This window comes from Diceros bicornis, chromosome 16 (assembly GCF_020826845.1).
Source record: "Diceros bicornis minor isolate mBicDic1 chromosome 16, mDicBic1.mat.cur, whole genome shotgun sequence".
In the NCBI taxonomy this organism is placed as follows: Eukaryota; Metazoa; Chordata; class Mammalia; order Perissodactyla; family Rhinocerotidae; genus Diceros; species Diceros bicornis.
Window position 1 is genome coordinate 38,656,993 of NC_080755.1, and position 72,089 is coordinate 38,729,081.

General features: G+C 43.2%; 1 protein-coding gene across 1 annotated transcript; it reads left to right on the forward strand.

Moving 5' to 3' along the window:
• Window positions 1–2,172: 2,172 nt before the first annotated feature.
• SLC14A2 (solute carrier family 14 member 2) lies at window positions 2,173–58,872 on the forward strand. Its single transcript, XM_058556566.1, has 19 exons — window positions 2,173–2,354; window positions 9,315–9,495; window positions 10,461–10,650; window positions 15,695–15,823; window positions 19,882–20,074; window positions 23,828–23,975; window positions 25,019–25,153; window positions 26,922–26,971; window positions 27,502–27,676; window positions 45,134–45,256; window positions 47,473–47,555; window positions 48,296–48,455; window positions 49,189–49,378; window positions 49,743–49,871; window positions 50,762–50,954; window positions 53,642–53,789; window positions 54,390–54,524; window positions 55,625–55,674; window positions 58,672–58,872. The coding sequence occupies exons 1-19, from the start codon at window positions 2,181–2,183 to the stop codon at window positions 58,870–58,872; spliced, it is 2,787 nt and encodes a 928-aa protein (XP_058412549.1). The 5' UTR covers window positions 2,173–2,180.
• Window positions 58,873–72,089: the final 13,217 nt, after the last annotated feature.

Here is a 72,089-nt window from a genome sequence, read left to right on the forward strand (position 1 = left end):
AACTGGGCTAGAAACATTAGATTGGGGAGTCATAGGCGTATAGATGGAAGATAAAGCCATAGTGAGAGCTGAGATCACCTGGCTAGGAGTGTTGGTGAAGAGAAGATGGCCTAGAACAGAGCCCTGCAGAACACCCATATTTGCAGGAGGAGCCAGCCAAGGAGAGCGTGATGGAGCAGCCGGAGAGAGGATCAAGTATAAAAGCTAAAGAGAGGAGAGTGTGTCAAGGAGGGATGGTATTTCTGTGGAATACCAGTGAGTGGTCTAGTTTGGATTTGCCAACATGGAGGTCTTACTGCAAGGGCGGTAGTAGCAGAAACCACTCCTGGGGCGCTAAAGAGAGAAAAGGAAGTGCCAAGTGTTCATTTGAGGGTGGTAAGCATAAATTTAAAGTAAAAGGAGCTTATTCAGTTATGCAATTTTTCTCTAGCAATGTTCAGTTGCTTGATGAAAGCATGGAAAAGATGGAGGGTTGGGTTTAGCCTGGCTTGGATTTCACCACACAAGCATGAGAGAGGGAAAGAAGAAAGAACAAGAGAGCTGAAAGAAGTAAAATGATGGGCCATGAAATCTAAGTTGGTCAAGGAAGGAAAGGAAGATAGGGGGCTGGTGGAGCTAAGGGATTGAAGGTCTTCAGGAGGTGAAACGGCTGTGTCAGAGAGCGCACTTGAGCAGGTGAGCTGGAAGTCCAAGAGATGGTAACCAGAGGAGAAAATCAGACTTTCGAGATTTCATAATTTGTGTGATATCAAGTCCATGTAGTGACCATGGAAATCAGTGGCTGAAAAGAAGAGGTAGAGAGGGGCACTGGAGTTGAGGAAGACAAGGATCTGCAAAGTCAGAGAATAGAATGATGAGTTAATGTCAATGAGGTCAATGTCAATGCCTGGACATTAAAGTTGCTGAAAATTATTGGAGCAGAGATGAAGACAACTGTTAGGAACCCCTAATATCTTCACTGAATGAGAATGACCAGAAAGTCAGTAACACGGCAGAGAGCAGTTAGAGGGGATGGTATATGCCTCAAAGAAGAGGGATTTCTATTTAAGCGAGGTGAGTGGCAGTCTGGAAGCAACAGTGAAGAACAAGAATGCCTTTCATTGAGAGTAGGAGAGGAAATAGCCCAGGGAAAAGGTACTAATGCGGGGGACTTTATCCCTTTTGGAAAAGAACTCTGCAATCCTTTAGCAACATCTGCAACGGTAAGTGTCAGAAATGATAGTACCCATGCTAGGGATCTGCAATCACTGTCCTAAGATACTGTGTCCTGAAATTCAGGGGAGGCAGCATGGAGCAATGGGGAAAACTCTAGATCATATTGAGAGCAGACTGTGTTCAGGTCCAAAACCACCTCTCAAAGAAACAATAAAGTAAATGAAGACATAATTGAGCTGGAGGAGGCCAAAGAAGAATGGCTAAGATAACTGAGTAGGAAGGAGAGAAGTAGAGCACTACCAGGGGGCACCCAGACTAAATCAGGAAACTGAGGACCTTGGGCAGAGGTCGTTCCAAAAGTAAGTCCTGGCATAAATACTGGCCCTAGTAGTGATGGGAAAAACAGTCCCACATGGCGGGGGAAAGACCTTCAGCCTGTGCACACAGCTGCCAGTAGAATATACCAGAGCTTCTTACTGCTCCTGGGGAAGAAAAAGGGAATGAGCTGGAAAGGGTACTGAAGGCAGAAGGGAGAGAAGGGGGGCTGTAGGTCATCTGTAAGCAATATAGCCTCCACAGCTATTAAGAATCTCTTAAACTCCCACTCAATTGAAAGACCCAGATCCATGTATACATACGAAAACAAAAATATATGTGCAACTACCTAGCACAGTAAGATAGTACAATGGACAATATGAAAGGCAGAGAAAAAATATTTCAGTGACCAGAAAAAAAGAGAGACATTCATTCTAACTGGGTAGTCAGGGAAATCTATACAGCAAAAATGGACTTTCTTCTGCACTTGGAAGAATGCGGAGATTTTGAAAGCACAATTTTGAAAGGTCACATGGGTGGAGAAATGGCCCCAGGCCCCTCTGGTAGCACAAGCTACTGGAACAGGAGGTCCTGTGTGTCAGGACAGACCTCCTGCCTCCTAGGACCTCCATCCAGCCTCAGCCAAGTCCCTCTGGGCCCCATTCTGACTCACCTGTTCTTTCCCTTTCCTCTCACCAGTTGCATAACCAATGAACGACTACCCACTGAAGCAGATGTCTGACTCTCACAGCAGCCCTCTCCTGGAAGAGCCTCTTTCCAGCAGATACAAATTCTATGAGTCAGAGTTTACCAGCCCTGGCAGTGCCTCAAGCCCCCAAGACACACACCCAGCCCTGCCCCTCCTGGAAATGCCTGAAGAAAAGGTGAGGAATGTCCCCAGGATGCTTCCTCCCGGGGGGGTGGGGGCAGGGTGGGAGGAAGGGTGGCAAAAGATGCTGTTTTCCCAGCTTCCCAATGCACATGTTACATAGTGCCATGGAAGGGCCACTGCCCGGGGAGATTCTGCCCTCAGTGAATACATGGTTACACCCATGATCAGTCCTACTTGGCCTTAGATAGAAAATGTGGCTCTGTACGCAATATAATTTGGAGGACAGGCAGGGAATGCACATACTCATGCACCAGTCTTCCAACCAGTCCCCTAGATTTTTCCCCTTAGACTTGCCCCAATGAAATATGCTATTGTCTCCAAAAGAAAGGCTTTTGTTCAAATGAAGGCCCTTTAGCACTCCTTGAACACAGTTACACAGAGGTAGCCTGGCTATAGCTCCTGATACAGTGGAGAGGGATATAAGACTGCTAAGGTTTTTTTAAATGAGATATAATTCACATACCATAAAATTCGCCCTTAAAAGTACATATTTCACCAGTTTTCAGCACTGTTCTTTCTTTAGTGTAAACTAAAAAACTCCGTTTTATCCACTTTGAGTTAATTTTTTTAATATGGTATTAGGTAGGAGTCTAACTTCAATCTTTTACAAGAGGATATCCAATTGTCCCAGAATCATTTGTTACAAAAACTATTCTTTCTCTATTGAATTGTCTTGACATTCTTATCAAAAATCAATTGACCGTAGATGTATGGGTGTATTTCTGAGCTCTCAATTCTATTTAATGGGTTGATATGTTTATCCTTATGCTGGTACCACACCATCTTGATTACTGTAGCTTTGTAGTAAGTTGTGAAATCAAAAAGTGTGAGCCTTCCAACTTTCTTCTTTTTTATCAAGACTGTTTTATCTATTCTGAAACTCTTTTATTTGCACATGAATTTTAAGATCCAATTTTCAATTTCTGCAAAAAATGGCAACTAGGATTTTGATAGGGATTGTATTCACTCTGTAGATCAATTTGGAGAGTATTGCCATCTTAACAAGATTGTCTTCCAATCCTTTCCATTTATTTAGGTCTTTAATTTCTTTCAATGATGTTTGATAGTTTTTAGTGTACAAGTCTTATACCTCTTTTGTTAAATGTATTCTGAAATATTTTATTCTTTTTCATGCTATCAAATAGAATAATTTTCTTAATTTTATTTTTGTATTGTTCATTGCCAACATATAGAAATAAAATTGATTTTTGTATATTGATCTTCTATCCTACAACCTTGCTGAACACATCCATTAGCTCTAATAGTTTCTTTGTGGATTCATTAAGGATTTCCTATATAAAATGATGTGCCATCTTCAAGTAGACATAGTTTAAATTCTTTCTTTCCAGTCTGGGTCCCTTGTATTTCTTTTCCTTACCTAATTTCTCTGGCTAGAACTTCCAGGACAACGTTGAATAGAAGTGACAAGAGTAGACATCATTGCTTGTGCCTGATATTAAAGGGAAAGCATCCAGTCTTTCACCAGTAAGTATGAAATTAGCTGTGGGTTTTTAGTGGATACTCTTTATTAGGTTGAGGAATTTCCCTTCTATTCCTAGTTTGTTGAGTGTTTTTATCAGGAAAGGTTGTTGAATTTTTCAAATGCTTTTTCTGTGTCTATTGAAATAATTATGTGGTTTTTTCCTTTATTCTATTAATATTAATATACATAGATTGATTTTTATATGTTGAAACAGTCTTGAATTTCTGGAATACATCTCACTTGGTCATAATCCTTTTTATATCTTGCTGGCTTTGTTTTGCTAGTATTTTGTTAAGGATTTTTGCATCTATATTCATAAATCATATTGATCTGTAGTTTTCTTTCTTGTGATGTCTTTGTATGTATCAGGGTAATACTAGCCTCATAGAATGCATTAAGTGGTGTTCCCTTCTCTTCTATTTTTTGGAAGAGATTGGTATTAACTCTTTAAATGTTTGGTATAATTCACCAGGGAAGCCATCTGGACTTGAGTTTTACTTTGTGGGAAGGTTTTTATTATTATTACTAATTCACTCTCTTAACTTGTTATAAATCAATCCAGACTTTCTATTTCTTCTTGAGTCAATTTTGGTAATTTCTGTCTTTCTAGGACTTGATCCAGTTCATGTAGGTTATCTAATTTGTTAGCATACAATTCGTTTCCTTATAATCTTTTTTATTTCTTTAAAGTTGATAGTAATGTCTCTTCTTTCATTTCTGATTCTAGTAATTTCAATCTTCTCTTTTTGTTTCTTGGCCAATCTAGCTAAAAGTTTCTCAATTTTGATCTTTTCAAAGAACCAACTTTTAGGTTTGTTGATTTTATCTATTGTTTTTCTGTTCTCTATTTCATTTATTTCCACTCTAATCTTTATATTTCCTTCCTTCTATTAGTTTTGGGTTTAGTTTGCTATTATTTTTCTATTTTCCTAAAGCAAAAGGTTAGGCTGTTGATTTGAGATGTTTCCCTCTTTTTTTTAACCTAGGCAATTACACCTATATAATTCCCTCTCAGCACTCTTTTAGCTGTATGCAATAAGTTTTGGTATGTTATGTTGTTGTTTTCATTCATTTCAAAGTATTTTCTAATTTCTCTTCCTTTTTCCTACTTGATCCATTGATTACCTAGGAGTGTTTTGTTTAATTTCCACATATTTCCCAAATTTCCTTCTGTTTTTGATTTCTAACTTCACTCCATTGTGGTCAAAGAACATACTTTGTATGATTTCAATCCTTTTAGTTTTACTGATACTTTTTATCAATAAATTTTTTTAAATTATTTTATGGCCTAATATATAGTCTATACTAGAGAAGGTTCTATGTGCACTAAAAAAGAATATGTATTCTGCTATTGTTGGGTGGAGCATTCTATAAATATCTACTAGGTCTAGTTTATAGTGTTGTTCAAATCTTCTATTTCCTTGTGATCTTCTGTGTCATTATTTTATCCATTTTTGAAAGTGGAGTGTGGAATTATCCAATTATTATTATTGAATTGTCTTTTTCTCCCTTCAATTCTGCCAGTTTCTGCTTTATATATTTTGGGGCATATATTTGCTGTTAGGTATGTATATGTTTCTACTTGTTATATCTTCTTAATGGATTAATCCTTTTATCATTATAAATTGTCTTTCTTATTCTCTAGTAATTTTTGTCTTAAAGTCTATTTTGCTGATCTTAGTATGCCACTCCAGCTGTTTTTTTTTTTTTTTTTTTGGTTACTGTTTGCATAATATATCTTTTTCCATCTTTATAATTTATTTGTATATTTGAATATAAAGTGTGTTTCTTGAAGATAAGATATAGTTCAATAAGTTTTTTTATCCATTCTACCAATCTCTGTCTTTTAATTGGAGTGTGTAATCCATTTATATTTAATTTAGTTACTGATAAGGTAAGATTTATGCCTGTCATTTTGCTATGTTTTCTATCTGTCTTATGTCGTCTCTGTTTCTCTATTATTCCATTATTGCCATCTTTTGTCTTAAATAGGTGTTTTATAGTGTATCATTTTAATTATCCTGTCATGGTTTTCTATATGTTTTTAATTATTTTCTGAGTAATTGCCCTAGAGATTATAATTAACCTCTAAATCTATAACAATCTAGTTTGGATTTAAACCAACTTAATTACAATAGTATTCAAAATCTTTGCTCCTATATAGTTCTCTCCTTTATGCTGTTATTGTCATACAGATTACATCTTTATACATCGTATGCCCATCAACACAGACTTATAATTGCTTTATGCAGTCATCTTTTAAATCAGATAGGAGAAAAAAAGAGTTACAAAAAATACATTTATACTATTTTTTATATTTACCTATGTAGTTATCCGTACCAATGTCCTTTATTTCTTCACATGGATTTAAGATATTATCTAGTGTCCTTTCATATCAGCACAAAGGACTCCTTTTAGTGTTTCTTGTAAGTCTTCTAGCAACAAATTCTATCAGTTTTTGTTTACCTGAGAATGTCTTAATTTCTCCTTCATTTTTAAAGAATAATTTTGGTGGATATAGAATAGATTGACAGTCTTTCTTTCAGAGCTTTGAATATTTCATTCCACTGCCTTCTCACCTCTGTGGTTTCTGAAACCAGTTGTTAATCCTATTAAGGATTTCTAATACATGATGACTCGCTCCTCTCTTGCTGTTTTCAAGATTCTATATATAATTGATCTTTGTCTTTGACTTTTAACAGTTTGATTATGATGTGTCTAGGTGAGGATCTCTTTGAATTTATCCTACTGGATGTTTTTTGAGCTTCTTGGATGTGTGTATTACTGATTTTCATCAAATTTTGGAAGTTTTCAGTCACTATTTTTCAAATATTTTCTGCCTTTTTCTCTTTCCTCTCCTTCTGGAACTTCCATTATGCATATGTTGGTACACTTGATTGTGTTCCACAGGTCTCTGAGGGTGAGGCTATGTTCATTTTCAATATTCTGTGTTCTTTCTGTTCCTCAGGCTTGATAATCTCAACTGACTTGCCTTTAAGTTTCCTGATTTTTTTCTTCTGACTGCTCCAATCTGCTGTTGATCCCCTCTAGCAAATTTCTTATTTCCATTATTGTACTTTTCAACTTCAGAATTTCTATTAGTTTCTTTTTTATAATTTCCTCTTTATTGGTATTCCCTATTTGGTGAGATATTGTTCTAATACTTTCCTTTAGTTTTTAGACATGGTTTTCTTTTGTTCCTTCATCATATTTAAGGTGATTAAAGTCTTTGTCTAATAAGTTCAATGTCTGGGCTTCCCCAAGGGCAGTTTCTATTGACTGCTTTATTTCCCTTGTTCCATACTTTCTTGTTTCTTTGCATGTCTAGTAATTGTTTGTTAAAAACTGGATGTTTCAAACAATATAATGTGACAACTCTGGAAATCAGGTTCTCCTCTGTCCCCAGGGTTCATTGTCACTGGCTTGTTTGTTTGTTTAATGGCTTTTCTGAACTAATTCTGGAAAGTCTGTAGTCATTGTCATTTGACTCTCTGCTCCGTTAGCTTAGTGGTCAGCTAATGATTGGACAGAGATTTCCTTAGATGCCTGGGATTGATAACCTCTCACTCTTTGCCAAGGAGATCTGTGTGCATGCTGGAGAATAGCTTCAACACTCACCCAGGCAGATTTCAACTCCACCTTAGGCTTTACTTCATGCTTGTATGGAGATTCACACTCAACCAGAGGTGAGAGATTAGGGACTTCTCAAGTCTTTCTTGAGCATGCACATTGTCCTGGGCATGTGCCAGCCCTACACAGGCATAAGGCCTTCTAGATTCACAGGAATATGTCCAAGCTTTTTTTTTCCTTTTTTTTTTTTTTGTGAGGAAGATTAGCCCAGAGCTAACTTCTGTTGCCAATCCTCCTCTTTTTTTTTGCTGAGAAAGATTGGGTCTGGGCTAACATCCGTGCCCATCTTCCTCTACTTTATATGTGGGACGCCTGCAACAGCATGGCCTGACAAGCAGTGTGTAGGATTGCCCCGGGATCCGAACTCGCGAACCCCATAGCCGCTGAAGCAGAGTGCGCAAACTTAACCACTACGCCACTGGGCTGGCCCCTGTCCAAGCTTTTTAAAGCCCCCTTTGGACATACCATTCCCCAGTTTTTCCTTTTAAGCTTTTTGGTTAGCCTATTGTTTTTCCCAACTGTTATCTACCACCTCAGAGACAATTTTTTCCAGTGTTCTCATTGCTTTTACGGAGGAGAGAATTTTTAAAGATCCTTATTCCACCGTTTTCACTGACATCCTCAAAACATTTAAGTTTTGATGCAGGGAGGAGGTTGGAGGAATCTGTAGACCAGCAGTGTACAGTAGAAATGTACTGTGAGCCACATATGTAAGTTTAAATTTTTTATTAACCACATTTTAAAAAGGTAAAAAGAAGCAAGTGAAATTAATTTTAGCCATACATTTTATTTAGCCTAATACATATAGGAATATATAACATTATTATTTCAATACGTAATCACTATAAAATATCATTGAGATATTTTACATTGTTTTTTCATACTAAGTTCTCAATATCCACTTAGAGCATGTCTCAATTCAGATTAGCCACATTTCAAGGGTTCAATAGCCACATGTCCTGTTGGCTACTGTACTGGACAGCATAGCTTTAAAGCAAGGAGTCCTGACCAAAGGGTCCACAGATAGAAATAAAGGGGATATGAACTTGGATGGGGAAAATAATTTATCTTTATTTCACTAACCTTCAATGAACTTTAGTCTTTACTTCAATTATAAATATAAACAATGAAGAACAGCCATATTAGTAGTACTTGAGATTTTTGTCATTGTCACAGATTGGGTTCTCCTAGAAAGCTGACTCGGAGATGGAGATTTCATGTAAGAAGCTTACTAGTGTGTGCCCTTGAGGTCAATATGTGTAGAGGAGTAAAAACAGCAGGATTAAAAGGAGTAAAAGGCAGAGGGAGAAGTTAGGCTGTGATGCAGTCACAGTAAAGGCCTTAGGTGATCCTGTGGCGAGTTCTGGAGCTGGGATGGCTCTATAGAGTTGTCCTGAGTTGGCGTGAGGAGGGCCCACATATTCGCTTATCACTATTTTGAAATTTATAATTGGTATTGGATCTGCTGCACCTATATGTATATTACACTTTTTTTAAACATTGTGGTAACTACTTTTCAATATAATTGGTTTTCTTTGTAATCCTATTTATTTTATTTTATTCACTTACAAACATTACTTGGAAAAAAGTCTGTAGGCTTGCCCATCTGCCAAAAGGGATCCAAGACACAGAAAGTTAGGAAACATTGCTGTGAAGAGAGTGTAGTTGTCCTGGGAGGAGCAAGCCTGCGTGGGACACTCTGAACAGCATTAGACAATGGACATGCGTCTTATGATACTTTATCTTCATCAAAAAACCTGATAACTTTCCCTTTCCCCAAATGCCTCTGCTCTCAAAAAGCTATATTAATTGATATTTTGTCATGACTTCTCCTGAAAGAATCTCCGGTCATCCAACGAAGATAGCCACATTGTGAAAATTGAAAAATCCAATGAAAGGAATAAAAGGAGAGAAAGCGACGCAGCCCATCGGGGCTTTGCAGGCCGGGAGGGCATCAGCCTCTTCCAAGCAGTGGGCTACCTCACTGGTGAGATGAAGGAGTATAGGAGCTGGCTGAAAGGTAGGCAAATGCCTGGGGAAGAAGGAGCTAGGCCAGGCCAAGGATCCCTCTGGCTTGGACTGAGGAAACTGCTCCCTTACTCACCCATGACGAGGGCTTCCACAGTTGGGGTGTTCCAGCTCTGAGTTGACTCCAGTGGTCATAATGTACTCTGCTAATCTGGAATTCCCAGTTTCAAAATTAAATGCATTTCACTGATTTTGGTTGCTTGCAAATTCTTCACTCCTACATGGAAAGACATAGGGTAATCACATTAGCAACATATAAGCCATTTCCCAAACAAGCTGAATGGCCATTCCTTCACTTGTTCCACAGCCATTTGCTATGTGCCAAGAAAATACTGGCTGCACCCTCCCCAGTGTTCCAGGGTTCTTTCCTTTTAACTTCTTTCTTCTCCTGGGTTCCCTAAACTGAATGCTGCAACAATCACCCCTAATCTCCCCACCTCCACTGGCCAGCTGTATAGGTTATCCTGGAAACTAAACTAGAGAATGAGGCAGGATGTATGGCTTCCCCTGGGTCCTGACTCATAACTTATTTCACAGCAGGGCTAAAATCATTTCTTTCTCAGCTTCCTATCTCCACACTACTTTCTTTGCAATTCAGATACCAGCCCTCAACTGTGTCGTACAGCACTATACAAAAAGTTTCCTTCCCTCCTCACCTCTTCCCTTGGTCTAATAAATTTCCCCTGGAATGCCCCTGGGGCTTCCTTGCCAACCAAGCCAATGGCTGGAACAGCATTAAATTGGTCTCAGCACGGTGTCTCAGTCTATAGGGCAAAAACTAACACCCACTGAGGACTAATTGCTGGGCCACTCAGAAGCGTGGGCTGGGCACGAGGCTGAATGAGGAGAAATGTCCTGGCTCATGCATCCTTGTTTGCCTTGGTTACCACGCCAACCAGTGGCCCAGCAGGGAAGCTCAGGCTGGCTCCTGCTGATGGCTCTGCCTGTCTCTTTCAGATAAATCCCTGGCCCTCCAGTTCGTGGACTGGGTCCTGAGGGGGACTGCTCAGGTGATGTTGGTGAACAACCCTCTCAGCGGGCTCATCATCTTCATAGGACTCCTGATCCAGAATCCCTGGTGGACGATTGCTGGGGGTCTGGGAACAGTGGTTTCGACCTTAACTGCCCTCATCTTGAGCCAAGACAGGTGGGTCCCTTTCTATGGGGGGTCTTGGGGTCTTGGGGCAGATAGGTGAAGAGGTGTTTACTTGAGTGATCAGCCAGCCTTATCCTACTAACCAGCCCAAAGTTTCCTGAGTAGCAATTTTGAATAGGTCCCTGGAAGTCCTTACAGAATTAAACTACTTCTGTGCTTACAGCAAGTGACAGCACTAGGCTCCTTTTGACCATAGAGCCTTCTGGAAACACTCTCTCTGAGGCAGGTGCAGAGGAACACTTAAGCTGTTCTTCCCTCATGGAGCCTACCTTCTAGTTGAGGGAGACAAGACTAAGACAAGACAAGAAACGTCTCGGAATAATACAAGATAGTATTGGGCCGGCCCCGTGGCTTAGCGGTTAAGTGCGCACGCTCCACTACTGGCAGCCCGGGTTCAGATCCCAGGCGCACACCGATGCAACGCTTGTCCGGCCATGCTGAGGCCTTGTCGCACATACAGCAACCAGAAGGATGTGCAACTATGACATACAACTATCTACTGGGGCTTTGGGGAAAAAAAGGAGGAGGATTGGCAATAGATGTTAGCTCGGAGCCGGTCTTCCTTAGCAAAAAGAGGAGGATTAGCATGGATGTTAGCTCAAGGCTGATCTTCCTCACAAAAAAAAAAAAAAGACAATATACAATGGAGAGTTCAGAGAAGGCAGATAACACTAACTGTTGGAAAGATTACAGAGGGCAGTCTTTGAGCTGGAAACATTGGATAGGGGAGAGAGGAGGGTGGCGAGAGGAGGGGGAGGGCAGTGTGGGAGGCTGTATGGAGGAAAGGGAACAAACTTGAGCTCTGGGAGGCATAGAGCCTGGCCCAGGGGAGGGGCCAGCTCTGCTGCAAAGTCCAGTAACGATAACAACTAGCATTTTATGGAACTGGACCATTTCCTCAGACTGTGCTGTGTGTTATTCCAATGGTTCCCAAACTTTCCAGATGGCCAGAATCAATCACCTAGGGTGATTGTTAATAAGTGTGGTTTCCCACACTCCTCCTCCCTCCCAGAGATAGTCCCATTCAGTGGATCTGGGGTGGGGGGGTTTAACAAGATACTCCCAAGCACTTTTGATGATCAGAGAAGTTTGGGAATGCCCACGTTCTAAGTGTTTTTCAATTCTAGGGTCACCAACCCATTTGTGGATCATGAATTAATTGCCAAAAGCATTTTTAAAAATTAAAACAGTAGAATAAAATAAAACATATTAGAGTAATCCATATGTAATACAGGTAAATTTTATTTTGTGAAATTTTTGTTTCATTCATGTTGAAGCGTGTGTGTGTGAGAAAGAGAGAGAACTGGGGCATACTATAAAATATATTCCTTCCTTGCCATGGGTTACTATCAAAAGATTGAAAAGCACCATAGTGCCTTGTTTCATGTGCTTCTTACTGCCACTTCACAAGGCAGACAGCGAAGGTAATAGGGTCTACATTTTACAAGTGAGAGAAAGGAGACTGGGAGGGGGAAGGTGCTCACCCACTGTGCCACAGCCGGTGGGTGGCAGGGTTCGGGCTGGGTCTCATGACCTATACCTTCTAAGCTGAAGGTCACTGCTCTCCTCGTATGTGGACAGAGAAGACAGCGTGGCCAGAGGCCCCTTGGTGAGCCCAGAGCAGTGGGAGAAATTAGAGTTGGTTGTGTTGTAACCAACGTTGTACTTCCTCCAGGCCCACGTCACATTCCCACATTCCACCAAGGTAAATGCATGGGTTGGCTCGTCTCCATGAGAAGCTGCTCATGCACTTCTAAGATAGCCTTGGTGGACCACTCTGATTCGAGCAAGCCGGGAGGCCATTCAAGGTCAGATGGATGACAAAGTGAATTCTTTTGGGTGCAGGTCTGGTGGGTAAGATGAAAAATGGGCTCCAGCCAGGATTTTGTGTCTCTGTTTCAACCAGTGGGTTCCCTTTTCCTTGCTCCCATGTACCTATAGTCTCATGCGCAGCTGGCACAGAACTGGCCCCCTCACAGGATCAACTCTTGTCTTACTGCTTCATCACTGTTTGCTAAAACTCACCTGGGGTGAACTCTGTCCAGCCCTCCTTACCTTTGACTCCTCAGGCAAGCACTTCCCGGTCGGCCCCCTTGTCCTCATCTGTAAGATCTACGCTTCACCTCAGGTGAGCCAAGTCCCTTCCTGCTCTGACAGTCTGATTCTCTGATTTTCCTCCCGACCATAATCTACTGGTAAACTTGCCAACGCATTCAAACAGTCGCTTCGTGGACTTCAGTTTTACTAGAGAGACATACGGCATGCCTGCCTAATCCTTCCAAACATTCTGATTAAGAATTCAAGACAAATATGCATCCGATAAAAACACAACCCCTCGGCTCGTCTTCCAAAGCCTTCTCTGATGGGCCCCACCCTGACTCAGCATCACACTTAGCACTCTTGCTTCAGCCTATCTAATCCAACCATTCCTTCAAATCCCTCCTCCTCCAGGGAGCCACCCTTGATTGCCCCAGTGCACTCTGACCCCTCCTTTCTCTCTGAACAACCACAGAACATACTCAGTACTATATTGAATGGTTCTCTAATTGCTTTCTTTTTTTTTTTTTTAATTATTTTTATTTTTTTTTGTGAGGAAGATCAGCCCTGAGCTAACATCCGTGCTAATCCTCCTCTCTTTGCTGAGGAAGACCGGCTCTGTGAGCTAACATCTATTGCCAACCCTCCTCCTTTTTATTCCCCAAAGCCCCAGTAGATAGTTGTATGTCATAGTTGCACATCCTTCTAGTTGCTGTGTGTGGGACACGGTCTCAGCGTGGCCGAACAAGCGGTGCGTCGGTGTGCGCCCGGGATCCTAATCTGGGCCACCAGTAGCGGAGCGCACGCACTTAACCGCTAAGCCACGGGGCCTGCCCTCTAATTGCTTTCTGAGTCTTCTCTCCTTGGCTATGTTCTAAGCGTGTTCAGGACAGGGAGTCCATTTCAAATGTTCCATATTCTACCACAGTGCCTAGAAAAGATGCGAGCTTCAGTGCTAATAGGTCAGTACCATGTTCTACACCATAGGCTCAAAGCTCTAGGCACCCTATATGACATCCATCACATATGTTCTTCCATGGAGCCCCAACTTCACCACTGTCCCCAAGAAACCACTGACTTGGCTGCATGTCCTAGTCATAACCTCCACTAGTCCTACTCCCCTACCTCACGGCCCCTCCAGCACTTCTCTTCCCCCCACTCCTATCCCTACTAGCCCACCCCCACCCCCACTAGCCCAAAGACCGTACTTTACAGATAGTAACTCAAGGTCGGCAACATTGAGGCTTCCAGTGTCCTGATGGAAGGTGGACCTAATGAAGATTTTTTGGGCATTGGGTTGAACCTAATTTTATATTTTTGATGGTCAGGGCAGAGATGTAAGGTAATAGGTTTCCTTTTGATAGCCAAGCCCAGAAACCACCAAAGTTTTGGTAGAGAAGGGTTCTGGGAGGGGACTCTCCATGGGGGAACAGCAGTGGAGCAGCCCTTAAATGTCCCCCTAATTTTATCTCCCCTGGGTTCCCTTATTTTGAATCCTGCTACCCCTACTACACCCAGCCAGTGAGGCTGCAGGACCTCCCCCAGTATGGACCAACTGTCTTTGCTCAGTTCACCTGAAGCAACTGGTATTAAAACCAAAAAAAGTGCTAAATTCTAACACAAAACACAATGAGAAAATGTAGAGAAAATGCAAAACACTTAAAAATAATGCTTTTCCCAAAACACAGGTTTCTGCTCCTCAGGCAGTTATTGTGAGGAGTCCTGAAGAGATTCAGAACCTCAGTGGTCTTCCCTGCAACCCCTGTTCCCTCCCAGCCCTCTGCCTGTCTCGAGCTGCCCCATACCTTCCTGGCCTCTGGAACAGCTAAAGACCCTGCTTGACCTGAGTCCAGTCCCTTCACAAGGGCCCCGTGTTCAGCTTTTCTTGTTGGAAACTGTGTAGAGACTCTGTCTCTCCCACCCTCTTCCGTGCTCCCACTCTCCCTCATCCAGGTGAGCTGATCTCCTGGTCACTCCAGAGGTGAAATGTCCCTCCATTCCAGACCTAAGTCATGGCCTCTGCCAGGCAAGAGCCCTCCTTTAGCCATCCTTCATCCATCACAGGGCGCCCACGCTTCTGAATGCTTCTATAATGCAAGAACAGTCAAGATAGATAACAGTGATAAGATTTAGCATGCACACGCATTCATTCAACAACCACTCGCTGAGCGCCCTCCATGCACCAGACAGGCTTCTGCGTCATGCAACTTACAGTCTAGGGCAAGAGGACAGATCACGGCGCACAAAGCTCATTCTCTAGCAGGGGCTTTGCAGTGGGATTTGCCCAGTCCCTCCTTCACACCACTCCTCTCTCCTCTCACTCAGCAGATCTATTGGAAAGGTCAAGGGTAAGGTTTCTTAGAATCAGGGAGAGAAGTTTAGGTGCACAGAGGCTTCCCTGAGCCCTAAGTCTGAGGCGATAGACTCAAGCTTGGATCCTAGCACACCTCTGGGTGGCTCCCTACTGTGCTATGGGGAGGAGCACCTGCGCATCCACAGCTGAGTCAGCTCTTCTGTGCTGGGCAGACATCAGAGTGAGAAAAGGCCAATGTGCAGACAATTATAGACACTTGCATGTAATGCAGTCAGAACACACTCTCTGTCCTCCTCCTCATTCCCTCTCCCCTCTCCCTCCCTCCCTTCCTCCCCTCCTCCCAGTCTCTTTCACACACACACAAAACTTCAGATTTCTATTAGATTTCTGTCTATACCTAGCAGTCTCAGACTCCCCTGAAAAGCAGAGGAGAGGTTAAACATGGAAAAGGCAAAAGTGCATAATTAATTCTAGACCAGCAAGGGTAATCAAGGGGTGTGTGTGTGTGTGTGTGTGTGTGTGTGTGCGCGCGCGTGATCTAGAAAGGTGCTGGCAGCCATGTGACTGCCCAACATTCCTCACATAAACTGACTTGTTTCTGTGAGTACCAGGAGGGAGCGGCCCCATGAGCACCACACAAACACCACCAAATTCAAATGCAAAGTAACTGTGTGTCACCCCCAGGTCCGCCATCACCTCAGGACTCCATGGGTACAACGGGATGCTGGTGGGACTGCTGATAGCCGTGTCCTCTGAGAAGTTAGATTATTACTGGTGGCTTCTGCTTCCTGTGACCTTCACAGCCATGGCCTGGTGAGGTGCCTCGTTCTTTCTGCCCACCGACTCACAGGGCCTGAGGTGCTTGTGTCTTACGCTGGGTGGGGACATGCACTGTCGTGGGGCTGTCTTTCTAGTCAGGCTGGTTTGTCTCACAAGACCCATGAAAATCTACGAGTTCAGTTGCAACACAAGGGGTCATTTCTGAATTTGGGATAACAGGGACGCTTTAAAGCAGCAAAGGACTACATTTTTTTTAATTGTGCTGATAATCTTCCTTGAATGATAGCCTTCATAATAAAGACAAACATTTATTGAGTATTTCCTTCATGCCAGGCACAGTGCTAAGCAAGGCAGGGTTATTATTGTCCTCAATTTCCAGAAGGGAAGACCAAGGCCTGCAGAGGTTCAGTGACTTGCCCTTGGTCATATCTGTAAAAGTTTGTGGTGCTGGCATTCTGAACCCAGAGTCTGCACTATTAAACTCCAGGCTCCTGGGAATCATCCATCCTGTGGCCTAACCAGACCCAAAAGGAGAAGACTCGCTTGTGATAGAATCAGAGAGCTTTCTGGGAACAGAATGTCTACATTTAAAACACAGAATCTTTGAAAGAGAAGCATCCATTGAGATCTTGCTGTGCAATCACCTCTTTTTGCAAAGGAATAAAAAAGTCAAGATATTAGGAACAAATATTCATTGAGTGCAGGGGTGTGCTAGGCCTTTTACATATGTGATCTTTAGTGCACTTGAATCTGCAGCAGGTCTGTAGAGTGTCCCAGGGGCAAGCAGCCTGAAGTGAACCCGTGTCCCCCAACCCCTGTACCCCATGACTCTCAGACACACTGAATGATTTTTAACATCTCTAAGAAGAAATGTCTTTCTTTGGTTTCAAAGTTGGAGTCACTAAAACCAGTTAGTTTAATTTAGTTTAAGTACTGTTCCATTACTTTTTAGTAGCGCTTGCAAATAAATTACTACATTAAGCATTCTGGGCAATTTATGTTTCTTCTTAGGGTTTCTGTCTTTCTTAATCCCTTGGGACAAAAAGCTACAGCAGTCCGTTCTGTGGGGATATCCTTAATGTCCCTTCATGCCACGCAGGAGGAGTGGGAGAACTTGTCTTCATTTGCATACATTTGGTTGATAATTAAATAGATTAAGGCCCTCTGCACAGCTCCTTAGCCTCATCGCTCTGGGTGGCAGTTTATCTACAGTGCACCCACCCCCACCCTCACTTCCCAATTTAAAAGACAAAAAAACATCGATAACCTCACTGGGCTAAGCTCTGCGCTACCACTCCAGTAGTTCACTGTGCCATTCAGGTAATCTTTGGAATCCAGTCCATTAGGTAGGTATCAGTGGTGCCATTTTCCTGATTTATTGAACAAATAAGTATTTGCTGAGTGCCTGCTATGTGCAGGGACTATTCTAGATGCTAGATGCCGGGTATAGTTATGAACAAGAGAGGGTCTCCATGCTTGTGGAGCTTACATTCTTCTTGGCAAAGATAGAAATAAACTCACAAACTAATTAAAAATGTCATTTTAAGATGTGATAAGTGCTTTTAGGAAAACAAATGGGGACAGAGATTGGTTCCAGATGTGGGTGGTCAGGGAAGGCCGCTTTGCAGAGGGGACATTTGAGCTGTCACCTAAATGATAAGAAGGCACCTGCCATCTGAAGATCTGGGTGAAGGATGCTGCAGGTTGAAGCAGCAGCATGTGCAAAGATCCCAAGTGGAGAAGTGGAATGTGTTCAAGAAACAAGACTAGTGGGCTGAAGCCCTGATTGAAGGAGGAGTGGCAGGAGGTGAGGGCAGAAGTAGATGAGGGCCAGACCCTGTATGCTTTGTAGACCCAGGAAGCCTTTTTGCTTTTTATTGCAATTGTGATGGGAAGCAGTTAAAGGGTGTTAAGCAGAAGAGTGATAGGCTATGGTTTAAATTTAAACAAATAACTCTACTTGCAATGTGGAGAATGGATTTTAACTGGAGCAAGAGTGGATGCTGGAAGCATAGTTAGGAGTCTGCTGTAATAACCCACGGAGGGATGAGAGTGGTTTAGACTAGAGTGATGTCCATGAGGGTGGTGAGAAGTGGTTGGGCTTGGGGTATATTTTAAAGAAAGTAGAGGCAACAGAACCTTCTAGGAGACTGTAGAGTAGTGGGGGGAAGGAAAGAAGATTTGGTACACTCCTATAATTTGCCCGAATAACTGGGTTGATGGAAAAGACTAAGAGAAAAAACAGGTTGGTGGTGGGATACAGGATGCAAATCAAGAGTTCTGTTGGACATATTAAACTTTAGAGTTCCAAGTAGAGATGTTGAGAAGGTGATTTGATAAACAAATCTGGAAATTAGTGATATAGTCAAGATTTGCAAGGTGGAAGCTTATGGAAGATATTTTGTCCATGGGACTAAAGGATATCGCTCAGATAGAGAAGATAAAAAAAGAGAAGACCCACGACAGAGCCACAAGATCTTCTAGTATTTAGATGTCTGGCAGAGATGGGAAGAGTCACCAAAGGAGACTTGAGAAGGAGTAGCTGAGGAAGAAGGAAGGAAACTAAGAAGGTGCAGTGTCATGGAAGCCCAGACAGAAAGTGTTTCAGTCCAGTTGGAGGGTCCAACTGTCAAATGAAGGGGGCAAGGAATGACCATGGATTTGGCAAGACAGATGTCATTGGTGAACTGGACAAGAGCCATTTTCATGGCGTGGGGAGGACACACACTGGACCCACGCTGATAGAGTAGGTTTAGGAAAGAATGGGAGCAGAAAGATTGGGGACAGCAAGGATAGACAGTACTTTTGAGAAGAATTGCTATGAAGGAGAGCAGAGAAATGGGGCAGTAGCTGGAGGGGACATCAGGTTAAAGGGGGAGGATTTTTAAAGGTAGAAGATACTAAAACATGTTGTATACTTATGAGAATGATCTGGAGAAAGAGGAGAGATTGAAGGTGCAGGAGAGAAAAGAGAAAATTGCAGGAGTGAAATCTTTGAGACAGATGGGATCCCGAAGTACAAGGAAAAGAACTGGCCCGATAAAGGAGCAGGGACATTTCCATTATATGAAAAATGCAGGGACAGAATATTTGGGTACCAAGCAGTCAGAGTGTGGATCTTCTGGTTGGGAAAATGAAGCATTTCTCATGTTGTCATTTCTTTTCTTAGTAAAGTAAAGCAGCGTGGTTAGCTGAAACTAAAGGGAAGCAAACAGTAAAGATATGAGGAGAAAGGAGAAAACGTAAAATAGTTGTCTCAGCAAGTTGGAGACTTAATTTGCTAGGGATGTGTAGTAGGGTTTTCAGGCAGTCTTAAAAGCCCATTTGAGATTCGTGGTCATTAATTAAAGGTAGACCAATCAACCAGATCATGTGATTTCGTGTTTTGTCCTACAGCTCACTGAGTGTGGGAGATGAAGGGTGTTAGGTTTCTAGGGTGGTGGGTCCCTTCCAGAAGAAACTGAAGCCAAGGGAGATTAATTACCTAATGTTGCTCACTCAGTCTGTAAGCGTAGCAGTTAGGATTTGCACCTAGCTGCACCTGTCTCCAAAATCCACACTCTTTCCAAAGAAGAGGGCAAGAAAAGAGAGGACACAACAACTGAAGGTTCCATTTTCACGTGGCGGTTCCCATAGTAGCTCAAAGAACTTTACTGAATCCAAGCCTGCACAATACATATGTGCCATAACAGCCTCCTCCTAGAAAGTCAGACTTCTAAAATGTTATCAGAACCCAAGACAGTAGCTATTGTACCTCTTGATTATCCAAAGGCAATATGTGATATTTTATAAGGATTACATTTTGTTTGGTTTTCCTGATTTAAGAAACAAGGAAATATTTTAATTGTTTTATAAATATTTCTGTTCAAAACAAGCTATAATCCTTTTAAAATCTGTTTCTCAAAGCTGTAGCCTTAAATTAAACAGCTTATTCTCAATCCCAGATCAATGGACCACTAGATTCTCAAGGGAGCCAGGAATGGTTGTGCCAAGGAAAGGAGACAGTGGATGGCACAGTGGCCAGAGGTGATGAGATGATGTAGACCTAAGGATGATCACAGTGATTAGCTCTTTGTCTCTTCCATCTTCAGCCCAGTTCTTTCTAGTGCCTTGAATTCCATCTTCAGCAAGTGGGACCTCCCGGTCTTCACGCTGCCCTTCAACATTGCTCTGACTCTGTACCTGGCGGCCACAGGCCACTACAACCTCTTCTTCCCCACGACACTGGTGGAGCCCGTGTCTTCAGTGCCCAACATCACCTGGACAGAGATTGAGATGCCCTTGGTAAGTTACCCAATGGCAGATGAGTCGGAAACCCCTGATTCCACTGCAGACCTTCTCACTAACCAGTTTGTGGATTACCCAGGGTCTCAGCTTCTCTAGATGCATCTCCACCAGATGATGGGTCTTAATGGAGAAGAGGACAGGAAAGGGTCACTGCCACCTCCTTATGTTCCTTCAAATAACCCTTATTGAAGACCTAATATGTGCCAGGCACTTTATTAGACACTGGGAGTACATGGGGAATAAGACAACATCCCTGCCTTCATGAAGCCTACACTCCAAACAGGGAAACAGATAATAAAAAAGTGTACAGATAAGTGTTAAGTTGACAATACACAATGATGGGATTGAGGGAAAGATATTAAAGAAGATGGATAGTTAGATGAAGGGGCAAGACACTAAAATAAATGTTTAAACTTAGGATTTTAAAGATATTATCAATCAAAGATGGTGAATTTTCATGTACTTTCCATATCAGTGGTTCTCACGCAGAAGTGATTTTCCCTCCTGGGAAGGGCAAATGTCTGCAGACATTTTTTAATTGTCAGACTGTGGGGGAGGGGGTGCTACTGGCATCTAGTGGGTAGAGGCCATGGATGCTGCTAAACATCCTACAATGCACAGGACACCCCTTCCCCATAGCAAAGAATTATCCAGTCCAAAATGTCAATAACACAAAGTTGAGAAACCCTGCTTTATAACCTGCTATCACAAATGTACATATTCGTTGATTATACTGATCTCTAGACATCAGAGATAAAGGGATATGAGAAAAATCTAACATAGGATTAAATATATAGAATTGTAAAAATTTGGCCTTGTTAACAAACATTGAGAGAGCTAACAGCTAACACTAAAGCAAGTTTGTTATGTCTTAGAGACTGTTCCCAGCTACCCTCCTAATAACCCAATACTGTAAGTACAATCATTATCCCCATTTTACAGATGAGAAAACTAAGATGCAAAGAGAGTTAGTTGACCAAAGTCAAATTGCAGCTAGTGCCTCAAATGTTGTTTGTGAGATATGATTCCCAAGCCTTCACCACCCAGCTGTGCCTGTTGTCTAGATGTGCTTAAACCTCTGCATGGCCCTGCTCCTGGGTGCTCAGCTCCAGGGCCATGGCCCGGGGTGGGGTGGACAACACAGGTCCTCGAGGGACAGCCACACTCTGAACCTGAACCTACCAGAAAAGAAAAGGCTCTCCTGCTCCTAGTGGCAAATGCTGCTGACAACAATGCAAAACCTTTATAAAGTTTTTGTCTTTTTAAAAGCTTTGTCTGGAGCTAGGGCTGGAGTAGGGTTGGAGACAGGGTTAGGGCCAAAAATCCAAGAAAATGAAAAGACAGAGCCCAGCATTTAAGGGAAAGCCCACCCTCTCAAATGGAGAACAGCTGGGAACAGGCACAAAACTAACTTTGATAGAATCATCAGTGATCAGCCATCTGGCAATTAGGCCCACTGCCTTAGGGGCACAGTCTGACTGGGCCTGAGCCCTACCCATGAGGCATGCTCCGAGAGAGAGCTGCAGGGGAATGTGGCACTGCCAGAGAGAAAGGCCCATGGAGCCCCCCACCAACCCTACACTGTGAGGCTGTACAGTCCAGCACTCAGGGGACCAGAGTGGAGAGGGCCACAAAAAAGGGGCGCCTTTTGTTCATCTTCAAAATAAGCAATAGGAAAGTGGTAGGACCCAAATCCGTGTACCCTGAGGCCCAAGCTCACCCTCTGAGCTGTCCACCACACCACCATTCTGACAATAGGCTCATTTTCTTCCACACCATCCAGATCTGAGTTTTGAAGAATCAATGCAATTTCGCTCTTCTTTAAAACAATGGGCAGAGTGACTTTCTTTTTGTTTAACTGGCTTGTTATTGTTACACGAGGATTATCCAGAGTATGGAAGAGGCTGGTGCTCAGTAAATTTCCACTGCACACCTGACTGCCCTTCACACCAGGGTGCTGGCTGTGGCCTGAAGAGCAGCTTGGAGGGGACGGCGGGCCAGCCTGGGGCTGCAGTTCACCAGACTGAAATGTGGATCCCAGTAGAAGAGGCTGCATTCTAAACCCAGGCTCCATTCCAAGGCAGCTTGTTCCCTCATTCCTCTCATTCTTGACTGCTTGGGCTTAAAACCTTTTTCCCAGGTGGGAAGGTGGGAGCTGGATTCCCCTCAGCGTCCTACATTCCTCAGACTTTGGGAAGTCATGGAAGATTTACCGAGTAGATTTCCATCCTGTTCTCCACACTTAAGCTGAGTCCCCTGGACGGGAGCAAAGTGTTTTCAGGGTTCCTTTAAATAAGATAGGGCCTCAAACCCTGTCATTCCTTGCACAAGTCTATAAACTCTGGCCCAAGCAGTGCTTGGGTATTAAAAGACCACCCCTTCGGAGACAAGGATGGGCAAAGCTGAGAAGCTCTCTGGGAATCCTCAAACACTATCCTCTAAAGAAATCAGAAAGACTCCAGAATTAAATCAAGCTGTTCAAAAGTACAAAATTTCATCCAATGGAGAAATGCAATTAACTTCCAACATCTACAGTAGATTATCTCTAACTAATCTAGTGGTCCCCAAACTCTGGTGCACATTCGAATCCCCTGAGGCCCAGTCATGCCCCACACCAATTAAATCAGAATGTCTGGGGAAGAGCTAGGCATCAATTTCTTTTTAAAGACCTCCGGGTGATTCCAATGTGCAGCGAAGTTTGGAAATCACTGAGCTCATCAATACACTTTATTAAGCACCTATTATGTACCCAGTCACAAAGGAGCCCTGTCCTCAAAGAAGTCACATGACCAGGTAATAGAGAAAAGAGTTTGAAGAATTTTAAGGCTGGAAGATCATCTGCTAGGGCAGCCTCCTCATGTTACAGAGGAGGGCATCAGAGCCCAGCATGAGGAAGTAACATGCCCATGGTCACACAATGAACTTGTGCTGGAGCCCTCAACTCCCAGGCCAGTGCTCCCCCTATCCTGCCAATCTCCCTCTTTTCCTTTTTGACCTCAAAGGACTACCAAAATGTAAACAACTCAGCTTGGACAGAAAAAGGTCATCTGACATCACTGCCAAATTACTCATCTCAAATTCCAACCCCACAAAATGACACCCAGGCTCAAGGATGTTTGGGCTTCATGCTGTTCTCCAGATGTTCCACACACTACCTTTCTGCAATGCAAAGTGCTCCTTGAGAGCAGGGGAAGTGCCTCCTCCTCCTTCCCGGGGCCCCACAATCCCCAGGGTGGCACTGAATATGCAGCAGCCACCAATAGCCTAGGGGTGAAGCTCAGAGGCTGTAGCCTGGGGTTGGCCACCAATGAGCTGAGTGACCTTTGGTCAAATCATCCATCAAAATGGCCTAGATTATTTCCAATATTCCTGCAATATTTCCAGGATTTCAGGAGGTCTAGAGGAAATCTGGTGCCCTGAAGCCCCCAACGGCAGTCTAGGGAGAATGTGCCCTCTGGTGCCCTCAAAGCAGAAGCCATATGTCCCTCAGAAGCACCTGTGTTCAGCCCCTGTGTTGGAGAAGCCTGCCCGGCTTTGCATGAGGGATGCTCAGATGCCTGCTGGGTGTTGAGGTGAGGAGCTATTTGTTCCAGCTCACGCCCTCCCATGTTCTCTCACACCCTGGAGGGCACAGCCATCCTCCTGTTCCACCCCATTACCCACCCGGGAATGGCTCAATCCTGGCCCTGAGGCCTGGGCTTTGTATTGTCATCCCACAATCCAGTGACCTGGATTCTATTGACTCTGCAGCTGCTACAAGCCATCCCCATTGGAGTTGGCCAGGTGTATGGCTGCAACAATCCCTGGACAGGCGGCTTGATCCTCGTGGCTCTGTTCATCTCCTCACCGCTCATCTGCTTGCATGGAGCCTTTGGCTCAATCGTGGGAATACTAGCAGGTAGGACAGCACTGCCTCTCTGCGGGGAGTACTTTGGGATAATTTTCCTGAGGTCATTCACCTCCATGGCAAATATTCTAGACTTATTCTCTTCACTGGCATTTATAAACACTGTCAGGGCTAGGGGCTCATTTTTCTCTTGCTTGAGTCTCCAAAGGGGGCAGATTTTAGTAGCAGGACATGTGGAGAGATGCAAGGAGATTGAAGACCTGGTTGGCCTGCAAACTGAGCCCCTGGGAGCTGAGGGATAGAGAGGAGGAGGGTAACCCCGTGAGGGTAGAGAACAGTAGCAGACCAAGCAGGGACATAAATAACCCAGAAACTGGAAATTTGGGGTAAGCTAAAAGAAAAAAATTGTCTCAAAAGTTGAACTGCCATTTGACAAATGTAATTTAATATTTCTACATATATGAATATGTATGTATATGCATTTATGTGTGTACATACAGACAGTAGAGTCAGAAATTGGAATTGGGGGCATTGAGACTAGGAGCCTGTTGACTTATCACAATATTTTTCAAAAACTTCTTGGAAGCACAACTTAAAAAAATTTGATTTGGAAATAATTTCAAACTTATCAAAATTTACAAAAATGAAAATAGTACAAGAGGCACCTATAAATTCTTTACCCAGACTCACCTATTGTTCACATCCTACCCCTTTTTCTGTATGATCCCTCTATCTCCATGTATCTATGTGTGTACATACACACTTTTCCTCAACCATTTGAAACAGAACTTTTTCAGTTGAAATCTTTCTTGCTAAAAATGTAGCTGCTCTGGCCAAAGGAGTGGGGAGGGCCCAGAGTCCCTGGAAGTAGTCACACTTCTGTGCGAAATCATTGACAAACAGTTTGGAAACCACTGCTTGCTTCTCGTTGTTGGTTCCCAAAGACCAGATGCCATTTGCAGAGGCTCCTCTGATGGGGAGGAGATGGGGGAGAATGGCAGGAGGGAGGCCACCCTGAGTCCTGGCACCAGCCACAGGGTGGCCTTTGTGCTGTGACCCTGAACCAGCCAGAAATGCTACATCTTTTCCCACAGCCCTGACAGTGGCCATGCCCTTCGAGATAATCTACATGGGCCTCTGGAGTTACAACTGCGTCCTCTCCTGCATCGCCATCGGGGGCATGTTCTACGCCCTCACCTGGCAGACCCACCTGCTGGCCCTCGTCTGTGGTGGGTATCTGGTAAAGCTGACAACCAAGTCACTCTGCTTTTCCTCCCCCCCCCTCCCCAGTTATGTGAAACCCATGGTGACCACTAATCAGAACTGAGCAGCAGTGACAGAAGGACCAGTGGCTTGGGTCCTTAACAGCTGGGGGATTTGAGATTCCTCTTCTGTCAAATGGAATCACAACCACTATTACTACAATTATATTCACAGCATTGTAAAGTTCACAAGGAAATCACACATGTGTTTCCTCGTGTGCTGGTGGCAGCGTTCCTGCTCTCAATAACTCTTCATTCAACAGCTTTTTGTGGGGCACACTAAATGTCAGACCCTAGAATAGACATGGAAGATACAGTGGTGACCACATCCTCATGAAGCCACAGTCTAGCAGAAGAGAAGTAATTAGGTAATTATTCAGGCTGCAATGTCTAAAAATATTATTGGAAAGATCCAGTGAAATGATGTACCTGGGAGCACTGAGATCTCAGAAAATCATAGCGTACTGCTATGGAAGTTTGATTTCCATTGAGTAAATAGAGGATGCACTGTCCGAGAAGATGTCAGCCACGGTCCTTACTGTAGCAGCACCCCAGAACCACACTCTGTGCTATATAAACATATGAACTCTCTTAATCCTCCCAAGATCACTACCAGGCACTGTCAGCCCTATTTTACAGGTGAGGAAATGAGATTCAGAGGGGTTAATGAATTTGCCCTGAAACACATGTATTAATTTCAGAAGCGAGATTCAAACCCCAGTCCCATCTTTCCCCCAGCCTTCCTGTCCAAGAGTTGCTTATATTCTCTGGAAACAGCAAGACTTAAGCAATGTTAGAGACAAGGACAGAATAGCATCCAGAAGAGCTTTTCTTTTGTTTTTTCCCCACTTATGTTTGGGGACTCTAAAGGACTTCCATGTCCCTTGTATCCCCCTCAGCAGCTGCCCTGAGGCTGGATGTGGAGACAGTGGGCTCGCTAAATATTTCTTAAGTCAAAAATTCCAGATATTTTGAGGTTCAGGCTGTAATTGCCTATGGCCTTCAGACAAGTGGCAGATTCCTGTGGCTAGAACCATCTGGGAAGTCTTCAAAGGGAGGCTGGGGTTTATCTCAACACTTTCGGGATTTGGATAGACAAATAGAGGGGGAGAAGGTGTTCTGGACAGAGAAACAGAAAAAGCAAAGTGTGGGGGCAGAAGGAGCTTGTCCACAGGGACCAGGGGTGTGGATAAGCTCCCCTAACCATCCTGGGTGCCCATATCGTGTGGTTGAACCCAGATGCCTGGCTCCTAAGGACCAGCCCAGGGCCCCAGTAAGGTCCATCCCTGATGGGACTTGATGAGGGTCCAACAGCATCATGGCTGCTCAGAATCTTGGACAGGAGGGGCCTTATTTGGAACTCATGTAGTCTGACCATGCACTCCCCAGACAGATAATCATGCAGCCATCCAGCCCACGCTAGACCATTCCAAAGGTCAGTGTGGACAAGCAAAAGATGCTTATTGACCCCTGACTCTATGCAAGGCCACCATAGAAGTGGGAAGGGATAAACGAATATGTAAGTTTTAATCTCTGCCCTCAGAGAACACACAGTCTGGTGGGAGATAGACCACACCTACCTATAAAGATAAATAATAATGTCAGGGAAACATGCCAAATGTCAGAGCATGGTGCAGACCTTGAGACTGCTGGAGAGAGGGTGGGACCGTGCTCTTGGGGAGGGCTGGGGTTGGGCTCTGGAAGCTCACTCTCAATGGTCCTTGTTCCTCCACAGCCCTGTTCTGTGCGTACATGGGAACAGCCGTCACCAACATAATGTCAGTGGTAAGTTTGGATTCTCCGGTCTACCTCCCTAAAGTGCCTTTCCCCAGCCAGTGCTTCAGGACATCTGGAGTCTTGTGGAAGAATCATGAGTGAGTTGTGGTAGCTGACACTCCACACAACACCTTTGCCAAGGTTTATCCAGTGTTTGTCCAGAGAAGGACTGACGATCGCGTACATGTGCCTCTGAGGTATGTGTGTGGAGTGTGTGTGTGTGTGTGCGTGTGTGTGTGTGAAAAAGAGAGATGTAACCAGCAGTGGAGAACATGGATGAACAGATGGAGGCACTTGTGTTTGGCTGTATGTGGGAGATTATCCCAAGGCTGATTTTCAGCTCCATCATTAAAAGATTCTGATCGTGTCCAAATGTATCAATACATCAAATTCCCAGACCAACTACTCTGACATTGTGAATCTAGAAACCAGTGCCATCACTAGGGGAAGATCCCCATCCTCAACCCTTATCACATCCTTCTCCCCCAGGGTCCCCAGAGCCTGAGGACATTTTCAGACCCCGGTGCTTTTGTTTCCAGGTTGGTGTGCCACCAGGCACCTGGGCCTTCTGTCTCTCCACCCTCATCTTCCTGCTGCTGACAACCAACAACCCCGCCATCTACAAGCTCCCACTGAGCAAAGTCACCTACCCAGAGGCCAACCGCATCTACTACCTGACAGTGAAAAGCAGTGAAGAAGAGAAGCCCACCAGCGGTGACTAACCAAGTCCAGGCAGAAGTGCTCTGTGCCTGGACCTGGTGTCTGCTCCCTGTGGTCTCAACTCTGGGTCAATCAGCTGCAGCACTCACCTCCTTTGCCTCTCCTTGCACCTGTGTAGAACCAAACACACCTGTAACTCTCCTTCTCTGAAGCTGACTTTCTCTCTCTGCCCAAATTGCCATGACTATCCATTGCGCGACATTAGAGAAAGTTGGTAATGAGCTTGCTGGAGTTAGAAATAGACATGTGTTTTAAATGTCATCGACTTAAAACAAAAACATTATTTATATTTAGTCTTTTGGGAAAGTGATTATGAGGTGATCTCCTTGGCATGTTTAACTAATAATAGATGCTGTAAAATTGAACTTGCTGGGTGGTTCCTAGGCAGACACAGAGTCGGTGAAAATTCAGGGGACACATGCAAAGAATTGAAGGTGCCATACTGCACAGAGCTAGTGGCTAATGGGCGCATATAGCTTTATATAAAAGAGTGAAATTTCATGCTGATAGAGTTTTCAAGTCAAAACAAGACAGTTAGGGCACTGAAAGTGTCTAAATAGGGAGTCTCGAACATTCTGTGGTAAGAGTACAGGGCAAGATGATATTCCATAGCAGGAAGGAATTAATTAATTAGAATCCTATATATGACTTTTATTATGAAAGATAAGCATTTCTGAGTGTAGGTCAAACCAGCAACTTTGAGCAGAGATTTCAGTTGAGGAAAGTACCTGAGCTCAGCCTGTGAGAAGCTGGGGAAATGTATTTCATTTTCCTATTTTCTTGTGGGTGTTGGAGGCTTTATGAGGTCAAAGATACTTAAAACGAACGGTTATCCCTGACCCTAGAAGAACAAACCATGAGCCATGAATTTCATAGGTTTGGCTTCCCAATTATGGTCATTAGCTTGCATTCAGCCTTCAGTTATATGTAGACCAGGGGTTGGCCAACTTTTTCCGGAAAGGCCAAAATACTAAGTATTTTTGGCTCTGGAGGCCTTGCAGCCTCTTTTGCAAATACTTAACGCTGTCATTGTAATGACAATATGTAAAACTGACAGTCTGTAAAAACAGCCTTAGACAGTATGTAAATGAATGAGCGAGGCTGTGTTCCAATAAGACTTTATTAAACAAGCAGCAAGCTAGATTTGCCTACAAGCTGTAGTTTGCCAGTCTCTGATAGAGATGGTCAGTATAATAATGCTTAGGAGCTGGCGATCAACATAATAACAGTTAGGAGCAGGTGGGCAGTGGGCAGGCCCAAAGGACGCCCCCAGGTTCTTTACAACAGACATAGCCACAAAAGTATTTACAAGCTGGTGATAGTGTGAAGAGTCTTAGGAAAGTGATGGTAGTATGACCTGAATCAGGAAGATCTGTTCTGAGGCTCTTTCAGAGAATTGACAGACCCAGTGATGTGCATTAGGGGGTGCAGTTTTAAACCAGGCCCTCCTCCCACGTAAGTGTCTGGAAACCGCTCCTAAGGCTCACCCTCCCCTGCTTCCTCACTCTGTTTTCCCCTCTACCAGCAGGCACACCACCACGGGAGGAAGAAAAAACTACGACCCTTCAGTGCAAGAGTTTCCACCAGGAAGAGCAGGGAAACCCAAAGAATTTCAGAGTTCGAAGGGTGCAAGGGCCAGGTGGTCCCACCATCCTATAATGCATGAATCAATCTCTCTGTATGGAGGATAGGGGCTTCAGTTCCCTGACAGGCTTCCAGATGGGGTTCAATTACCCAAAATGGTGGAGAGACCCCAAGGTAATCTAACCAGAGAGAACAGAACCAGAGATAACCCCATTCATTCCTTATGAGCAAATTGCCCTAGGAAATCCCCTCTCCTCTCCATTAAGCCCTTGAGAATCTCTACCCAAGAAATGGATTTGATGGAAACTACCTTTTAGCCATGCTTTTCATTGAATTTCCAGGAGAGGCAAACCATTTGGATATGAAAAATCCTTTCAGCTCACTGAGATAAGATTCTCTCTCCCCCTCTCTTCTCTTCTCACCCCACTTCACAGTTTGTCATTTATCAGGGACCACTTTGGTCACAGGTATCTGGGTTTTTTTTTCCTCCCAAGCTCCCACTTTAATCCTCATAGGAATTAAAAGTTAACTGTATTACAAGCTGCCAAACTCATTTGAAGACAAATGGATAAAAGCTAAGTTATTCAGAAAAAGGAAAAAATATGTCCACCAACTCTGGAAAAACTACAGGGCCCCAGAAATTCTATAATACACTGTGATCAAGATCACCAGATATTTATGTACAAATAGGAAAACAAATTATCTACTAGTGTGATATAAGCAAGAACTGCCTGGACGAAATACTGTTAATCACTGAATTAGCTTGGCAAGAGAAGTCGTATGGGAGTGATGTAATGTTTAAAAAAACATCTTTTTGGGCTAAGCGGCAGAAAATCAATGGTATTTCCCAAATGTGGTCCAACAAGCTCCTCCTGGAGGTGGAAGATATCTCATTAAGCGAGGCTGGTGGACAGATGTTGCATCTCTCTTGTGGGCAAAGGTAAGGATGGGGCAGAAATGAAAATCCCCACCCCTCTAAGAAAAGTCTGCCCAGTGCAGGTCACCCTGCCCACAGGCCATGGACAGATGCCCAGATGGCCTGTGAAGTAGCTCAGATAGTCTTATGGGACTGGAGAGCGCCCTGGATTGATCTTGACATACCTTCACCAGTGCTCCCCCGCTTCCCTATCTCACTGACCCTCTGAATGTGTACGGGCAGGAACCCTAAACTTACCTCAACATGAGGTTGCATGGGAGCAGGACACCAGGAGGGAAGGAGAAGGGCTTTGGGCCCACGTTCATCTGTTCTTCTACTATCACCCCAAACTACAGGCAGCAGCTCTTGGTTGTACAAATGATAGTTGAACATAAATATTTATGGCTGAATATAAATAAGCAGCCATTAAAAAGAGTAGGAATGTAAGTGTGGGGTTGGGGAGGAGAGGGCTTTAGAAAGGCAATGCTGTCTTAAACTCTGTCCCTATCATACCTCCCCTCACCCTTTCTCCACTGTCTCTTCCCCAAATCTTCTCATCTTCTCTGTCTCTGACCTCACCATCTTCCCCTCCCATTTTCCTCTTCTCTCCTACAACACTGAGGAGTTCTACTGTCAGCATGAAACAGTGTTGTCCTGCTGCATTTTTAAATGATCAATCTTGAATTATCTTTTCAGTCTTTTCTATGATAATTGACAAAGTCAAGTTTTCTATTTCTTGGTCAAACTTGGGAGTTTGCTAGGAAATAATCCATTTTCTTTAGTTTTAAAATTTTGTTACCATACTGTTACTCATAATATTCTCACAGTAATTTTAACCTCTCCTGTATCTGTGGCCTTGTCTCCTTTCTCAATTCTAATCTTATGTAATTTTGCTCTCTCTTTTCCTTATTCATTCATTTTACTGGCTTTTGAAAAGAAGCAGTTTGAGATTTATTTGTCCTTTCTACATGTTTTGGTTTGTTTTCTGTTTTATTGATTTCTTTTCCTTTTTTTCTCTTGGTTTATTTAAATGTTCTTTTTTTCCTAACATTTTAAAACTGATGTAAATTTCCTTCATTTTAGATCTTTCTCCTTTAACAACAATGGCATTTAAGGCTATTAATCTTCCCCTGAGTACAGCTTTAGCTGTGTACTGTAAGTTTTGGAATAAAGTATTCTACTTTCATCAGTTTGTAAATAGTTTGAAATTTTAGTTTTGATTTCTCTTTGATCCAAGGATTATTTAAGAATATTTCTTAATTTCCAGCACTTAGCATCTTTTGGTATTTTTTAACTTTCTCTATCTAGTTTTATTAGATTATGAGCACAGACTATGGCCTGTAAAATCCCTATTTTATGAATTTTTCTTTGTAGCCAAGTACTTGATTGATGTTGGACATATAAAATGCAAATTTTTGATTTGAAAGAAATACATATTAAATTGATTTATTAATTGCATCATTCAATTCCTCTATGTGCTTATTTATTTTTTCTCTGTGGGATCTTAATTGTGAAAAGGGTTTATTAAAATTCAACTAGAATTGTACAGTTTTATTAAACTTTCTTTGCATTTCTAAAACATTTGTCTCATATATTTAGCAGCTACATTGGTGCCTATTGACTATGATTGTCATTTGTTCTTCATAAACTTTATCTTTTACTATTACAAACTACACATTTTTATCCTTGTTAGTGCTTTTAACCTCATTCCAACTTATCTGACACTAATGTTGCCATACCTGCTTTCTTTCTAGTACTTTCTTATTTCTTTAACCTTTATCATTTCCTTTTAACTTTACCATTTCCTTTTAACTGTATTTCTTAAAAATAGTGTAGAGCAATGTTTTATGTTTAACCTAATCTTAGTGTTTCTGTAATTTAATAATTCAACCTTTTCATATTTAATGTAACAATCAATATACTTATTTTATTTCTTCCATCTTACTTTATTTTTTACCATTTGTTTTTCATCCCTGCTTTTGCTGTTTCTGACTTTGCACATTTGATCATATTACTATCTTTTTCTTTCCTCCCTTTGTTCATCTGGAAGGTCTACTCTTCTTTTCCATTCCACTAGTGGTCACTGTCCCCTTCCCAACACACATGATCAAAAGTCTATTTCTCTATTACTATATAAAAACAAGATGCCAAATAGTTTATCCTGACAAGATCCCCCATTTCTCCAATGCTCCTTCCCTACCCTGAGGAATGGAAGCCTTTATACTATTTCCACTATTCTCTTCCCCAGGGACCCCAGCCTTCACATGCTTTTACTTCTCTGGTATCTCCCCCTCCTAGATTTTGCCGAGATAATTTATCATTTTTAATTTTTACCCCTTGCAATATGCTTCTTCTTTTTACAAGAATCTTTACTTAGCCCCTATATCACACATTCCTGGTAATTCTATCATTGTCATATATCTATCATTGTCCATTTGGAGTTTACCATTTATATTGGACATGTTACCTCTTATCACTGTTTCCTCCATTCTTCACCTTCTCTTGTTTTTCAATCTTTGTTCTGATTCATTTATCACTTATTTAGAACACTTTCTTGGGTATTTTTTTCAAGTACTATACAAGAGAGTATGGGTGACATATTTTCTGATCTGTTTGTCCACAAAGTCTCTTTCTCCTGGCAAGTGAATGGTATTTTGGCTGGATGTGGGATCCCTGGGCTGCAGCCTTTCCCTTCAGTTGTCTGTAGGTGTTGTCCCTTCATTTTATAGCTTCCAAGTGTTGCAAATGAGAAATCTGATGTCTATTTCATTCTTTTTCCTTTGTAAATAAACTGTTCTTTCTTTCTAGAAGATTGTAAAATTTTCTCTTATCTTTAGAGTTTCGGAATTTTATGAAGTTAAGCCAAAGTGTTTGTCTTTTCTCATCAATCCTGCCTTTCAATCTGCAAACTTGAGTCTTTGTTCAGCTCAGCAACATTTTTCGAACATTTGTTTGATTATTGCTTTTTCCTCCATCTCTTCCTTTTTCTCTCTCTGGAATGCCTGCTATCCACATGTTAAGTCTCCTTGATCTTTGTTCCAAGTTGCTTATCTTCTTCACAGTTTTTACCATTTGTATTTTTGCTCTGCTTTCAGATGTTTCTTCCATTTGATCTTCCAGGCCACTGATTCAGATCCCAACAGTAACATTTCTTTCCTTCAATTCAACAGATAAGTTCAATTTTTTAGTTCAAAAATCATGTTTTTCAACTCCAAAAATCTTTGGGCGGGAGCCAAAATTGAATCTTTATGTGTGTTTATATTATTCTTTTCTCGTTGTCTATCTCCTCTTGCTTCAGAAATCAGATACAGCTTCTGGTAACTCGTGGCCCCAAACTTCTGCCCATTCCCCTTATTCCATGACTGATGGGCCCCTGTGTTGTTGCCCAGGGCCACTTGCCAACTTTCATGAGCCAAGCCCCTTCAAACTCTGCCCTGTGACCTGACCTCATTCACTCATTCACCCAGAAGACATGTATGAGGAACTACTATGTTACTCAGAGCCCCGCTTGACAACAAACCAGGAAAAGTTCAGACCAGTTCCTGCCTTCAAGGAATTCATTTTATGGGGATTTGCCTGGCCAGGTGAGTAGTCTCACCTGAGGTGAAGATGAAGATGGCACCACAGATTGCCTGAGCCACGTAAGTCTTTCATGGCACCAGTTTCATTATTTTGAGTGAATTATCTGGTTGGGGTTGCTCTTCTGTTCAGGAAAAGTATCAAGCATGATTTTAAGGGTCCCAGAAAAATTTCTTTGCCTCTTCTCCTCTTAATCTCTATCTTGCCATTACCTGCTGCCTGATCATTCCCAGCCATCCCTTCAGTTTAAGGCTTTGAACCTGTTAAAATGTAAACAGTCCTGGGAAGGTAACACAGTAAGCATGATCAATCATTTGCATCTTAGGTTGAAGGAGTCATTTCTGAGAACAGGTTGGATGAAAAAGGAGGGGAAAGTACAAAGAAAAAAATGGGTAGCACATTTTGAGAGAGGCTTTTGCAAGGGAGGGCATATTGAGACGAGGCCAAGCTGGGTGAACGAGGTCTGGAGCCCCCTGGTTTCATCAGGAATGATTTTGAAACTGCTATATTTAGCTTGGAGAAGAGAAGAAATGGCTGGGACCATGGCTGTCTGCAGTATGAGGTAACACAGGCAGAAGAAGTCAACTTACTCAATGTTACTTTAGAGCATAGAACAAGCACCACTAAGTGGGTATGATAAGCAGGCAGACTTTGAATCAATAAGGAACAGTGGTTTTTAGTGATGGAAGTTGCCTGAGAAACAGTTGTCCTGTGAGACCTTGAGTTCCCTGCTCTGGAAGTATAGGAGCAAAGGCCGGAGGCTTGTTGGGGAAGCTTGCTTTGGTTGAGGGTAGACCAGATGACCACTGAAGCCTCTCTTTTCCAATTCCAAGTTTCTGTGGTTCTATGGCCCTGAGTTCCTACATAGGAATGAGGAGGAGGCATCATGGAGGTGGTAAAAAGTTAAAAACATGGAGATCAAAAGTGCCAGAAATATACCATTGATTGTTGCCTTTACAGCTTTTCCTATAGCTTGGCCAGTTAGCCATTTGGTCAGTTTACCAAAATGCTCAACATGCTTGTTTGTGTGGGTGCAAGCTGAGGGGCCAACATCATGCAACTGTGCCTTGGCCTTGACCTTCTTCTCCCCGTCACTCTCCCTTCTCAGGGGAGTTCTTCTGGGCAGTCCTCTAAGACCTGCCCATTGAGAAACTCAATCTCCCTATCCTGTATTTGTGGTTACATCAAACCCATGTGCCCCAGTTTGTTTGTGCTTCCTGTCTGAGTCTGAGCTTTGTTTCCTTGGGTCATAAAGGTTATGAGGACCTGGGGATAGCTATAATCTAAAACCAGTTAGGGGCTGGCAGTTTCAGTGTTGCTATGATTTCTACTCAATAAACCACAGTCTCATTTGGCAACTTTAAAGGCATTTATTTTTTATGTGAGATTTTTCGACTTATCTAGCTTTTCCTGCCTCCTGCCATTCACAGAAGATAGAAGAATCCATAGGGAACACTCTGTCCCTAGAAGAACTAGAATTCCGAGGCCCCAAGGAGGGAGGCAGGGAGATTGCTAGAAAAGTCCTTTTTACCCTGTGTAAATTGATAACTAAAAGCCTCCAGCCCCTTCCTGTAGCTGCACAGTTTGCTGGAACAGAATGAAGAAAAGCAAGTAGCTCTTTGGAGAGCTTCTAGCTCAGCTTGAATTTATTCCACATGAACTCTGGTCTTTTCCCTGGAGGAATCTAACCTCCCCAAGTTTAGCCCCAAATGGTCAATGCAATCTTTCTCCTACTACAAGGTTAGGAATGTAGAGTTGAAGGGAGTCATGAGCATTGTGAAGAAAACTTAGTTCTGCAATGAATTCTGATTGACCCAGCCTTCGAGGAAATAATCTGTAGGCATAGACAGATCTCTTAAGGAGCCATTGGTATCTGAGCTGCAGCCTTCGGTAGGACCTGTCAGGGACAAGATTCAATTTTCATCTTCTGCCTTCCGGGATGGCACTTGATTGCCCCACCCTATGTCTAGAGTGTGTGACAGATACTCACTACACTTCTAAGCACCACAGTTCCATTTGGCTCATGGAACGTGGGTGAACTTCCTGGAGGCTCCTCAGGGGTAATCATTTCCTGTCTTTTCAAATTGGTTACATGTTGTGCGCAGGTGGTGGCATCTCCCTGTTCCTTTTAGGGTGGATGGATGCTGAGGGGACTGGAGGGAGCATACCACAAGAAGTTCAAGAACCCTCAGGAGAGGCCAGAGCAAGAAGACAAAGGATGGGCACGCAGGGCTGCTGAGCCAAGAGCCAGCCAGCTGGGAGACAAGGAAATGTGTTGTCAGCAAACAGCCATGGACCCTGAACTAATAGCACCAGGGGAGGCCCACGGTGCAGGGAAGTGGTCTGTGGTCAGTTCCCCACCTCTCCCTGGAATGTGGGCCCCTCTGGTTCCTCCCCCGCTTTGTTTGCTTTCCTTCTTCAGAAGGCTCTCCGTGATCAGGACTCCTCTTTGGCAGTTCTGACACACCTGGCACGAGCAAGGGGGCCTTTGACGTCAGTAAGGAGTTTGTCTACTCAAGTGTAGCTAATTTCCTCAGTGTGAGGTTTTGTTTCTGAACCCAGGTAGGTCACCTCACACCCCATCACTGAGCTTGTATGGAGGGGGACAAGCGGGGAAGGTGGATGTTTGACCCATCATACTCACAAAGCCAAGCAAAACATGTTTGGATTGGACCCCCTCCCCAAACTCCAGCCCACCAGACCCCATGGCCTCATGGGACTTGGGAGGGCCGGCTTCCCTAATATATAGTGCTCAGAGTCCTTTCTGGAGGCAGGGGTTGGGTCATACACTTCTTGCTCTGAGAGGGTCCCATGGTGAGTCCCCAGAACGCTGGTGAGCAGATGTCAGAAGGAGAAGAGGTCTGAAAATTTCCACAGAACCAGGAAAACAGCATCTAGTATTGGGCTGTACAGAAATTTCCATGGAGACGCTGATGGCAATAATGTTCCCCAGTCTGTGCCCTGCGTGTATGGGGAATTAAGGGAGTTTATTGAGGTTGGAAGACAGATTGATCCCTTGAGGAGACAATACTTAGATGCTTGCTTTAAAGGCAAATACTGAAGAGAGAATTCTAATGAGAGGAGTAACTAGGAGGAAGTGTCTGAGGGAGGACAGGGAAGCTACTACTAGACAGAGCTTTGCTCTGCCCCTTTAAAGGAAACCTGCCTGATCAAACCAGGTGGGGGAACCATGGTAGTCAGAGTCAGTCTTCCCCAGGGAGTTTAGGAAGTAATCTTTCTTTTGCCAGGAAGGCCAGAGAAAGTGTGAGCAAAAGAGCATTTGTCTTTCCTCTCCTTCCTCCTCCATGGTACCCTTCCTCAACTGGAAGACGTGCACTGGGCATAGGGTTAGGGAATGCAAAGTAAATTTACAGAAATTCAGCAAGAAGATGGGCTTGAGGGCATAGGGAAGTGAAGGGGTTCTGGTTTAGGGAGAAGTCCAATGCCTGGAGTTGAGGACCAAAGACACCGCCCAATTGGAAAGAAGTTTCTTGCCAAATCCTGATGGTCTAGGTTTCTCCAGATCTGTGCAGGAAATCAAAAGGAGCCCAGGTAAGAGGTCCTGGGGGAGAGAAATAAACCAAGTAGACCCCCTAGCCAATAGGACCATCTGACTTTTCAAAGAAAGAGATAAAACAAAGGCTGCTCTTTTTCTGTTCCTTTCTTCTGTTGAGCTGTGGTGCCTGGGGAAGCCAATCTTGGGGTGGGGAAGCTTACTAAGAACTCCAGAGAGTTTAGATCCTGGAAGCTTCAAGCTGGAAGAGCTCTTAAATAGTTATAGTGCAAACCCCTCACTTTATAGATGAGGAAACCATGGCTTGTCTAGGGACCTGTCAAGGTGATAAAAGAGCCTGGACAGAAGTTCAGGTGTCCTAACTCATAACCCTGAGCTCTTCCTGATCATCTGGTGATAGAACCAGTTTAGTCCATCAGCCCTCAAATCGCCTTATCACACTACCTGCCCACTGGACAAGCCTTCATATTATTTGTCATCCTTTCCACAACTTTGTAACCCACAGCTCTGACACCAACATGGTTTCCAAGGCAGCACTGTGTTGAGTTGAGCCATGGGGAGGCTAATGAGGCAGATTTGTATACTCTTGCCGGGAGTCATTACTTGCTGCTTCCAAGGTGGAGGCACCTAGCCCAGGCATCTTGGCCTCTCAACTCAGGTTCAGTACCCCTTCAGTAGATATGCCAATAGAACTAATCCTTCTCAGTATCCACAAACATCTTAACATCCCAGCTTAACAACGTATCTTCCTGGGGCTCCTCTCTTACATAGCCCTCTTAGATTACTATAGACATATTCTGTGTAGCTACAGAAAGTGAATGTTTCTGGAAGACAGATAGCCGTGCCATAAAGGAAAAAATTCCTGGATATTGATGTCATCTGATGATAGAATGGACAACCTTATAAGGTATGTGATCTCCTCGAAAAGTGGCACCAAAGGACATGATCCTTGGTGAACTTGCTGAGGGAAGGCTATTCTGTGAGGTTTGGAAGTGCGTGTGGCTAGGCCTCTGCCTGCTATCAACCCCATGGCCTTGATATACCCCTTCTCTCAAACTTGTATAGCATCCACACCCTCCTTTAAAGTTAGAGGGGAAAAATATATATAAGTTTACTCTCAAGTGCCAACTCTGACTAATTGGTATTGGTTTTCTGGAGCATTGTGTTAAGAAGCATTCTGAGGCTGTATTGAAACTTATTGGGAAATAGTGCTATGATCAATTAGCTATGTTTGCCATAGATAATGAGAGAGAGGTGTGACAGGGAAGAGGACGTGGGGAAAAGGAGTATGGAATGTGGTCACAAGAGAAGAGGCTGGTGTACAATGGCTCAGAACTTTCGTTGACCTTTCAGTGGGTATCACAAATGTAATGTCACACAGGTGTTTTTTTCTTTCTTTTTTTTTTTTTTTTTTGGTAACTTTTGTTACTCTTTTTGGGATAGGAAATAATTCATATTTTTTTAATAAAAAAGTCACAAGTCCATTGATATCATTAGGAAGGCTCCGACTATCTATAAAACACTCACATTGCAGGAGTAAAAAATCAAAACCAGGAGGTCAAAACTGGCTGCATAACTGACTAGATGTGTGGCCTCGGGTAAGCCACTTCTCTCTGGGCCTCAGTTTCCTCCTGCCAATGCCTAGACTCAAAGGTCACTTGGTTATCAAGGATTGATCATTCTAAGTCCTGTCATTGTATTGGAAAGCATTTATTGAATACTTTTCATGTGCATTGTAACTATCAATACAGAACTCCACAATGGCTCTGACTTCAAAAGCTGTAGACTAGAGGACATTCTGCAAATGAAATTCAAAGAATGGAATGATCCATATGGCCAAATAAGCCAAAGACGGCTTCATGAAGGAAGTAGAACATAAACCCAATCTTGAAGGGTGGATAGAAATCAGGCAAGAAGAGGAAGGAAGCACAGAGAGCCAGCGATAATGCTAGAGTGCCAAGGCAGGCTGTATGTTGGAAAGAGAAAGGATGAGTTGGATGATGGAGTCAGCCATATTGTGGAACATCTGGAAAGCCAGGCAGAGGAGTTTGAGCATTCTACTCTTGGCAATAGGGAGCCCTGTATATTGTTGAGTAAGAGAGTGACATAATGATACAGTCTAGCAGTTGAAGCATAGAATGGAATGAAAGGGAAGAAATCAAAATCAGGAATATTGACAATGTAGACATGCAATTCTGAGGATGTGGGCTGGAGTGGGAGTGGGGGGAGAAGAGTGCAAACTCATTCTGGAAGAATGTCAGTCAGGTGTTACCCCAGGTATAGATGGGGCATTCGACCCTTTGTACTCTCTTTAACCTCATTTATGAGGTTATCATATAGTATCAGAGGTTAAATGAAGTACAACCCATTTATGTTATTAACGTCTTCTCCATGGAGTGAGCCAAAGACACCAAAACAAAGTAAAACAAAGCACAATCTAGGCAAGTCCATTGGCCAGCTAGTGAGCTGTGTGCAACAAAAGGGAAAGAGTTAAAGCGTTTACTATGAGGATGAGGGCTTGCTTCTCTCAGGATTACAGTGACCCATACCCCACCTTCTTAAAAAATAAAAAGTTGGCTAATTAAGAAGTCGGGGTTTTCAAACAATTTATCTCCTAGTGCTGCTGTGGACCTGACTGCCATTTTTACTCTATCCATCTCTCCCACAACAGACCTTCCAGTCCAGATATATTAGGAAGGCTCAGAAAGACTTTTGGGTTTTTCTTGAATCCCCAAAGGAAACGGAGCCATTTTTTAAAGAGAAATGGATTCTAGAATACCTAATTAGTACATTACATGCAAAAGCAGAATTGAATTGATAGACCAAAAATAAATCCCTAGTGGGAAGTAAGGTTTAGGGAAATAAATCCTAGACTAGAAGGCAAGAGACAGAATGGATCTATATCATATCTACTCCTGACTCTGCCAATAGCTGTGTGGCCTTCAGCAAGTCGCTCCATTTCTCTAGGCCTCAGTCTCCCCATCTGTAAAATGAGAGGGCTGAACTGGATAATCTCAAAAGTCTTTTCTAATTCTGACATTCAATACCTCTGATAGGCTACAGAATGATCTTTGAAGATGTCAACTAAACACAACTCCACAGAAAAAGATACCACCCCATTTACCACACACAAGCATCCATATCACATGCACAAATAAACATACAGACTAGCTTGGAAATTATCAATCACAGGCAAAGCTCATCTTCCACATGGGGAGACATATGCCCAAATTGTGGCCAAAGTGTAATCATGTAGAACTTGATGTAGAAAAAAATCAAATTGTATAAAATGTGTCACTTAAAAAAAGTCATTCTGGCATAGTCGCTAGGAAATTGCCTCGTGCTGTGTGGGTGTATCCACAAACAGTAGGTTTGAGGAATAAGAAACCCAAGGAGCTGGGGAGGGATGACAAATGGGTCTTGATGGTAGGTTCCAGATGCTCTATATGTTAGGCATATGTTGCACAAGTGATGTATGGACAGCGTTGATCCACTTGCAGGAGACAGTAAAACCTGTTCAAAACCTGAGAAAGACAACTTGTAGAAAGTATATAGGCATGGACCTGTTTGAGTAAGGGTTGGCTTTCAGTAAAATAGACCAGATCATTTTTTCATTTCTGAAAGATGTCCTCTATGGTTTGGTTTGGTTTTATTCCCCTCAAAGTAATAGCAGTAAGCATCAAAATTGTATTTGGCAGGTGAGCTCTTCTACAAAATCTTTTTTTACCCTTGATATTTGAACAGTTGGCATTTTCTGCACATTAGAAGTCAATAGAGTCACGAGTACCATGAGACACTACTCTCCAGAAAAAGTGTTTCTGAATATATCACTGTGGCTCATAACTGTTCTTCCTTCTCTGAGTCAACAGGAGAAAAGCATTGCTGGACTCTTGCCTATTAAAACACAGGATGGTGGCAATCCTAGATGGCAAGAACCGTGCCCCTGAAATGGTCCTGAACGGCCCCCAGTGTGAAGCTACATGCACTGGGACACTTAATAAGCCTTGTTAGAGAAGGAGAGAGCAGTTCCTACATCAGGCGGGCATGCCGAGGGGTTACTCAGCTGCTAAGGTTTACCCACAGATTATCAAGGACAGAGCTTCGCAGCCCCTGTGCCACAGCACATGCATAGCCCGGCCATGAGGGCAACCTCCCTGGCCCTCTAAACAGCCAGGTGGGGCCTAGTGGGGCCAAAGTCCCTGGGCCCAGGTCCTCTGGCCATAAACGACATCATCTTTTACTACACCAAGCCACATGTACACTTTTCTATGTGTGCCATGGTGTTGGGGCGGGGAGTTGGAAAGAACCCAAAAAAGTGAATTATCATGAACAAAATTTACTCTTGAGCTGTAGAACGCCCAGCCCCACCTCCTAGCGGCTTAGGGATTTATGGCCACATGGAATGAACCTATGTAGTATCTTAGTAACAAAAACAAATCACATTGAGCAAGATCTCTATCTTCAACGGCTTCTTTTCTTTTCTCTCATTAACTGAGTTCTAGACACTCTTGCAGGATTTCTGGGTATCTGGTTGGTAGGTCATAGAAGGCCAACCATTTTATCACTATCTATAAACTTCCCTTCTTTTATCCAAGTAACACTGGAAATAATCAGCTCTTACTCTGCAATTCAGCTGTTGCCTTGGTTAACCTATGAAAGACTATCACCATTATTTCAATATTTATCAAGCATTTAACATTTACAATGAGATATTTTTTAAAATATTTCATGCCCTGACATATCCAATGATTGTTTCATTCAGAAATTAAAATGGGTAGTATAATTATCTCTCATTAATTTTTTTAACAAATATTTTTGAGTGCCTACAGTATACCTGGCTCGTGCTAGGTGCTGGGGGTGCCAAGGCAAACTGGTACAATGCAGGCTGTCAAGGACCTCACCATCCTGTGAAGGTGACAGACAGGAACACATAACTGACATTTGGTAAGGTAAGAGTCAGTGCAAGTGTAAAATACCAGGCATGCACTGAAATAAGGAGCCATCCTGCCTGGAACAGAGGGGCATGTGCCATCAGAGGGAAGTGACCTCCCTGAGGAGATACTTGATATGTGAGCACTGCAAAATTATTTTCCAGAGCATTTTGCAAGCATTATCTCATCTTCATAACAATATGAGAAAGAAATGGGACGCATCTGTCTGAAATATCTGTCATCATTCTATAGGTTGAGTTAGCAAGATCAGCCTTACGGGGTCTGTATATTTCTTTCTAGGAGCCATGCCTACAATGTCAATAAAATTGCATGACTTGCCATGCAGAAATTAGTGACTTCTGGTTCCCAGCCAGTGTTATTGTTGTTTTCTTTTTTTCCTATAACACCAATGGAATATTTCTTTCCAGAACATTTGATAAATGTGTTCATGATATTCTTGAAATTGCCTTTATCCATTATGAAAGTCCTGAGAATCTGTCCCAAGGGTAGTGCTAAATTGCTATCACCTTGGCTTTAAGAATTTTCACAACCTCAGGAAATGTGTTACTTTATTCTCCAATCTTCTTCATGGTGTCTGTTCCCCACTTTCATTCTCCACTCTTGGCTGGCACATCCTGAGGGGCTGCTGCCCTCCCTGGGTGGTCTGCAGCCCAGCACTTCAGTATCACCCACGTGAGACCCAGAACCAATACTGTGTCACCTCTTCAACTCACCCCAAATAAGGACAAAAAATGTTTCCAAGGGAAAGAAACTTTTTGTTTTTGTTTTTTGTGGCTGGGACATCAACTCTAAAAATACATAGTAATATGGGCCACGCCCCACTCTTCTGGGATCTGAGCAGGCAGCAGAATCTGAGGTGCTACAAGTGAAGGGCCAGGGCATGAACGGTGAGCCAGGCCTCCTGCAGCCATCTATAGAGCAGGAGACCTGGGTGCAACTCCTGTGTGCCATGATTAATGAACTGTGTGACTTGGGAGAGCTGATTTCTCTGGACATGAGAGGTAAACTGTGATCTTGAAGCTCCACACAGTTCTGAGCCTATGATGCAAAGGTCAAAATGTTGCTCTGCCTAAGGGGTGGCTGGGGTAGCACTTGACATATGAGGAACAAGAAGCAATGGGCCCCAGAGGTGCCCTTCCAGCCTGGCAGATGTGCACTGGGGATTGGCGCAGTGGAAGAATGCTCTGCTTTGTCAGACGATGCAATGATACCCCATGGTCCCACTCTCCCTGCACAAAACATGTCTGCAAAGGTATCCTAGGGTAGGCTGACATTTCAAGTGTCTCTGAAGCACGGGGTCAAGGGGCTTCTCCAGACTCGGGAGTGATGGCTCAATGCTGACCCACAGACAAGATGCTGAAACAGGAGCTTCTTCCCCGTCTGGAGCCTGGAGAGAAGGGACATGGTCACATGTCTTACCTTTCAATCTGAGAGTATAGACCAGACCCCACATACACGTCCCACACACTCTCTGGTTGTTGGTCCTGCTATATTCTGAGCGTTGCTGAAGTTGTTTCTACATGAGCGGTGTGATCTATACCAGTTCTTACAAACTCTAATGTGCACGCGAGTCAGCTGGAGATCTTGTGAAAAACACAGATTCTAGTTCAGTCGGTCTGGGATAAGACCTGAGAGTCCGCATCTAACAAGGTCCCTTTGACGTCTGTGAAGCTGGTCCAGGAACCAGTCTCTGAGCAGCAAAGATGCAGAGAAAAGAACTGGGGGCTGAGAGGCTCATGGCTCGCTGCCTGTAGGACGCTTCAGAAATCATTCTGAGCCTCAATCTTCCACGTTTTGGAGATAACAATGCACAAGTCAGTTAACTTAGAAAGCGTGCAAATGTAATAATAGTGTGAATGTTCTCCACTATTCCAAGTAGCCACTAGATCATCTAATTCCAGCGTGCACTGGAACTCCAAACAGAAAGTGTTAAAACTGCATACCTTGGGGACCACCAAGTACTCCACTTAATCGACCTAGGTGGGCATAGGAGCATGCATTTTAAAGAGCCACCGAGGTGACTTGATGCTGTCGATGCTCAGACCACACTTTGAGAAACCCGGTCCCAAGTGATGAGTGCTCTGCTCTTCCCCATGTGGAAATTTAAGATAACCAGGTATAGCAGAGGGTTTTTTGTAGCTGATCACAGCTTCAGGACTCTTACTTCCCCATAGATTGGTGTCTGTCAAACTTAATGTGCACAGAAATCACCCAGGGAATCTTGTTGAAATACAGACTCTGATCCATCAGTGTGTGTGGAACCTGAGATTCTGCATTTCTAACAAGCTCCCAGATGAGGCTGATGCTGCCGGCCCAGGGACCACGCTTTAAGTAGCAAGAACCTAGATCAGTGATTCTCAGCCCAAGCTGCACATTAGAGCCATCTTTTAAATACTATGGGCATTAAAAAACTTTTATTTTTAAAATTGGTCTGGGGTAGGGTTCAGGCATTTTTTAAAGCACCCAGGTGATTCTAATACACGGCCAGCATTGAGGACCCCACACACACACACACCTTGCCACAGATGGAGGCCAGGGCACTGGCTGAAGAACAGGAATGGGCAGCCAGCTAGGGTCCACCATGCATGCCAGTCCCAAGTCAGATTAAGTGGGTCTTAGAGTAGTTCTTTACTGGTGAAATAAGGCAGACTGGCTCATCCGTCTCTTGACGCTGATAGGTGTCTGTGATACGGTTTCTGGGGGAAAGGAAGGGAAAGTTTTAGTGGGAGAAATAAAGAAGCTGGATGTTTTATGCAGACACTGACGCAATTACAACTGCAGCTTCAGACCGCACAGCTCTTTCCTTTCTGACTTCTGCCTGTGATTTTTCCCGCACTCTCTGCTTGGCTCTCACAGGGTGTGGACCAGGGTGGGGCACTGACCTGTCTCATTTTGCCCCTGGCCAGGCGGCGATGGGGAGCAGCCAGCCGCGACGAGCCCAAAGGCTGATGAGGGCTCAGAGGCCATGCTCCCCAAGCCCAGGAGTGTGTTCCACATCGAGTGGTCATCCATTCAGAGGAGGAGCAAAGGTGTGCACTTCCTCCCCCTCGCTCTCGGGTCCTTGATTTACTCATCTCCAAAATGGGGACAATGGCAGTACGTACTTCACAGAGTGGTGGGGTGAACCACGAAGCTCAGGCTCATTCTCATCACCTCTGACCTCTGACCACAGCCACAGGTCCCAGTGTCTAGACTCTCCCTGGGTGGGGGAGGCTGGAGCCAGGACAGGCAGTGGGCTGTGTAGGTCTAGGCCAGGAGGTCTCAAACTTGGCTGCACATTGGAATCACCTGCATCCCCTCCCCGCAGACTCTAATCTAATTCTTCTGGGGAGCAGCCTGGGTGGGCACAAGGATCTTTAAAAGCTCTCCATGAGATTCTAACTTGCTGCCAAGTCACAAACCACTGGTCTCAGAGGCTAGAGATGAGAAGTTCTCACCTGCAGCAGAGGTGGAGTTGTTAAGACCGAGGCAACAGGTGGAGAGCCGTGGAGAGGAGGGGACTCCCCAAGGCCAAGAGAGAGATCCAGAGGGCACGCAAAGCTGAGCAGGTGGGGAAGCCAGAAACTTGCTCGAATTTGTAAGCTGACGACATCCTGTGGCAAACAGGGAGGAGTCGGGGCAGGGGTCTCTCCAACCAACTGCAAGGTTGGAGCAGCCTTGTGCAAAGCCAAGGCAGAGGGGCAATCTAATTCTGCCCTCGAACTCCAGAGAGGAGAGCCAACTTGCCCAGAGTCACGCAGCAGGCAAGGGGCACTGCAGGGGATAAACCTGATTCCCAGGTTAGAGTCCTTTTTACAACAGCACATGCTTTCCTGAAGGTGCATTAGTGACTTTCTTCCCTCAGTTCATCTGAGCCTTGTCATTTCATACCAAAAGCAGTCAACCCAGAGAAACTGGCCTCACATCAGGTGGAGAGGTCATTGCAGATATCTCAAGGGCAAACCTAGTCTAGTAGTTTGTCTTTGACAGAGGCCCCCAGGCATGGCGAGGGAGAGAGCATGATTTGCCTCAAAAGGTTAACAGTCTCCCCTCAACATCCTCTTAGGATAGTGATTGGGGGCTGGGGTGGGGGAGGGCAGAGTAAGAACTGCATGCAAAGGAGTCTGTAGGCGGAGGTTAGCTGGAATTGCTGAAGAGCTGGCAGGCAGAGGGGAGCTTCAGACACAGGCAGCAGGTCCATCAGGCCATCACACACACTGGCCTCAAAGTCTAGAGGAATCCTCTTTGATTCCTACTCTTCCTTTCAAAGCTTCCAAAATTAATTTGTTTCTCCTGCATAGTGTAACTTCCCAACCACACTGGCGCTTGTAGTCCCTGCTCCTTCAAAAGTGGGAACACAGTGCCTTTGACGCATCCTTTCCAGTGCTTAGGTATCCTCAAGACTCATGAATGCAGACCGGGAGCGGCCAATTCAGTCTGAATGTTCAGGACTTGAGAGCCCAGTCTGCCATTCTCACACTTGACCACCAGAGGGAACCAGAGCATCAAGACCAAAATTTCCAAGGGCTCTAACTTCTTTCAGGATGGATAAAATCCTACTGAAATTGCTCATGTTTAAAAATGAACTCTCTGGTAATAATGAAAAATATGTTTAAAGTCACATTACAATAGTTTTCTAGAATTACAAAAACATGTCAAAATCTGTTTTAAGTAACAACATGGATATCACTTGTCTTAATACAACCAGCAATTGCTACTAAATTACCTAACACTCAGAGCCATACATCCAAAAAAGAGACCAAAACAGCCCGAGGTCATCCAGTTGGAAAGAGTCATAGTCAAACGCAAACAGATCTTGCATGGCTCAGACAGCTTAATATCTTATGAGCAGTAGGTCCAAGTTCTTTTCTTTGCATACCTACAAGTTCTCTGAGAACTTGGCGAAAGAACTCTGGATTCGGGGATCGTGGACAAGTCACTGTTTGCTCATCTGAAAAATATATGGGTCGAGCTAAATCAGAGCTTCTTAACTCAGGTCAGTCAAGTCTCTGAACTCCCTAAGTTCCTGTAAAATATCCTATTTACACAAGGATGTGCATTTTTTTTCCCAAAGAGAGAGCCCAAATGGGTTTGTGACCAGTAAAAGAGAAAGGAAGGCTTCAAGCTACAGGATGTCATGGTTCTGGGCTTCCTCAGTGGAAAAGGAAATACTGGATATTCCAACTCTAGCCTTGCGAGAAATTTGCTGCTAAGGTGTCCAAGTAGAGACATCCTTATTGATGGTGTTCTTTCCCTCCAACTCCAGTGTCTGGAAAAGGCGAGCACCGGGAGAGACAAAGCAAAGACCTATTACCCTATCAGTACCGGAAGCCCACGGAGGAGTTGCTGGTGAGTACTGAGTGGCCCGAATCGGGGGCAGGGCCCCCAAGTCAAAGAGCCTGCAGCAGATAAGGGAGCTGAGCCTGGAAAAGACATCCTCTGATTTAGGCAAACTTTTCTTGAATTCATGCTTCCAGAAACATAATTACCTGGGATAAAAATGTATATTTTTCAGTTAACTTTATAAAGTTTCATATTCCTTTTATTTCAGTTATTTATTATCCATCTTCCTCTAAATCCCACATTCAAGCATTTAGAAGATAAGCTGGTGCCAATTTTCAAAAACGGAATCTTTACATGTTGAATTTCATGCACAGATCAATTTTAAAGACTAGACATGCTGGGGAGGAGGGATAATTTCTTCAGGAAAGAGCGTGGTATAAAGAAAGTAATAGCTTAAAAAAAAAGAATCTCAAGATCTGTAGTTAAATCTCAGTTCTACCATTTGACCTTGACCTTTGCAAATGAGAACCTCGCCATCCTTACCTGAGCCTTCATCCACAGAATGAGGATGAAGGTATTGTCTTGTTTACTACAAGGTTGTTGCCCCAATTAAATGAGGTAACATGTCAAACTAAAGAGAAGATATTGTAGTCAATAGAAACACAGAGATGAGTTTTCTGGGCAGCAGTTTCACTAAATACCAAATGAAAATCTTAGCTTGGTCCCTGAGTGAGCACAAATGTCACTTCTCAGTTTGAGAAGCACAGAATTTGGGAGCTTCTTGCCCATCTTTTGTCCCTGGACAGGATCTGGACACCATGGAGGACAGCTCTGAGATAAAGGTGGAAACAAACATTTCCAAAACTTCCCGGATTCGAAATACCATTGCTGCCAGTGGGAAAAGGATCAGCAATGCCCTCAGCTACATCACAGGAGCGATGAAGGAGTGTGGAGAGGGACTTAAGGGTAAAGCTTCTGTGAAAGCAACCCCTGACCCCTTCCCAAAATGGTCACTTTCTGTTGTCCCCCAGAAGACACATTGCCACAGTTCTCTGCAGACCAGACCGAGTTCTGTTTCAATGGTCTTTCAAAGATAGGAGTTTCATTGTTAAGACAGACATACAGTCTCTTGGGATATAAATACAATACATGTAAGTGTGTGGGCTCTCATTTCTGAACGTAACAGTTATGCTTTCTCAAATATGCCATCAGAGTGTTGCAGTCAGGCATTTCAGCACTGGGATTCTAGAGCCAGCATTCTAGAAAACATGCCTGTCCTCTGGATGGCTTGTGGGAGAACTGAGTCTACTATTCCAATAAGTTCTCTTTAGCAATCTCTCCGGAGCTCAGGTAGTGGGTTTGATGCTGTCTATGCAACAAGAGAGTTTTCTTTCTGGATCCACCTTCTCGAAAATTCATGCCACCCTTGTGGGGGCACAGATAGCTCAGCTTTGAAAAACAACCTAAATAAAGACCACAACCAGCTGGCAATGGATCTGAAGAGTTTTCTGGGCAGTCAAATGCCCTCTTGGGTTCTTGGTTTACTCTCCTCTGTGGCAGGTGACAGCAGGGGGCTGGCTCCCTGCGAATCCACCTTGGATGTGGCGATTCCCTCACATCTTAGGCCCGCCCGGGGGGTCCTCACCCGTGGCCATCACACCTGATCGTTGACTGACTCCCTGCCCCGGTTCCGTTTCAGACAAATCCCCAGTGTTCCAGTTCCTGGACTGGGTCCTCCGGGGCACATCTCAGGTGATGTTTGTCAACAACCCCCTCAGCGGCATCCTCATCGTCCTTGGCCTCTTCATCCAGAACCCCTGGTGGGCCATCTCGGGCTGCCTGGGCACCGTTGTGTCCACTTTGACAGCCCTCATCCTGAGTCAGGACAAGTAAGTTCCAGGAGACCCAGGGTCCAAGCAAGAGGCCAGAGATTGCTCCCTGCTGGGACTCTTCACCACCTCCCCATCCCCTCACTGCTTAGCTCCCAGCTCAGAAACCCCTCAAAATAAGGACATTGATAACTAAGAACAACCATTCCCTGATTATTTTGTAATAGCCATACATTGTCTAAGGGAACGTGATGTGTTGGCGTCTTTGTTCCCCAATCCCAGAGGGGCCATCTGTTTGAAGATGTGTGTAGTCAGGATCTTGTTGAGAAAAATCTGACTCAGAAGGAAAATCAAGAAGGCAGTGCCCCTGCATTAGGCCATGGGCAAGCCCCCACTTCACCAGCCCTCCCCTCTCTTCCCCCAGATCAGCCATTGCGGCAGGACTTCACGGCTACAACGGGGTGCTGGTGGGGCTGCTGATGGCTGTGTTCTCAGACAAAGGCGACTATTACTGGTGGCTTTTGCTCCCCGTCATCATTATGTCCATGTCCTGGTAAGTTTGCTTCTGAGGCTGTGGGTGCACACCAAGGGCTGCCAACCTTTTCATCCCAACTCCGTGACTGTCTGTCTAAGCTCGAATTTAAGACGGTGATTACCTAGCTTGCACATCAGAAATATCCACTGGAAATAATTACCCAGGGTATACAGTGACAGCATCGTGCTAGGTAGTCTATATACAGTATCTCATTACCTACCGTCCTTTACTCTTCATCTTTAAGATGTAAAAGGGTTTCTTGTCCTACCCTGCTGGAGCACAGGGAAAGAAATGGAGGTCCACATAGGTTAAGAGCCACACCATGGGGTCGTGTCAGTTTCTGGAAATCTTCTCATTTCTGCTGCCCCCCCCCCACTCCCAGCTTTTCCCTGTCTTTGGGACCCCTGACCACACTGGAATAAACCTCCTAGTGTAGGATGAAAGTCCAGCCACCGGGCACAGCCCTCAGTGTGCCAGGGCCCCACTCCTCCCTCACCTCCAGAAATCTCAGGGCACTCTGGCCATGAGGCTCAGTGCTCTCAGATGCTCAACAAACACTTGTTGAATGAATAAATGTGATTCCATCCCTGCCACTCCCCCAACCTATCCTCTCTCCCCATGCCTGGGGATGGAGCTGTATGACTCTTCAAGGAAGTTTTGACTCCCTGCCTTACGACTTCCCCTGGAAAGCCCTCCTTCTGAGGCTGAGCCTAGGTATCCACCCTGTCACTATGCTGGGCATAGGGAGGAGACTCAGGGAAAGACCTGCTCAGAGCCAGTCAGGCTTGGAGAGGGTGCCCCGTAGGCTGCTTTTCTCCAGAAAGGTGCAGAGAGACCCCTACTCCCACTCAGTCTAGCATCAGGGCCAGGGTGCTCTTAAACAACATCTCTTGTGCTTCTGCCATCAGCCCCATCCTCTCCAGTGCCCTGGGCACCATCTTCAGCAAGTGGGACCTCCCGGTCTTAACGCTGCCATTCAACATCGCTGTAACCCTGTACCTGGCAGCCACGGGCCACTACAACCTCTTCTTCCCCACCACGATCCTGCAGCCTGTGTCCTCCATGCCCAACATCACCTGGTCAAAGGTCCAGGTGCCCTTGGTAGGTATCACGGAAGGCGGAAGGGCAGCGTCCGTCCAAACTCCATGTTAAAGTGGCTTTTACTTATTTTGCACATCAGAAAGATCCACGAGTAATAACCATTAGCAAGTATACAGTGCAAGGCACTCTATATACAGCACCTCGTGAGCCACCATCCTTTTCTCTTTCTAAGAGCTAAAGGGGCCATTTTTGGTCCCCCCATCATAGCACAGAGGAAGAAACTGAGGCCAGATTGAGAGACCTCCCTGAGGTCACATAGCAATTAGTGAAGAGCAAAGTCAAGAATAGACCTCCAGCCTCCTGACTTCTAGACCTGGGTTCTTTCTCTTTTCTTTTTTTAAAGTCTTTTTTGATGCTTTATTCCTGTTTCAATACACAGCTTATGCTGTGTATTTTCTTTCATTCAGTCTCATTGAATCATTAAAGACGTTCACATCACACTACCATCTATTGGCTTAAGAAGTCTCTGTTCCAATCTCCAGATCTGATTCCATTCGCTCTCTGAGGCATGCTAACACTTTAAAGCACAGGTGTTCCTCCAGTAAGAAATATATGTATAACAGAGCTTTTAAAGTTTTCTACAAGTATTCTGCATATAATGCTGGCTTCTGGAAATCTGCCAAGATAATTAATAAGAAGTTACACTAAAAGCATTAAACCAGCATGGAGAAATGTGCCCATTAGCCTCCTTATCTAAAGGGACACGTTCTCTCTGAGGCCCTCCTACCTTCCGTTACACTGAACAACCCCACAGTCTGAGGCTCACTCTGAAACTTCGTTATTGCCAATTCATCATCTAACCACAAAGTCACTCAGGCTTGTTGAAGGAACTTTCAGAAATAATGATGCCCAGTTTCTCTTGGCGTTTCATAGTATGCAGCAGCATAGCAAAGGAGAAAGAGTCCTGCATTTGCACTAAGAAGCATCACTATTTAGGAAGAGAAGCATTGATGTTAGCCCCATCCTTGTTGGTTTGTGTGTGTGTATGAGGACCTTCAAGGATCAGAGGCAAGAAGAGGTGCCATGTTGGCAATTCAGCTCCTTAGGGCTCCCTTTCATGGTATTTACCCAATCGATATCTTTTGAAGGCAAAATCACTCTAATTGGTGTGCTATGGGGACATGATATTAGAAAAGTCAAGTTTAAGATATTTTGCATTCTCCATGCTACATTTTCAATTGAAAAGATATCTAAGAATTTTGTAGAAATGAAAAAAAAATTGGAGAATCCTGTACAAAGACTTCAGCACCCCAAAGTTTCAGGAGAGAAAAATTCAATTTTGGGTGGTTGTTCTTTAAGAAATAATTTTCTGGCCAATTGGTGGATTATGGTGATGATTAATAAGTTTTGTCTTTCTGACTATTGTAATTATAGCCTTGAGCTTTGGGGAAAAAAGTGGTAAATGTTACAGAAAGGATCTAAAACTCTCAACAATTTTGAGTCCCCACGGGTTCCTCTGCCCTTGTGGCCACTGGAGCGCCCCCCTGGAGGGCAGGGCCAGCTGGGGAATAACCTGCCCAGCACCACTGCCTCTGTATAAAACTCATTTGCCTGTCCTGTCTTTCCCCCGCATGGTGATGCCAGAGCCCCCATCCTCTTCTCTATCTTGTGGTCGTGGAAGACTGAGCCTGGAGGGTTAGCCCGCTAGACCAACCCATGGGCTCCTGCAGTGTCCTCCTGTCTCCGCAAACTCTCACCATGGCATGAGGGCCCTTGAGCCACAGGATCTCGCTTCCCTGATGCCCCCAGAGGGCAGAGTCCTCTCAGAAGATGACTCATCATAATACATACACACACTGATCCCAGCACTCTGCTTCTCCTTAGCTCTCTGCCCAAAGGGTGACACGAACCCCCGTGTACCCCAGCATGGCCCAGAGCCTCCTCCCTTAAGCACTTTTCTATCTCAAGGGCCTCTGGTCAACCTTCCAAAACACAGGGCCCAACCCCGGGCACTGGTGAAGCCTGCGTGCCCAGGATCCTTTTCCCAAACGCCAGAGCGCATGCGCAAGTGCCCACAGGGCATGGACCCTGGCTTCCTCACACTCTTTTTCATTCACAGACAGGCCTGCTACCCCTGACATACGTGGAGGCCCGGCTCAGCAGGGTGCTCCTCTATCAGTCATCATTTGATGGGTTTATCCATCAAAAGGGCAGATGTGATGACGGCGCTACATTTTTAGGGGCTCTTCTGTGGATATGACGTCAGTTGCTCACCCAGAAGGGACTAACGTGACCACAGCCCAGACATGTTCTTGGAAACAGAAAGGACTATCTAATCCATCTAATATCCATCTAATACTTAGCCTGCTAATCATCCTTTCAGCTTTAAAAAAAAAATGTTACAAGAGAGTTTTTAAAACACAACTTCCATCAGACATCTGTTACTTTTCTAATGAATGATACCCTCATTTGAAAAGTTCTCAGTTTCTTTTCACTGGGAGTTTAATGCCTTACATTCATGTTTCTAGATAACGGAAACAACATCCTAATCCCTTAGGGTTCTAAGAACTCAAGATTAAAACAATAAAGCTTGCCTTCCTTTTAGAGTTAACTTATTTGAATAAAAATATCTTGGAAACATGTTGCAAAATGTTAGTGTGGAGGGTTTGGCACCAAATCTTTTCCAGCCAAGGTTCAAGTGGTCTCTTTTGCCTCCATAATTGCATGTGATCCTGTTGTACCTACAGCTCTTGAGAGCCATCCCTGTTGGAATCGGCCAAGTGTACGGCTGCGATAACCCCTGGACTGGAGGCATTTTCCTTGTAGCTTTGCTCATATCTTCACCTCTTATTTGCTTACACGCTGCAGTTGGATCCACCATAGGGATGTTAGCAGGTTGGTGTCCTCCTTGTTCCCTTATTAATGAGCCATAAGGCTGTTAGTGACTGGGGCCAGCTCAAAGAAAATGGAGCTTCAACGCTCCACGTGCTTGTTCGTGTAAACTTTCCCTCCTTCCCTTGTACCACGTTGTTCCATTTTAGATGCCAGTGCCCTCAGGCTCCCCTGAGCAAAACTGCCCTCAAGGAAGGCTTTGATATTAGTTATTTATACCTTAGTATAAATTTAAACTTTGGGAGGGTTTCCTCTAGGCACGTTTATACTGTAAGTCTTCTTTTTAATCATGATAAGAAGGATTCCATCTCCTTTATAGAACATTAAGATATTAACGAAGAAGGAGAGGTTCTCTTTATCTGACAGGGGAAGGACCTTCCCTGAACTGTTTAAATCAGACTTCAGAGGCCTTAGTCAAAGGGTCTCCTACCCATAACAGCTTAGCCATTAGCATTCATGTGGCTTTGTGGCCGTTTTATTCCTTTAGGTGTTTTTTCACTGAATAAAATCAGAAGTCCTTTTGCGTAAATACCTCACCTGATAGCTAGGCTGGGCTTTGAGTACCGCGGTGGGTTTCAGCACTGACACCTGCCTCTCTCCCAGCGCTCACGATCGCAACACCCTTTGACTCCATCTACTCCGGCCTGTGTGGCTTCAACAGCACACTGGCCTGCGTCGCCATCGGGGGCATGTTCTACGTCATCACCTGGCAGACACACCTGCTGGCCATCGCCTGCGGTAGGTACTGCCCACGGATTCCCTTCCCGCCTTGAGTGATGCCTATGTCTATCTCCACAAGGAAAACCTCCAGTGATAATTTTGGCTGATCCTCCAAAGACAAATAAGAGGAATTGCTTGCTTTATAAAAGGGTTTTTATTTAAAACTGTTTTGAATGGTTGAGTGACTAATACATTAAAAACTATTTTCACTGATCACAAAGTGTTCAGCCACGTGAAGACAGATTTTTTAGATGGTGTTGGTTGGTGTTCGTGGGCTGTCTCTGTGATTGCTACTTTCCTGGTGATTGAAACTAATTGACAGAGCAACTCTTATGCAAATAATCTTTATATTTGGAATTGGGCCATTTACATCAGATATAGCAATTAACCTTAAGCACCCAGACATTGACCATAGGATCTTCAAATAGTGCTTACGTTGTAGGAATGCTGAAGGATGTGGTCGGGATTACTACCAGCTGGGCGCTCAGTAACTCTCTAATAAGGGTTTGCTGTTGTTAATATTCTAGGGACAGTTAGGCTGCTTTTAGTTGAGAAATTGAGAGTTCAGAAGGAAAGCCCTATTACAATGGTCCATTTTCACAAAACCTCACCTCTGGCCTGCACTTGGCTCTTCCCAGGGGCCAGCCTGCTCGTGCCCTCTGCACGCAGAGCCTAGAAGATGAGGCAGTAGGTGTATTTGTTCTTTCTCAAGCTTACAGAATGCTGCTCCTCCCTGGAAACCCATATTCTGTTAATAACTTGTGATGAAATATTCCAGCAGGGGTTCTGGGAGTCACTTGCCTTGGCTGTATAGTAAAATTTTCATTTATGGTTTATGCTGCTAAATATTCCTTTGCTACAATGCAAGGTGGTGGGACCCAAGAGAACTGTAACAGCTCAATTCTGGCCCCGTTTCACAAAGTTCATCTGCTGCCTTAGTTGTGCAGGCGTTTGCGTGGAATTTAACACTTTTCAAAGCTGCCAAGCAATGGAAACGTACTTCAATTTTTTTTAATCTAAGAGAGAGCATTTGTGGCATAAAATGTATGGGGAGAGAATATGTAGACTAAGCTTCAGATGCTGTTAGTCACTGGACTATTTCTTGGTTCTTTTTCCAGCACTGTTTGCAGCCTACCTGGGTGCTACCCTGGCTAACATGTTATCTGTGGTGAGTCAACATGGAATAAGAACATGCCGCAGCATCCTTCCTCATGTTCTCTCAGCTCCCCAAAGCCTCCAGGAAGCCCTCCCCAGTTCATCCCTCTTGTCTCAAATCACACTACTCACCTCAGCACCCACTAGACAGAAAGAGCTGGGCCTCAAAAGTTTAAATGTCAACTGTTGGTCAATCAGATCCCATCCTCAGTGGGCAAACAGCGTTCCTTATAGAAGGACAATTTGAAGAGCACTATCTTGTAAATCAAACTCCTTTCAGTTGTATCATCCTCTAGAATAAGTTTTAAATCTTTATTATTTAATCTTTTTTGTATGTGTATAGATCATCTGCCCAGCTAGCTTGTGGGCCAGTGTACATCTTTGTTTATCCCATAGCAACTAGCACAGAGTCAGGAGTCACAAGGCAAGGCTTTAGGGAAGACAGGGAGCTAAACCCCAGCCACACCTGAGAGGAGCCAGAGCTGGTGGTTGTGGTCATGTGCAGTGGTCCAAGAACCCCTTCTTTGTCTGGGTCCCAGTGTAGGGCAGGTTGTGAGGTCAGGAGCAGCTGCATGGCCAACCCCAGTCCCCCACATACACTGAGAGGGGCCCAGGTCCCAGCACAGAGCACTCACGGCTCAGCCTGCAGTCCATGCCTCCCCCTCTTGGGTAAGGGTTCAGGGGCACATCTCACATAGGCAACCAGGAAAAGTCCCGCTGGTCCTGCTGGTGAGGTTAGAGGTGAGCCTTCAACTCACACCTGTCTAAATCCCTCCTTCACTCGTAGTGAAATTGAGCAGTTTGTACTTATCATAGGAAGGAATTTTCTAAGCAATAGAATTGGCATTCACTGATACCATCGGGTGTCCCCCAATGGATCAAGTCCCTCCTCTTGGCCCCATCACATTTTGTACTTGCATCTGCTACAACACTTAACATACAGTATTGTGACGAGTCTGGTACACATCGGTCCTCTTCCACCTTCAGCCCACCTTCAGAACAGGGGCCCGATTGCGTTCTTATCTTTATCTCTAGTACCTATAACAGCACCCAGCACATAGGAGGTGCTCAAGAAATGCTGAATGAATGAAACCCTAAGGTAATGAACACCCTCCCCCCACCACATGTGGAATTCCAGAGCTGGGGCTGTCAGCCTACCATCAGAAACACTGACAGGAGACAAGAGGATGGAATATGGCCTCTGCGGCTCCTGTCTGCTCTAGGCTTTCCCATCTCTTCTTGCACCCATCTTTTCACCCAGTCATCCAGCCAATAAATACGTGTCTCGTGCCTTCCTTTGACAAGGTCCTGGAAGGGCTACGAAATAGGTGGCTTTGCTTCCTGATTGTAGGCATTCCCAGGGTGACTGGCCCTTTACTCTGTGCACAGAGAAGTTATAGGCTATACCACTCAAGCTAGACATTTTTCAAAACAAAATCAAATTTACTGTCTGTGTGCCTACTATGTTTAAGACACTGTGCTGACCACTCTCAAGGAGACCAAATGTGCAGGCTCTCAACTCACTCTGAAGGAATTTCCAATCTCCTTGAGGAACAGGATATAAAAATGTTGAATGACACTTATGGGACCATCCAACCCATCCACAGAAGGGAGCGCTTAGGGGCTGCACTCTTTTCCTTTCTAACTGGCACATGTATGTGCAGCCCTGTGTCTTCAACAATGCCACCCTCTACTTGACCATGATGAGCACATGCTGAGGATCATTCACTGAGCACTCAGTATGCATTAGCCACCAACTCCCTGAGTAGGTATTACTATTCCTGTTTTACTATTAAGGAAATTGGTCTCAGAAAGATGGAATGACAACAAGGGGATCACAAGTGAGATTTGGATCTGGGTCTATGGAACTCCAAACCCACATCCTTTCCACCAGAGGACTTGAAAAAGATGTTTCCCAAAACACCCTATGCAGTCTTAGCAGGGCTTTGGAAAGTCTCACTGAGTGGAATTCATCATTCATGGGTATTCCTTACAGCCACTGTTCTGATGCTAGACTCTCATTATTCTTCCCCCAGTCCCATCCCATCCAACAGTGCCATCTTTGAACACACACGTGACTGGCATCATTGCCCCCATGGTATTACCTGAGATTTTTTACTGCTTATAATAAAATGATGTTTGGGGGAGGGAGGCATGATTGACTCTGCCACATAGCTGAATTTGCAGGCTCTTTGTTAACAAGCTTGAAGTTATCTCAAATGAAGAGTGGGGAAGGGTACTAAAAAAACCTCAGGGCGTCCTAAGGAGTAAAAAACAGGTCAACATCATGAGAAAAGGAGCTGAGAAGGGGGCAGCCCTTGAGAAGAGAAGTAGCTACCCTCTATCTCCAGCTTCCTGGGGCTAGGATATCACATCTCTGCCTCTCCCCAGATGTCTGCTCTATTTCCCTGCGTCTCTCTGTGATGAGTTTCTTTTGCTGCACACAGCCCCCAAATGGCCACCCAGCACTGGTTGGCTCTCTAGTCCTTTCAAATCAAGAGCCTCTGGACTCAGTCTTTGTTCCTCTTAGTTCAAATTCTCAAGAGAGGGATTCTATTCTTAGGTCATCTCCCTATGGGAAGCTGCATCTGAGTCAGGTGCCTCACTCTAATCCAGTTAGCTGTGACTGAAGAGCAAAAGGAAACTTGAACTACAAAATGGCTTCCAAAGCCATTCCTTTAACAGGGACTATGGGAGAAGGCAGGGAATGGCCATAGTTCCTAGAGTTGGAGCCTGGCCAGACATCCCAAGACAAAACATGTCTTCTCCATAAAGCGATATTATAATAGAGTTCCAAAGACTGCATTTTGAAGAATGTGTGCTCACCTGTTACAATGCAGGCTGATACCACCGGCAAGATTTTATTTATATTGGTCATGAATTAAGCGTTATTCCTATTAATGCCCACAAAGTGTCCCCTCCTCTATCCAGGGCTGATAAAAGAGCTAATGAAACAGGCACAAGCATCTGACATAACCAAGGCTTCTCTTGTATTCTCCCCTCCCCCTAGTTTGGATTACCACCCTGCACTTGGCCCTTCTGCCTCTCAGCACTCACCTTTCTGCTCCTGACAACCAACAATTCTGCCATCTACAAGCTTCCACTCAGCAAAGTCACCTACCCAGAGGCCAACCGAATCTACTACCTGTCTCAGGAGAAAAACAGAAGACCATCAACTGTAACAAAGTACCAGGCCTACGAGGTCTCCTAAGTTGCCCTTTCTAAAATATGTCACTGTAAACTCAGCCTTCAGTGGGCTATCCAGGCCCCCAGGCTGAAGGCCACTTAACCTCTCCTTATGTCTGTTCTGTGATTCTTCCCCAAAGCAAGCTTACACCCTTGTTATTCCCAAACACAGAGAAATATGTGTGTATTCACCATTTAGGAACCTCTCTGTTCTAAGATGCACAATACTTATCAAAGATATGCTTAGTTTAGAGTTTATACCCATAGCTCACTCCATAAGAGGTCCCTTTAAGGGGAACTTGCCCTCTTCTGTAAAATAAGCCACATCCCTAGAAAGAACTCACCAAGAAGGGGACAGAGATTGATGACGTTGTCATCCAACTCAGTCATTTAATGTAACAATGCACAGTGTCAGGAAATGTGCATTAGCCTGGAAAGCAACGGACTGGTCTTCCCCAGTTCTGCCACTAATGATTTCCCAGCACTCAGTTGAGTCCATCCCCACTCTCAGCCTCGATTTCTTACTGGTTTCATGACAAGGAGGGACTCTATGGTCCCTGCTACCTCAGAAGTGTTGATTCTTCTCTCTTTCCTGTAAACTGATGAAATCAGCATGACCAACAAGTAATTACTTTGATTTAAGTAAAAGATGGAAGGGTTACCTGGAGAAGAGGCAGTACAATTTTAATGTTCTATGGAGATTTACTCTCGAGTCATGAGAAGACGTTCTCCAGACCTGGGGTTAGGAAACTAAATTCACTGGAAATGCCACATGCCTTCCTTTACATAACAGAAATATTTCTGGAAATGTCATAAGATGAAAACTGATCTTTTTCAACATTCAAATCATATTTTAAACAAATGTCTTTCTTCTCGTAGTATTCACAAACATACTCTCATTAAACTGTTCAGTTTGCAACTTGGTATCAGGGTTTTCTTAAAATGGGGCTCACCTACACTGTTCACACATTGTCCATTGGAGGGGTTTCCCACAGTCAAGCGTGTGTCTGAAAAGAGATGAGAATGGGTTAAAAATTATCAGAAGAGGATTTGATTGGCTTACAAAGGGAATAATACAGAAATGACCGTGGTCATTGTTTTCTGTTTGAGTTGAAATGCAGGCTGTTAACAACCCATCTCACTTTTTAAGGGTAGTCTTTTAGTCTTGCACCCCAAAATTACAAATCCAGCCCCTCTTGAACATGCAGTAGCTATTATTATTTAGTTACTCCAGTTATAGCATTGAGCTCCTAAACCACAGCACCCCATTGTGGGAAGCCATGTGGCTCAGCCTTCCCACTCCTCCCCCAGAGGAGGGCAAATGAACCTCTTATAGACTCTCAGTGGGACCCTCACCCTCACCTCACACACTTCCAGTTTAGTGTGATGGGGTGAGGACATAAGGTGAGGGAAGGAGGAAAGGGAAGGGGACAGACCCTCTATAAATGCAGCTTGAAGGAAAGAATTACATTTTCCCAAAATCCATCATTTGGAAAAAGTTGGCGTCTGCATTTATCTTTTCTTTTCTCTGTCTGCCTTGAGATCCCAGCCATCTTCTGCCAGCCCAAGAGCACTGGGCTGCCTCTATCTCTCCCAGACCATATCTAGCTAATTACGACTTCTCCAGGAAAATGAACACTTCTCGCTGGAAACAAATCCCCCCGCATAGGAAAGAGAACAAGTCACATTCCAGAGGCTACCTCTGAGTTTGTGATCACACCTTGAGGCCAAGAAGGTCTCAGGCTGTATTTTAATGACCATGGAGTTATGGCTTTCTGAAGATTAAGCATCCAGGAGTTTCACCAGAAGGCTGTTTATGCTTACAGCTCATTCAGCTGCCCAAGAAACTCTAAGTGATGACATAGAACTATTAAAATACCACTTTTCATGCATTTTCCACCAAAGTGTTATAATCTGGTTTTATTAACAGCAGGAAACCCTCCATTATGCATGCCATTCTGATTATTGACCACTAACAAATCCCTTCGGCTGTTCTAAGTATTTCAATATCTTCATCTATAAAGCAAATTGAGTTGGCCCAGGATACCAAGCAAGGTGGAAATAGATGGGATAAAAGAATTTGACTCACGAAAATGTACAATGTCCACAGAATTTCAGAGTAGTCACTCTATTCCAGCACTTCAATTAGGTGTCGACAGAAGAGAGAGGGAGCAGCTCACACCAGCCCCTGAGAACTGATTGTGCAAGTAAGCACAAGTCTCCCAATGCCATTCAGTGACATCATTGATAGCTTGAAATCAGCCATAATGGAAGTATTTACACCACAAAAATCAGCAAACTACAAACCTGGGCTTTTTTCCCCCCAGATAACCAGCTTACCAGCACATCATTGCCAAACCAATTTGGTGGGAAGAAAAGAGAACAATTGCAGATCTCTTAGCCAAAGACTCAGAAACTACAGCCAAAATATTCAACCCAGCAATGCTACATGGATGCCACTCCATATGCAAAGGGCATTTGAAAGAATAACAAATGTGTTCTCAGGCATGAAAAAAAACGCTCAGAGATTTACCCACAGAGTCCTACACTGAAAATACTCTAAGTGGAAGGATCCAAATAAAAATATAAACAAATCTAGGAAATGCTGCCAGGAACATAAGAAGTATAGGGGCGATCAAATACCTTGGTAATGTTTATAATTTATTAGGACCAAAGCACGAAAAATAGAAGAAATATACGTACAACAACCTAGACCTGGAATATTAAATGATGGTGGAGGGGGCAGGGAGGACAAAAGAAACAGGAGAGCCTGTTCGAGTATTGAGCTTATATAAAAATTGATAAGTTTAAAAAGTCTACAGGGAGAAATAAACATGAATGATAAGGGCAACCACCATGGGAACAAAATCAGAATTATAATTTTTGAACCAGAAGAAAATTCTGTCTTTCCAATGGAAAGCAGAAAAGGAGAAAAATATTATAGAAAAAGTCCCCCCAAAAAGACAATAAGTACAAAAAATAAGTAGAAGGCAGAAACTAGTCATAATATGACAGTAATTGACCAAAAAAAATGTTAACTATTAAAGTTACTAGTGGAATACAGAGACTTTCAGATTGTACTTTTTTAAAAAGACCTAACAGGGGATTCTGGGAAGATGGCTGTGTAGGAGGACTCTGAAGTCACCTCCTCCCATGGACACAACAAATCCACAACTACCTGTGGAACATTCTCCCCTGAGAGAGATCTGGGAACTGAATAAAAGGAACCTCCACAACAAGGGACAACACTGAAGGGGTGGAAGAGGCAGAAATACACCTCTGTTGAGGACCAAATCACATCCTAGCTGTGGAACTTCATAACTGGGAACAATCTCAAAGGTATGAAGATTTTCCTAGAGGAATGGGGGGATCTGAGGCTGGAGCAACCCAGCCTTTAGATTCAGCACAACCAAGATGAGATCCCATAATACCTGGCTTTGCTAGCTTTGAAAACCAGTGGGGAAAGCCCCAGAAAAACTATTGGCCTTCAGATAAAGAAAAACCTGCTCTTAAAGAGCCCACACACAGATTCACCCATTCCAGAAACCAACATAGAAACATCAGAAAGAAAAGTGCATAGTCCATTGGTAAAGGAGACTCACTCTAAGCTTTGAGCACATCTCAGAGGCAGGAGGCAGCTGGGCCCACCCCCTTAAGGAATGAGACACTGATAGCAGCCATTATTATGACCTAGTTCAGTTACATTGACACAGACACTGGCAGATGCCATTGGATTCTTCCTCTAGCCTCTTAGCGCAGGGATTTGCCCCACCCACTAGAGCATCTATTTAAGTGAGTGCAGTTAGGGCAGGTAGCCCACCCCAGGGACTGGCCCCACCCACCAGCAAGCCCACAGCAAACTTGTGGGCTGACATAGGCGGAGTGTGTGGGACTTCTGAAGCAGGGCAAGTGGGTCCACCTCAGCAGGACATGCATGTGGGCAGGCCTGTGTTGGCAGAGTGTGTGGGCCTGTGGGCCATGGGGTGTGTTGGCCACAGCAGACTTGTGCCACTGGTCATCTCAAACAGCCACACAGGGGATCTGCCCTGCCTTCTAACACCTGAAACAATTGTGTACTACCATGCCTTGGGACAGTCCACTCATCTGTGCTCCTGAGAGAGCCAACAACAGCTGTGTGCTGCAGAAAGCCTCATCAGAGGCCTGCAGCAATTGTGAGCCCTTGAGCCTAGCAACCAGCCACACTGGGAGTCTGACTCACTTAACAGCAAAACAGCAGTAGCTGTGTGCTATTAGACCTTACAGCCAGCGATGCCAGGGCTTGCCCCACCCAATAAAGTGACCATAGCAACCACACATGGCTGAGCCTTACAACCAGCCTAGCCTACTCATGCACCCACAACAAAAGCAACACCAACACAACAGAAGGGCACAGGTAGCCCACACAGCGGACACTCCTGGAACATTAGGAACATGTGATGAGAGGGAGGCACATTGCTGGGCCCATAAGACATCTCTCACATAAGGCCACGTGTCCAAGATCAGGAGATGTAGCTGATCTACCTAATACATAGATACAAGCACAGAGAAGTAGGCAAAATGAGGAGACAAAGGAATATGTTCCAAATAAAGGAACAGGATAAATCTTCAGAAAACAAACTAAATGAAACAGAGATAAACAATCTACCTGATAAAGAGTACAAACTAATTGTCATAAGGATGTTCACTGATCTGGGGAGAAAAAAGAAAAATACAATGAGAACTTCAACAAAGAATTAGAAAATATAAAAAAGAACCAATCAGAACTAAAGAATACAATAATAGAAATTAAAAATTCACTAGCAGGAATCAACAGCAGAGTAGATGATACAGAAGAATGGATCAGTGATCTGGATGAAAGAGTAGAGGAAACCACCCAAGCCAGAAAAAAGAAAAAAGAATTAAAAAGAACAAGGACCGTAAGGGAATTCTGGGACAACATCAAGCACACTAATATCTGTATTATAAGTGTCCCAGAAGAAGAAGAGAGAGACAAAGGGACAGAGAACCTACTTGAAGCAATAATAACTGAAACTTCCCTAACTTGAGGAAGGAAACAGACCTCCGGGTACCAGAATCACAGAGAACACCAAACAAGATAAACCCAAAGAGGCCCACACCAAGACACATTATCACTAAAATGTCAAGAATTAAAGATAAAGAGAGAATCCTAAAAGCTACAAGAGAAAGGTAACATGTTACATACAAAGGAAACCTCATAAGGCTATCAGCTGACTTCTTAGCAGAAACCTGACAGGCTAAAAGGGAGTGGCACAATATATTCAAAGTGCTGAAAGGAAAAAGACCTACAGCCAAGAATAATCTACCCAACAAGGTTATCATTCAGAATGGAAGCAGAGATAAATAGTTTTCCAGACAAGCGAAAACTACAGGAGTTATCACCACTAAACTGGCCTTACAAGAAATGTTAAAGGGACTTATTTAAGTGGAAAAGAGATGACCACAAATAGTAATAAGAAAATTATCAAGGAAAAAAAATCACTGGTAAAGTCATATATACAGTAAAGGTAGCAGATCAACCACCTATAAAGCTAATAAGAAGGTCAAAAGACCAAATTACTAAAAATATCTATCTCCATGATAAGATGTTAAGGGATACACACACACACACACAAAGAGGTTAAATAAGATGTCAAAAACATAAAATGCAGGGGGTAGTAAAAGTGTAGGTCTTTTAGCAAGAGGTCAAACTTAAGAGACTATCAACTTAATATAGATTGCTATTTACATAGGTTATAATATATAAACCTCATGGTAATCACAAACCAGAAACCTATAATAAACACACAAAAAATAAACAGAAAGGAACCCAAACATAATACCAAAGAATGCCATCCAATCACAAGGGAAAAGAGCAAGAGAAGAAGAAAGGAACAGAGAAGAACTACTAAAAAGTAAGAAAATGGCAATAAATACATACTTATCAATAGCAACTTTAAATGTCAATGGACTAAATGCTCCAATCAAAAGACATAGAGTGGCTGAGTGGATTAAAAAATAAGATGCACATATGTGCTGCATACAAGAGACACATTTCAGACTAAAGATACTCACGAACTGAAAGTGAAGGGATGCAAAAAGATACTCCATGCAAATGGCAATGAAAAGAAAGCAGGGGTAGTAATACTTATATCAGACGAAAGAGACTTTAAAACAAAAACTAGCAAGAGACAAAGAAGGGCATTGCATAATGATAAAGAGAACAATCCAACAAGAAGATAAAATGCTTGTAAATATCTATGCACCCGACATAGGAGAACCTAAATATATAAAGCAATTCTTAACACACATAAAAGGAGAAATTGACAGCAACACAATAACAGTAGGGGACTTTAACACTCCACTTACATCAATGAATAGATCATCCAAAGAGAAGATCAATAAGGAAACATTGGCCTTAAATGACACATTAGATCAGATGGACTCAGCAGATATATAGAGAACATTCCATCCAAAAACTGCAGAATACACATTCTTTTCTAATGCATGTGGAACATTCCCCAGGGTAAATCACATACTAGGTCCCAAAACAAGTCTCAACAAATTCAAGAAGATTGAAACAATATTAAGCATCTTTTCTGACCACAAAAGAATGAAACTAGAAATCAAATACAAAAAAAAAAAAAAACCTGGAAAAGCCACAAATATGTAGAGATTAAACAAAATTCTACTGAACAACTGCTGGGTCAATGAAGAAATCAAAGGAGAAATCAAAAAATACCTGGAAACAAATGAAAATGAAAATACAACGTACCAAAATTTATGGGATACAGCAAAAGTGGTACTAAGAAGGAATTTTATAGCAATACAGGCCTCCCTCAAGAAACAAGAAAAATCTCGAATAAATGAACTAACGATACATATAAAGGAACTAGAAAAAGAAGAACAAACAAAGCCCAAAATCAGTTGTAGGAAGGAAATAATAAAAATCAGAGGGGAAATAAATGAAATAGAGACTAAAGAAACAGTAGAAAGGATCAATGAAATTAAGAGCTGGTTCTTTGAAAAGATAAACAAAATTGACAAACTTTTAGCTAGGCTCACCAAGAAAAAAAGAGAGAAAGCTCAAATAAAATCAGAAATGAAAGAGGAAATATTGCAATGGACACCACAGAAATACAAAGGATTATAAGAGCACACTACGAAAAACTATATGCCAACATATTGGATAATATGAAGAAATGGCTAAATTCTTAGAATCATACAATCTTCCAAAACTGAATCAAGAAGAAATAGAGGATCTGAATAGACCAATCACTAGTAAGGAGATTGAAATCAAAACCTCCCAAAAAACAAAAGTCCAGGATCAGATGGCTTCCCTGGTGAATTCTACCAAATATTCAAATAGACTTACTACCTATTCTTCTCAAACTCTTCCAAAAAATTGAAGAGGAGGGGACACTTCCTAACTCATTCCACAAGGCCAACATTATGCTGATGCCAAAACCAGACAATGACAACACAAGAAAAGAAAATTAGAGGCCAGTATCACTGATGAACATAGATGCAAAAATCCTCAACAAAACATTAGCAAATCACATACAACAATACATTAAAAAGATCATACACTATGATCAAGTGGGATTTACTCCAAGGATGCAAGGATGGTTCAACACCTGCCAATTAATCAATATGATACACCACATTAACAAAATGAAGAATAAAAATTACATGATCATCTCGATAGATGCAGAGAAAGCATTTGACAAGATCCAACACCCATTTATCATAAAAACCCTCAATAAAATGGGCGTAGACGAAAAGTACCTCAAAATACTAAAGGCCATGTATAACAAACCCACAGTCAACATCATACTTAATGGTGAAAAACTTAAATCTATCTCTTTAAGAACAGGAACAAGACACTGTCACCACTCTTATTCAACATAGTATAGTATTGCTTCTAGCCAGATCAATCAGGCAAGAAAAAGAAACAAAAGGGATCGAAATTGGAAAAGAAGAAGTAAAACTCACTATTTGCAGGAAACAGGATTTTATACAGAGAAAACCTTAAAGAATCCAGCAAAAAACTATTAGAAATAATAAATGAATACAATAAAGTTGCAAGGCACACAATCAACATACAAAAATCAATTGCATTTCTATAAACTAACAAAGAACTAGCAGAAAGAGAAATTAAGAATACAATTCCATTTACAATCAGAACAAAAAGAATAAAATACCTATAAATAAATTTAACAAAAGAGGTGAAAGAGTTGTACACTGAAAACTATAAAATGTTGCTGAAAGAAATCGAAGAAGACACAAGGAAATAGAAAGATATTCCATGCTAATGGATTGGAAGAATTAACATAGTTAAAATGTCTGTATTGCCTAAAGCAATCTACAGATTCAATGCAATTCCTATCAAAATCCCAATGACATTTTTCATGGAAATAGACCAAAGAATCCTAAAATTTATATGGCACAACAAAAGACCCCCAAATAGCCAAAGCAATCCTGATAAAAAAGAACAAAGCTGGAGGTATCACACTACCTGATTTCAAAATATACCACTAGGCTCTAGTAATCAAAACAGCATGGTACTGACAGAAAAACAGACACATAGATCAATGCAACAGAATCGAGACCCAGAAATAAAACCACACATCTATGGACAGCTAATGTTTGGCAAAAGAGCCAAGAACATAAAATGAGGAAAGAAAAGTCTCTTCAATAAATGGTGTTGGGGAAACTGGACAGCTACATGCAAAAGAATGAAAGTAGACCATTATCTTACGCCATACACAAAAATTAACTCAAAGTGGATTAAAGACTTGAAGGTAAGACCTGAAACCGCAAAGCTTCTAGAAGAAAACGTAGACAGTATGCTCCTTGACATCAGTCTTAGCAGTTTTTTGAATACTATGTCTCCTCAGGCAAGGGAAACAGAAGAAAAGATAAACAAATGGGACTAGGGCAAATTAAAAAGCTTCAGCACAGCAAAGGAAACCATCAACAAAACGAAGACAACCTAACAATTGGGAGAAGATATTTGCAAATTATGTATCTGGTAAGGGGTTAATATCCAAAATATGTAAAGAATTCGTACAACTCAACAGTAAAATAATAAACAACCCAATTAAAAAATGGACAAGGAATCTGAACAGACATTTTTCCAAAGAAGATATACAGATGGCCAACAAGCACATGAAAAGATGTTCAACATCACTAATTATTAGGGAAATGCAAATCAAAACGACCATGAGATATCACCTCACACCCATCAGAATGGCTGTAATTAACAAGACAAGAAATAGCAAGTGTTGGAGAGGATGTGGAGAAAGGAAACCCTCACACACTGCTAGTGGGAATGCAAACTGGTGCAGCCACTGTGGAAAACAGTGTGGAGAGTCCTCAAAAAATTAAAGATAGAAATACCATCTGATCCTGCTATTCCACTACTGGGTATTTATCCAAAGAATACAAAAACACTAAGTCGAAAAGATATTTGCACCCCTATGATCATTGCAGCATTATTCCTAATAGTCAACACTTGGAAACAAGCTAAGTGTCCAACAATGGATGAATGGATAAAGAAGATGTGGTATATATATATAATAGAATACTACTCAGCCATAAAAAAAGACAAAATCATGCCATTTGTGACTACATGGATGGACCTTGAGGGTATTATGCTAAGCAAAATAAGTCAGATGGAGAAAGTCAAATACTGTATGGCTTCATTCATATGTGGAATATGAAAACAACAACAAACAAACACACAGATACAGAGACTAGATTGGTTGTTACCAGATGGGAAGGGGAAAGGGAGGAAGGCAAAAGGGGTAATAGGGCACATGTATATGGTGATGGATGGTAATTAGTCTTTGGGTGGTGAACATGACGTAGTCTACATAGAAATCGAAATATAATGATGTATACCTGAAACTTACATAATGTTATAAACCAATGTTACCTCAATAAAAAATTAATTAATTTAATAAACAAGAAAGACCTAACAATTTGCTGTTGACAAGAAACACATTTAAAACAGAAAGACATAAATATTTGAATACAAAAAAGTACAATAAGATATACTAAATAAATATGAACTGAAAGAAAGATTAGGGTATCAATCACAACACCTTGAAAAATGAAATTTAAGGCAAAAAATGTAAAGAACAAAGAAACGATCTATGTTGTTAATCATCAGGGAAATGCAAATCAAAACTACAATGAGATATCACCTCACACCTCTTAGAATGGCTATTATCAAAAAGACTAGAAAAAAAGTGTTGACAAGGACGTGGAGAAAAGAGAATCCTGTGCACTTTGGTGGGAATGTAAATTGGTGCAGCCATTACGGAAAATAGTATGGAGGTTCCTCAAAAAATTAAAAATAGAACTACCATATGATCCAGCTATTCCACGTCTGGGTATTTATCCAGAAGAAAATAAAAACACTAACTCAAAAAGATATATGCACCGTCATGTTCATTGCAGCATAACCAAGATACGGAAATAACCTAAGTGTCCATTAATGCATGAATGAATAAAGAAAATGTGGTATATAATATTATTCAGCCATAAAAAAGAGTGAAATCTTGCCATTTGCAATAACATGGACGGATCTCAAGGGCATTATGCTAAGTGAAATGTCAGACAGAAAAAGACAAATACCATATTATCTCTCTTATATGTGGAATCTCAAAAAATAATAAGTTTAAAAAAAAAAAGCTTATAGATACAGAGAACAGATTGGTGGTTGCCAGAGGCGGGGGCGGGGTGGTGGTGAGAGAAATGGGTGATCTGTTTTTGTTTGTTTTTCTTTGAATAAATTGAACAAAAAAATAAAAAACAAAGAATAATGTAAAAAGAACAATAAAACAAAAACACATAATCATCATAAACACATATGTACATAAACAATCAGCCACAAGATACATCAAGCAACAGCTGACTGAACTACAGGGAGAAATAAATCAGTAATTATAGATAAGATTTTACCAAAACCTCAGAACTTGATACATCAAGACAACAAAAAATGAACAGAGATATCAGAGATATAAACAATAGAATTAATAAGTATGAACTATTGCATTCACGTAGGATTCCAAACCCTTTCACTCAATACCCTCCCCCCAAAAAACCAATAGAGAACACACATTCTTTTCAAGCACCTGTAGAACATTTACAAAATAGACCAGGTATTATGCCATAAAACAAGCTTGGGATCCTCATGCGATGCCGGTGGGAAGTTGACCAGTGCAACCATTTGGAGAGCAAGTCTTCAGTATTTAGTCAACGTTAAGCATACACACCCCCTATGACCTAGAAATTCCCCTCTACAAAGTATATACATTTCCCAGGAAGGCTGCTCAGCACAGCATTCACTGTGACGCAGAGAACTGGAGGAGAATGCAGAGGCAAAGCAGGATGGGGCACACCACGGAGTCCTACACAACAGATAGAAGACCAAGACCACAGATAGAGCACTGTGGATAGATCTTAAAACCTAGTGCTGGGGTAAAAATAAGAAAATGACATTTATAATCAATGCTATTTGCATAAATTAAAAATGCATGCCCTCTAAACGACAACACATATTTTGCAAGGGCACAAACGAAAAAGGTGCATTGGAGTGCAGGAGGGAAAATAGAGTGGAGTATAAAATTGAAAAGACATACACACTTTCATACGTTGAAGAAAGGGGCCTTGCACGGACCAATGAAAAGAATATGCAGGGACTAACCCGACATGATTAACTCAACTCTGCCAGAAAAACATTAAAATAGGTAGGGCATAGTGTGTGTTCTGCTCAGCCCTGTCAGAGCCTCTGGTTGTCAGTGTCAGAGTGACCCCAGAATTGGGGCAGGGTCAATCTGCAAAGCCCCCTAGAACTCCCTTCTGCCTCCACTAGCATTTGGAAGCATTTCTGCCTTGCTACAAACAGCTATACACATTTTAAAAAAAGTTTCTGCACTTTGTCTCCAAAATATGAACATTTTAATCCCTAGAGTAACAATAGTAATGAACATACATATTTATTTCTGCTTTTAGTGTGTTCTAGAATCTCTGATGAAATGTGGAAGTAAGGGGAAGTTTTTTGTTGTTGAGATTGCAGAAAGGTAGGAAAGAAAAGACGTTCTTGAAAATGAAAGTTGTAGGAACTGAGGATGCAAACCGAGTTTGCAAAGAGCATGGACCTAGGATAAAAATAATAAATTCACATAACCTCCTACAGTCATCAAACCTAACTGGTGATTCAAACAGCAGGTAGGTGTGGAAAGGTCCCAGTTCTCAAGACAAACCTGGTTTGGAATCCAGCCCTTCTCTGTTACATACTGGCTGGGGGGTTAATCTCTCAGAGCCGGCAGCTTATTATCTACAAAATAAAGATCATACCTGCCTAAGATCAGTGTTCATGTGAAGGCTAAAAAAGAACCCCTAGAACATAACTAGTCCATGCCGGGGACCATCGGCACTGGAGGATGGAGGAGGGCACTCTCTTACCCACAATTCCCAGGCAGCCCCAGTGACCAGAAACACCCAGCAGAGCCTGGGCATCATCTCATGGGTTTTCTTTAAAATGTGGGTGTCCAGGGGCAGAGGGGCCAGATCAGAACCCTTTCTTAGCTTTAGGATGCTAAGGAAAGGACTAGCTGGACATCCAAGTGGGGAGGCGCTAAGGCTGTCCCCTCATTTCACCATTTGCACTATCCCCTTTCCTTCCTCTTCCTACCTCCCCAGAGCAAAGCACCACCTGTTTTAGGAAAACTTCCTCTAAACGAACACCTCAGAGGCCCCCTGTTCTCTTAATCCCTTAAGGTCATGACCATGGAGTGTGCTGCACAATTGTTCTTGGTTTCAATTATGTGTGTGTCTTTTCTTTCCAATTAGATTGTAAGTCCTGTGAGGATAGTGGTTGGAATATACACACCGACACATACACACAACACACACACACACACATACACATGCATACATACATACACACATGCTATATATATACGAGTACATACACATGTGCATGCACACAGAGAGATATGCACATATATGTTCACACATGCGTTTATGTATTCACATATATATATATACCCACATAAATAAGTACATCTACATAAACACATACATGGTTGTTTTTGTTTTTTGTCTCCTTTCTTTATAGAACTAGCCCACTGATGGGCACATAGTAGTCCCTCCAAAATAATTGAGTAATTGAAACATCCTTCCCCACTCTCTCCCTCCACAGAGTCCATTCACTCATACTGGCCGGAACTT

Coding starts and splice junctions, on each gene's coding strand:
- SLC14A2 (XM_058556566.1), top strand. CDS start 2,181: ATGAACGACTACCCACTGAAGCAGATGTCTGACTCTCACAGCAGCCCT. Junction 26,972..27,501: donor TCACCAACATAATGTCAGTG/GTAAGTTTGGAT, acceptor TTTTGTTTCCAG/GTTGGTGTGCCACCAGGCAC. Junction 48,456..49,188: donor GTGTGGAGAGGGACTTAAGG/GTAAAGCTTCTG, acceptor GTTCCGTTTCAG/ACAAATCCCCAGTGTTCCAG.